This window comes from Myotis daubentonii, chromosome 14 (assembly GCF_963259705.1).
Source record: "Myotis daubentonii chromosome 14, mMyoDau2.1, whole genome shotgun sequence".
In the NCBI taxonomy this organism is placed as follows: Eukaryota; Metazoa; Chordata; class Mammalia; order Chiroptera; family Vespertilionidae; genus Myotis; species Myotis daubentonii.
The window spans coordinates 906,940-979,028 of NC_081853.1; positions in this window are offsets into that span (position 1 = coordinate 906,940).

The following is a 72,089-nucleotide window of genomic DNA, read 5'->3' on the forward strand; positions in this document are numbered from 1 at the left end:
ACAGAAACACTATTCTCGCATTGCCAAGGCTTTAGACACCAATGCTGAGCTCTGTAAGCATGAACTCTTAATATTTGAAAGCACAGTCCCGTCAAAACGCCACCGGAAGTACCATAGTTGTAAATATTACCAGTATTTTCGTCATTTCACAGCTTTCCACTGGAAACCTCCGTGATTGAATAGGACAGTAAATGTAGTAAGAATCTATTTACGTGTACTTGAGGTGTTTCTTACATGTTCTTAATCATTTCTGGGAACTATCATTGTGTATTTTAACAGTTTTACCAAAATTAGAGAGTTTGCTTAGAAGTCTTTACTGGAATCGTCACTATTTTAACTGATTCACACAAAAAAATGCCAAAGAAAATCCTCCTTAATTGTAAACAGAAACACTATTCTGGTCATTCCAAGGTTTTAGGCACCAATGCTGAGCTCTGTAAGCATGAACTCTTAATATTTCAAAGCACAGTCCCGTCAAAACGCCACCGGAAGTACCCGGAGATGTAAATATTACCAGTATTTTCATCATTTCACAGCTTTCCACTGGAAACCTGCGTGATTGAATAGGACAGTAAATGTAGTAAGAATCTATTTACGTGTACTTGAGGTGTTTCTTACATGTTCTTAATCATTTCTGGGAACTTCATTGTGTATTTGAACAGTTTTACCAAAATTAGAGAGTTTGCTTAGAAGTCTTTACCGGAATCGTCACCATTTTAACTGATTCACACAAAAAAAGGGCAAAGCCAATCCTCCTTAATTGTAAACAGAAACACTATTCTCGTCATTCCAAGGCTTTAGCCACCAATGCTGAGCTCTGTAAGCATGAACTCTTAATATTTCAAAGCACAGTCCCGTGAAAACGCCACCGGAAGTACCCTGAGATGTAAACATTACCAGTATTTTCGTCACTTCACAGCTTTCCACTGGAAACCTCTGTGATTGAATACGACAGTAAATGTAGTATGAATATATTTACGTGTACTTGAGGTGTGTCTTCCACGATCTTAATCATTTCTGGGAAATATCATTGTGTATATGAACAGTTTTACCAAAATTAGACAGTTTGCTTAGAAGTCTTTATCGGAATCGCCACCATTTTAACTGATTCACACAAAAAAAGGCCAAAGCCAATCCTCCTTAATTGTAAACGGAAACACTATTCTCGTCATTCCAAGGCTTTAGGCACCAATGCTGATCTCTGTAAGCATGAACTCTTAATATTTCAAAGCACATTCCAGTGAAAACGTCACCGGAAGTACCCGGAGATGTAAATATTACCAGTATTTTCGTCATTTCACAGCTTTCCACAGGAATCCTCCGTCATGAATGCGACAGTAAATGTAGTAAGAATCTATTTACTTGTACTTGAGGTGTTTCTTACATGTTCTTAATCATTTCTGGGAACTATCATTGTGTATTTTAACAGTTTTACCAAAATTAGACAGTTTGCTTAGAAGAATTTACCGGAATCGTCACCATTTTAACTGATTCACACAAAAAAACGCCAAAGCCAATCCTCCTTAATTTTAAACAGAAACACTATTCTCGCTTTGCCAAGGCTTTAGACACCAATGCTTAGCTCTGTAAGCATGAACTCTTAATATTTGAAAGCACAGTCCCGTCAAAACGCCACCGGAAGTACCATAGTTGTAAATATTACTAGTATTTTCGTCATTTCACAGCTTTCCACTGGAAACCTCCGTGATTGAATAGGACAGTAAATGTAGTAAGAATCTATTTACGTGTACTTGAGGTGTTTCTTACACGTTCCTAATCATTTCTGGGAAATATCATTGTGTATTTTAAAAGTTTTACCAAAATAAGACAGTTTGCTTAGAAGTATTTACCGGAATCGTCACCATTTTAACTGATTCACACAAAAAAACGCCAAAGCCAATCCCCCTTCATTGTAAAAAGAAACACTATTCTAGTCATTCCAAGGCTTTAGCCACCAATTCTGAGCTCTGTAAGCATGAACTCTTAATATTTCAAAGCACAGTCCCCTCAAAACGCCACCGGAAGTACACGGAGATGTAAATATTACCAGTATTTTCGTCATTTCACAGCTTTCCACTGGAAACCTCTGTGATTGAATACGACAGTAAATGTAGTATGAATATATTTATGTGTACTTGAGGTGTTTCTTCCACGTTCTTAATCATTTCTGGGAAATATCATTGTGTATATGAACAGTTTTACCAAAATTAGACAGTTTGCTTAGAAGTCTTTATCGGAATCGCCACCATTTTAACTGATTCACCCAAAAAAACGCCAAAGCCAATCCTCCTTCATTGTAAACAGAAACACTATTCTCGTCATGCCAAGGCTTTAGGCACCAATTCTGAGCTCTGTAAGCATGAACTCTTAATATTTCAAAGCACAGTCCCGTGAAAATGATACCGGAAGTACCAGGAGATGTAAATATTACCAGTATTTTCGTCCTTTCACAGCTTTCCACTGGAAACCTCTGTGATTGAATACGACAGTAAATGTAGTAAGAATATATTTACGTGTACTTGAGGTGTTTCTTACATGTTCTTAATCATTTCTGGGAACTATCGTGTATTTTAACAGTTTTACCAAAATTAGACAGTTTGCTTAGAAGTCTTTACCGGAATCGTCACCATTTTAACTGATTCACACAAAAAAACGCCAAAGCCAATCCTCCTTAATTGTAAACAGAAACACTATTCTCGTCATTCCAAGGCTTTAGACACCAATTCTGAGCTCTGTAAGCATGAACTCTTAATATTTGAAAGCACAGTCCCGTGAAAACGCCACCGAAAGTACCCCGAGTTGTATATATTACCAGTAGTTTCGTCATTTCACAGCTTTCCACTGGAAACCTCTGTGATTGAATACAACAGTAAATGTAGTAAGAATCTATTTATGTGTACTTGAGGTGTTTCTTACATGTTCTTAATCATTTCTGGGAAATATCATTGTGTATATGAACAATTTTACCAAAATAAGACAGTTTCTTAGAAGTATTTACCGGAATCGTCACCATTTTAACTGATTCACACAAAAAAACTCAAAAGCCAATCCTCCTTAATTGTAAACAGAAACACTATTCTCGTCATTCCATGGCTTTAGGCACCAATGCTGAGCTTTGTAAGCATGAACTCTTAATATTTCAAAGCACAGTCCCGTGAAAACGCCACGGGTAGTACCCGGAGTTGTAAATATTACCAGTATTTTCATCATTTCACAACTTTCCACTGGAAACCTCCGTGATTGAATACTACAGTAAATGTAGTAAGAATATATTTACGTGTACTTGAGGTGTTTCTTACACGTTCTTAATCATTTCTGGGAACTATCATTGTGTATTTTAACAGTTTTACCTAAATTAGACAGTTTGCTTAGAAGTATTTACCGGAATCGTCACCATTTTAACTGATTCCCACAAAAAAACTCCAAAGCCAATCCTCCTTAATTGTAAACAGAAACACTATTCTCGTCATTCCAAGGCTTTAGGCACCAATGCTGAGCTCTGTAAGCATGAACTCTTAATATTTGAAAGCACAATCCCTTAAAAAGGCCACCGGAAGTACCCGCAGTTGTAAATATTACCAGTATTTTCGTCATTTCACAGCTTTCCACTGGAAACCTCTGTGATTGAATACGACAGTATATGTAGTATGAATATATTTACGTGTACTTGAGGTATTTCTTACACGTTCTTAATCATTTCTGGGAAATTTCATTGCGTATATGAACAATTTTACCAGAAAAAGACAGTTTGCTTAGAAGTATTTACCGGAATCGTCACCATTTTAACTGATTCACACAAAAAAACTCCAAAGCCAATACTCCTTAATTGTAAAAAGAAACATTATTCTCGTTATTCCAAGGCTTTAGACAACAATTCTGAGCTCTGTAAGCATGAACTCTTAATATTTCAAAGCACAGTCCCGTCAAAACGCCACCGGAAGTACCATAGTTGTAAATATTACTAGTATTTTCGTCATTTCAGAGCTTTCCACTGGAAACCTCTGTGATTGAATAGGACAGTAAATGTAGTAAGAATCTATTTACGTGTACTTGAGGTGTTTCTTACACGTTCTTAATCATTTCTTGGAACTATCATTGTGTTTTTTAAAAGTTTTACCAAAATAAGACAGTTTGCTTAGAAGTATTTACCGGAATCGTCACCATTTTAACTGATTCACACAAAAAAACGCCACAGCCAATCCTCCTTCATTGTAAAAAGAAACACTATTCTAGTCATTCCAAGGCTTTAGCCACCAATTCTGAGCTCTGTAAGCATGAACTCTTAATATTTCAAAGCACAGTCCCCTCAAAACGCCACCGGAAGTACACGGAGATGTAAATATTACCAGTATTTTCGTCATTTCACAGCTTTCCACTGGAAACCTCTGTGATTGAATACGACAGTAAATGTAGTATGAATATATTTATGTGTACTTGAGGTGTTTCTTCCACGTTCTTAATCATTTCTGGGAAATATCATTGTGTATATGAACAGTTTTACCAAAATTAGACAGTTTGCTTAGAAGTCTTTATCGGAATCGCCACCATTTTAACTGATTCACCCAAAAAAACGCCAAAGCCAATCCTCCTTCATTGTAAACAGAAACACTATTCTCGTCTTGCCAAGGCTTTAGGCACCAATTCTGAGCTCTGTAAGCATGAACTCTTAATATTTGAAAGCACAGTCCCGTGAAAACGCCACCGGAAGTACCATAGTTGTAAATATTACCAGTATTTTCGTCATTTCACAGCTTTCCACTGGAAACCTCTGTGATTGAATACGACAGTAAATGTAGTAAGAATATATTTACGTGTACTTGAGGTGTTTCTTACACGTTCTTAATCATTTCTGGGAACTATCATTGTGTATTTTAACAGTTTTACCAAAATTAAGCAGTTTGCAAAGAAGTCTTTACTGGAATCGTCACCATTTTAACTGATTCACACAAAAAAACGCCAAAGCCAATCCTCCTTAATTGTAAACAGAAACACTATTCTCATTATTCCAAGGCTTTAGACACCAATGCTGAGCTCTGTAAGCATGAACTCTTAATATTGGAAAGCACAGTCCCGTAAAAACGCCACCGGAAGTACCCGGAGTTGTAAATATTACCAGTATTTTCGCATTTCACAGCTTTCCACTGGAAACCTCTGTGATTGAATACGACAGTAAATGTAGTATGAATATATTTACGTGTACTTGAAGTGTTTCTTACACGTTCTTAATCATTTCTGGGAACTATCATTGTGTATATGAACAATATTACCAAAATAAGACAGTTTGCTTAGAGTTATTTACCTGAATCATCACCGTTTTAACTGATTCACACAAAAAAACTCCAAAGCCAATCCTCCTTAATTGTAAACAGAAACACTATTCTCGTCTTTCCAAGGCTTTAGGCACCAATGCTGAGCTTTGTAAGCATGAACTCTTAATTTTTCAAAGCAAAGTCCCATGAAAACTCCACGGGAAGTACCAGGAGTTGTAAATATTACCAGTATTTTCATCATTTCACAACTTTCCACTGGAAACCTCCGTGATTGAATACGACAGTAAATGTAGTAAGAATCTATTTACGTGTACTTGAGGTGTTTCTTACACAATCTTAATCATTTCTGGGAACTATCAATGTGTATTTTAACAGTTTTACCAAAATTAGACAGTTTGCTTAGAAGTCTTTACCGGAATCGTCACGATTTTAACTGATTCACACAAAAAAACGCCAAAGCCAATCCTCCTTAATTGTAAACATCAACACTATTCTCGTCATTCCAAGGCTTTAGACACCTATTCTGAGCTCTGTAAGCATGAACTCTTAATATTTGAAAGCACAGTCCCGTGAAAACGCCACCGGAAGTACCCCGAGTTGTATATATTACCAGTAGTTTCGTCATTTCACAGCTTTCCAATGGAAACCTCTGTGATTGAATACAACAGTAAATGTAGTAAGAATCTATTTATGTGTACTTGAGGTGTTTCTTACATGTTCTTAATCATTTCTGGGAAATATCATTGTGTATATGAACAATTTTACCAAAATAAGACAGTTTCTGAGAAGTATTTACCGGAATCGTCACCATTTTAACTGATTCCCACAAAAAAACGCCAAAGCCAATCCTCCTTCATTGTAAACAGAAACACTATTCTCGTCATTCCAAGGTCTTAGGCACCAATTCTGACCTCTGTAAGCATGAACTCTTAATATTTCAAAGCACAGTCCCGTGAAAACGCCACCGGAAGTACCCGGAGACGTAAATATTACCAGTATTTTCGTCATTTCACAGCTTTCCACTGGAAACCTCCGTGATTGAATACTACAGTAAATGTAGTAAGAATATATTTACGTGTACTTGAGGTGTTTCTTACACGTTCTTAATCATTTCTGGGAACTATCATTGTGTATTTTAACAGTTTTACCAAAATAAGACAGTTTGCTTAGAAGTATTTACCGGAATCGTCACCATTTTAACTGATTCCCACAAAAAAACTCCAAAGCCAATCCTCCTTCATTGTAAACAGAGAAAATATTCTCGTCATTCCAAGGCTTTAGGCACCAATGCTGAGCTCTGTAAGCATGAACTCTTAATATTTGAAAGCACAGTCCCTTGAAAACGCCACCGGAAGTACCCGCAGTTGTAAATATTACCAGTATTTTCCTCATTTCACAGCTTTCCACTGGAAACCTCTGTGATTGAATACGACAGTATATGTAGTATGAATATATTTACGTGTACTTGAGGTATTTCTTACACGTTCTTAATCATTTCTGGGAAATTTCATTGCGTATATGAACAATTTTACCAGAAAAAGACAGTTTGCTTAGAAGTATTTACCGGAATCGTCACCATTTTAACTGATTCACACAAAAAAACTCCAAAGCCAATACTCCTTAATTGTAAAAAGAAACATTATTCTCGTTATTCCAAGGCTTTAGACAACAATTCTGAGCTCTGTAAGCATGAACTCTTAATATTTCAAAGCACAGTCCCGTCAAAACGCCACCGGAAGTACCATAGTTGTAAATATTACTAGTATTTTCGTCATTTCAGAGCTTTCCACTGGAAACCTCTGTGATTGAATAGGACAGTAAATGTAGTAAGAATCTATTTACGTGTACTTGAGGTGTTTCTTACACGTTCTTAATCATTTCTTGGAACTATCATTGTGTTTTTTAAAAGTTTTACCAAAATAAGACAGTTTGCTTAGAAGTATTTACCGGAATCGTCACCATTTTAACTGATTCACACAAAAAAACGCCAAAGCCAATCCTCCTTCATTGTAAAAAGAAACACTATTCTAGTCATTCCAAGGCTTTAGCCACCAATTCTGAGCTCTGTAAGCATGAACTCTTAATATTTCAAAGCACAGTCCCCTCAAAACGCCACCGGAAGTACACGGAGATGTAAATATTACCAGTATTTTCGTCATTTCACAGCTTTCCACTGGAAACCTCTGTGATTGAATACGACAGTAAATGTAGTATGAATATATTTATGTGTACTTGAGGTGTTTCTTCCACGTTCTTAATCATTTCTGGGAAATATCATTGTGTATATGAACAGTTTTACCAAAATTAGACAGTTTGCTTAGAAGTCTTTATCGGAATCGCCACCATTTTAACTGATTCACCCAAAAAAACGCCAAAGCCAATCCTCCTTCATTGTAAACAGAAACACTATTCTCGTCTTGCCAAGGCTTTAGGCACCAATTCTGAGCTCTGTAAGCATGAACTCTTAATATTTGAAAGCACAGTCCCGTGAAAACGCCACCGGAAGTACCATAGTTGTAAATATTACCAGTATTTTCGTCATTTCACAGCTTTCCACTGGAAACCTCTGTGATTGAATACGACAGTAAATGTAGTAAGAATATATTTACGTGTACTTGAGGTGTTTCTTCCACGTTCTTAATCATTTCTGGGAACTATCATTGTATATTTTAACAGTTTTACCAAAATTAGACAGTTTGCTTAGAAGTATTTACCAGAATCGTCACCATTTTAACTGATTCACACAAAAAAACGCCAAAGCCAATCCTCCTTAATTGTAAACAGAAACATTATTCTCGTCAATCCAAGGCTTCAGGCACCAATGCTGAGCTCTGTAAGCATGAACTCTTAATATTTCAAAGCACAGTCCCGTGAAAATGATACCGGAAGTACCAGGAGATGTAAATATTACCAGTATTTTCGTCCTTTCACAGCTTTCCACTGGAAACCTCTGTGATTGAATACGACAGTAAATGTAGTAAGAATATATTTTCGTGTACTTGAGGTGTTTCTTACATGTTCTTAATCATTTCTGGGAACTATCGTGTATTTTAACAGTTTTACCAAAAATTAGACAGTTTGCTTAGAAGTATTTACCGGAACCTTCACCATTTTAACTGATTCACACAAAAAAACGCCAAAGCCAATCCTCCTTAATTGCAAACAGAAACACTATTTTCGTCATTCCAAGGCTTTAGACAACAATTCTGAGCTCTGTAAGCATGAACTCTTAATATTTCAAAGCACAGTCCCGTCAAAACGCCACCGGAAGTACCCGGAGATGTAAATATTACCAGTATTTTCCTCATTTCACAGCTTTCCACTGGAAACCTCTGTGATTGAATACGACAGTAAATGTAGTATGAATATATTTACGTGTACTTGAGGTGTTTCTTACACGTTCTTAATCATTTCTGGGAAATATCATTGTGTATACGAACAATTTTAAAAAAATAAGACAGTTTGCTTAGAAGTATTTACCGGAATCGTCACAATTTTAACTGATTCACACAAATAAACTCCAAAGCCAATCCTCCTTCATTGTAAACAGAAACACTATTCTAGTCATTCCAAGGCTTTAGGCACCAATGCTGAGCTCTGTAAGCATGAACTCTTAATATTTCAAAGCACAGTCCCGTGAAAACGATACCGGAAGTACCCGGAGATATAAACATTACCAGTATATTCGTCACTTCACAGCTTTCCACTGGAAACCTCTGTGATTGAATACGACAGTAAATGTAGTACGAATATATTTACGTGTACTTGAGGTGTTTCTTACACGTTCTTAATCATTTCTGGGAACTATCATTGTGTATTTTAACAGTTTTACCAAAATTAAGCAGTTTGCAAAGAAGTCTTTACTGGAATCGTCACCATTTTAACTGATTCACACAAAAAAACGCCAAAGCCAATCCTCCTTAATTGTAAACAGAAACACTATTCTCATTATTCCAAGGCTTTAGACACCAATGCTGAGCTCTGTAAGCATGAACTCTTAATATTGGAAAGCACAGTCCCGTAAAAACGCCACCGGAAGTACCCGGAGTTGTAAATATTACCAGTATTTTCGCATTTCACAGCTTTCCACTGGAAACCTCTGTGATTGAATACGACAGTAAATGTAGTATGAATATATTTACGTGTACTTGAAGTGTTTCTTACACGTTCTTAATCATTTCTGGGAACTATCATTGTGTATATGAACAATATTACCAAAATAAGACAGTTTGCTTAGAGGTATTTACCTGAATCATCACCGTTTTAACTGATTCACACAAAAAAACTCCAAAGCCAATCCTCCTTAATTGTAAACAGAAACACTATTCTCGTCTTTCCAAGGCTTTAGGCACCAATGCTGAGCTTTGTAAGCATGAACTCTTAATTTTTCAAAGCAAAGTCCCATGAAAACTCCACGGGAAGTACCAGGAGTTGTAAATATTACCAGTATTTTCATCATTTCACAACTTTCCACTGGAAACCTCCGTGATTGAATACGACAGTAAATGTAGTAAGAATCTATTTACGTGTACTTGAGGTGTTTCTTACACAATCTTAATCATTTCTGGGAACTATCAATGTGTATTTTAACAGTTTTACCAAAATTAGACAGTTTGCTTAGAAGTCTTTACCGGAATCGTCACGATTTTAACTGATTCACACAAAAAAACGCCAAAGCCAATCCTCCTTAATTGTAAACATCAACACTATTCTCGTCATTCCAAGGCTTTAGACACCTATTCTGAGCTCTGTAAGCATGAACTCTTAATATTTGAAAGCACAGTCCCGTGAAAACGCCACCGGAAGTACCCCGAGTTGTATATATTACCAGTAGTTTCGTCATTTCACAGCTTTCCACTGGAAACCTCTGTGATTGAATACAACAGTAAATGTAGTAAGAATCTATTTATGTGTACTTGAGGTGTTTCTTACATGTTCTTAATCATTTCTGGGAAATATCATTGTGTATATGAACAATTTTACCAAAATAAGACAGTTTCTTAGAAGTATTTACCGGAATCGTCACCATTTTAACTGATTCCCACAAAAAAACGCCAAAGCCAATCCTCCTTCATTGTAAACAGAAACACTATTCTCGTCATTCCAAGGTCTTAGGCACCAATTCTGAGCTCTGTAAGCATGAACTCTTAATATTTGAAAGCACAGTCCCGTGAAAACGCCACCGGAAGTACCATAGTTGTAAATATTACCAGTATTTTCGTCATTTCACAGCTTTCCACTGGAAACCTCTGTGATTGAATACGACAGTAAATGTAGTAAGAATATATTTACGTGTACTTGAGGTGTTTCTTACACGTTCTTAATCATTTCTGGGAACTATCATTGTGTATTTTAACAGTTTTACCAAAATTAAGCAGTTTGCAAAGAAGTCTTTACTGGAATCGTCACCATTTTAACTGATTCACACAAAAAAACGCCAAAGCCAATCCTCCTTAATTGTAAACAGAAACACTATTCTCATTATTCCAAGGCTTTAGACACCAATGCTGAGCTCTGTAAGCATGAACTCTTAATATTGGAAAGCACAGTCCCGTAAAAACGCCACCGGAAGTACCCGGAGTTGTAAATATTACCAGTATTTTCGCATTTCACAGCTTTCCACTGGAAACCTCTGTGATTGAATACGACAGTAAATGTAGTATGAATATATTTACGTGTACTTGAAGTGTTTCTTACACGTTCTTAATCATTTCTGGGAACTATCATTGTGTATATGAACAATATTACCAAAATAAGACAGTTTGCTTAGAGTTATTTACCTGAATCATCACCGTTTTAACTGATTCACACAAAAAAACTCCAAAGCCAATCCTCCTTAATTGTAAACAGAAACACTATTCTCGTCTTTCCAAGGCTTTAGGCACCAATGCTGAGCTTTGTAAGCATGAACTCTTAATTTTTCAAAGCAAAGTCCCATGAAAACTCCACGGGAAGTACCAGGAGTTGTAAATATTACCAGTATTTTCATCATTTCACAACTTTCCACTGGAAACCTCCGTGATTGAATACGACAGTAAATGTAGTAAGAATCTATTTACGTGTACTTGAGGTGTTTCTTACACAATCTTAATCATTTCTGGGAACTATCAATGTGTATTTTAACAGTTTTACCAAAATTAGACAGTTTGCTTAGAAGTCTTTACCGGAATCGTCACGATTTTAACTGATTCACACAAAAAAACGCCAAAGCCAATCCTCCTTAATTGTAAACATCAACACTATTCTCGTCATTCCAAGGCTTTAGACACCTATTCTGAGCTCTGTAAGCATGAACTCTTAATATTTGAAAGCACAGTCCCGTGAAAACGCCACCGGAAGTACCCCGAGTTGTATATATTACCAGTAGTTTCGTCATTTCACAGCTTTCCAATGGAAACCTCTGTGATTGAATACAACAGTAAATGTAGTAAGAATCTATTTATGTGTACTTGAGGTGTTTCTTACATGTTCTTAATCATTTCTGGGAAATATCATTGTGTATATGAACAATTTTACCAAAATAAGACAGTTTCTGAGAAGTATTTACCGGAATCGTCACCATTTTAACTGATTCCCACAAAAAAACGCCAAAGCCAATCCTCCTTCATTGTAAACAGAAACACTATTCTCGTCATTCCAAGGTCTTAGGCACCAATTCTGACCTCTGTAAGCATGAACTCTTAATATTTCAAAGCACAGTCCCGTGAAAACGCCACCGGAAGTACCCGGAGACGTAAATATTACCAGTATTTTCGTCATTTCACAGCTTTCCACTGGAAACCTCCGTGATTGAATACTACAGTAAATGTAGTAAGAATATATTTACGTGTACTTGAGGTGTTTCTTACACGTTCTTAATCATTTCTGGGAACTATCATTGTGTATTTTAACAGTTTTACCAAAATAAGACAGTTTGCTTAGAAGTATTTACCGGAATCGTCACCATTTTAACTGATTCCCACAAAAAAACTCCAAAGCCAATCCTCCTTCATTGTAAACAGAGAAAATATTCTCGTCATTCCAAGGCTTTAGGCACCAATGCTGAGCTCTGTAAGCATGAACTCTTAATATTTGAAAGCACAGTCCCTTGAAAACGCCACCGGAAGTACCCGCAGTTGTAAATATTACCAGTATTTTCCTCATTTCACAGCTTTCCACTGGAAACCTCTGTGATTGAATACGACAGTATATGTAGTATGAATATATTTACGTGTACTTGAGGTATTTCTTACACGTTCTTAATCATTTCTGGGAAATTTCATTGCGTATATGAACAATTTTACCAGAAAAAGACAGTTTGCTTAGAAGTATTTACCGGAATCGTCACCATTTTAACTGATTCACACAAAAAAACTCCAAAGCCAATACTCCTTAATTGTAAAAAGAAACATTATTCTCGTTATTCCAAGGCTTTAGACAACAATTCTGAGCTCTGTAAGCATGAACTCTTAATATTTCAAAGCACAGTCCCGTCAAAACGCCACCGGAAGTACCATAGTTGTAAATATTACTAGTATTTTCGTCATTTCAGAGCTTTCCACTGGAAACCTCTGTGATTGAATAGGACAGTAAATGTAGTAAGAATCTATTTACGTGTACTTGAGGTGTTTCTTACACGTTCTTAATCATTTCTTGGAACTATCATTGTGTTTTTTAAAAGTTTTACCAAAATAAGACAGTTTGCTTAGAAGTATTTACCGGAATCGTCACCATTTTAACTGATTCACACAAAAAAACGCCAAAGCCAATCCTCCTTCATTGTAAAAAGAAACACTATTCTAGTCATTCCAAGGCTTTAGCCACCAATTCTGAGCTCTGTAAGCATGAACTCTTAATATTTCAAAGCACAGTCCCCTCAAAACGCCACCGGAAGTACACGGAGATGTAAATATTACCAGTATTTTCGTCATTTCACAGCTTTCCACTGGAAACCTCTGTGATTGAATACGACAGTAAATGTAGTATGAATATATTTATGTGTACTTGAGGTGTTTCTTCCACGTTCTTAATCATTTCTGGGAAATATCATTGTGTATATGAACAGTTTTACCAAAATTAGACAGTTTGCTTAGAAGTCTTTATCGGAATCGCCACCATTTTAACTGATTCACCCAAAAAAACGCCAAAGCCAATCCTCCTTCATTGTAAACAGAAACACTATTCTCGTCTTGCCAAGGCTTTAGGCACCAATTCTGAGCTCTGTAAGCATGAACTCTTAATATTTGAAAGCACAGTCCCGTGAAAACGCCACCGGAAGTACCATAGTTGTAAATATTACCAGTATTTTCGTCATTTCACAGCTTTCCACTGGAAACCTCTGTGATTGAATACGACAGTAAATGTAGTAAGAATATATTTACGTGTACTTGAGGTGTTTCTTCCACGTTCTTAATCATTTCTGGGAACTATCATTGTATATTTTAACAGTTTTACCAAAATTAGACAGTTTGCTTAGAAGTATTTACCAGAATCGTCACCATTTTAACTGATTCACACAAAAAAACGCCAAAGCCAATCCTCCTTAATTGTAAACAGAAACATTATTCTCGTCAATCCAAGGCTTCAGGCACCAATGCTGAGCTCTGTAAGCATGAACTCTTAATATTTCAAAGCACAGTCCCGTGAAAATGATACCGGAAGTACCAGGAGATGTAAATATTACCAGTATTTTCGTCCTTTCACAGCTTTCCACTGGAAACCTCTGTGATTGAATACGACAGTAAATGTAGTAAGAATATATTTTCGTGTACTTGAGGTGTTTCTTACATGTTCTTAATCATTTCTGGGAACTATCGTGTATTTTAACAGTTTTACCAAAAATTAGACAGTTTGCTTAGAAGTATTTACCGGAACCTTCACCATTTTAACTGATTCACACAAAAAAACGCCAAAGCCAATCCTCCTTAATTGCAAACAGAAACACTATTTTCGTCATTCCAAGGCTTTAGACAACAATTCTGAGCTCTGTAAGCATGAACTCTTAATATTTCAAAGCACAGTCCCGTCAAAACGCCACCGGAAGTACCCGGAGATGTAAATATTACCAGTATTTTCCTCATTTCACAGCTTTCCACTGGAAACCTCTGTGATTGAATACGACAGTAAATGTAGTATGAATATATTTACGTGTACTTGAGGTGTTTCTTACACGTTCTTAATCATTTCTGGGAAATATCATTGTGTATACGAACAATTTTAAAAAAATAAGACAGTTTGCTTAGAAGTATTTACCGGAATCGTCACAATTTTAACTGATTCACACAAATAAACTCCAAAGCCAATCCTCCTTCATTGTAAACAGAAACACTATTCTAGTCATTCCAAGGCTTTAGGCACCAATGCTGAGCTCTGTAAGCATGAACTCTTAATATTTCAAAGCACAGTCCCGTGAAAACGATACCGGAAGTACCCGGAGATATAAACATTACCAGTATATTCGTCACTTCACAGCTTTCCACTGGAAACCTCTGTGATTGAATACGACAGTAAATGTAGTACGAATATATTTACGTGTACTTGAGGTGTTTCTTACACGTTCTTAATCATTTCTGGGAACTATCATTGTGTATTTTAACAGTTTTACCAAAATTAAGCAGTTTGCAAAGAAGTCTTTACTGGAATCGTCACCATTTTAACTGATTCACACAAAAAAACGCCAAAGCCAATCCTCCTTAATTGTAAACAGAAACACTATTCTCATTATTCCAAGGCTTTAGACACCAATGCTGAGCTCTGTAAGCATGAACTCTTAATATTGGAAAGCACAGTCCCGTAAAAACGCCACCGGAAGTACCCGGAGTTGTAAATATTACCAGTATTTTCGCATTTCACAGCTTTCCACTGGAAACCTCTGTGATTGAATACGACAGTAAATGTAGTATGAATATATTTACGTGTACTTGAAGTGTTTCTTACACGTTCTTAATCATTTCTGGGAACTATCATTGTGTATATGAACAATATTACCAAAATAAGACAGTTTGCTTAGAGGTATTTACCTGAATCATCACCGTTTTAACTGATTCACACAAAAAAACTCCAAAGCCAATCCTCCTTAATTGTAAACAGAAACACTATTCTCGTCTTTCCAAGGCTTTAGGCACCAATGCTGAGCTTTGTAAGCATGAACTCTTAATTTTTCAAAGCAAAGTCCCATGAAAACTCCACGGGAAGTACCAGGAGTTGTAAATATTACCAGTATTTTCATCATTTCACAACTTTCCACTGGAAACCTCCGTGATTGAATACGACAGTAAATGTAGTAAGAATCTATTTACGTGTACTTGAGGTGTTTCTTACACAATCTTAATCATTTCTGGGAACTATCAATGTGTATTTTAACAGTTTTACCAAAATTAGACAGTTTGCTTAGAAGTCTTTACCGGAATCGTCACGATTTTAACTGATTCACACAAAAAAACGCCAAAGCCAATCCTCCTTAATTGTAAACATCAACACTATTCTCGTCATTCCAAGGCTTTAGACACCTATTCTGAGCTCTGTAAGCATGAACTCTTAATATTTGAAAGCACAGTCCCGTGAAAACGCCACCGGAAGTACCCCGAGTTGTATATATTACCAGTAGTTTCGTCATTTCACAGCTTTCCACTGGAAACCTCTGTGATTGAATACAACAGTAAATGTAGTAAGAATCTATTTATGTGTACTTGAGGTGTTTCTTACATGTTCTTAATCATTTCTGGGAAATATCATTGTGTATATGAACAATTTTACCAAAATAAGACAGTTTCTTAGAAGTATTTACCGGAATCGTCACCATTTTAACTGATTCCCACAAAAAAACGCCAAAGCCAATCCTCCTTCATTGTAAACAGAAACACTATTCTCGTCATTCCAAGGTCTTAGGCACCAATTCTGAGCTCTGTAAGCATGAACTCTTAATATTTCAAAGCACAGTCCCGTGAAAACGCCACCGGAAGTACCCGGAGACGTAAATATTACCAGTATTTTCGTCATTTCACAGCTTTCCACTGGAATCCTCCGTCATTGAATACGACAGTAAATGTAGTAAGAATCTATTTACGTGTACTTGAGGTATTTCTTACACGTTCTTAATCATTTCTGGGAAATTTCATTGCGTATATGAACAATTTTACCAGAAAAAGACAGTTTGCTTAGAAGTATTTACCGGAATCGTCACCATTTTAACTGATTCACACAAAAAAACTCCAAAGCCAATCCTCCTTAATTGTAAAAAGAAACATTATTCTCGTTATTCCAAGGCTTTAGACAACAATTCTGAGCTCTGTAAGCATGAACTCTTAATATTTCAAAGCACAGTCCCGTCATAACGCCACCGGAAGTACCCGGAGATGTAAATATTACTAGTATTTTTGTCATTTCAGAGCTTTCCACTGGAAACCTCTGTGATTGAATAGGACAGTAAATGTAGTAAGAATCTATTTACGTGTACTTGAGGTGTTTCTTACACGTTCTTAATCATTTCTTGGAACTATCATTGTGTATTTTAAAAGTTTTACCAAAATAAGACAGTTTGCTTAGAAGTATTTACCGGAATCGTCACCATTTTAACTGATTCACAGAAAAAAACGCCACAGCCAATCCTCCTTCATTGTAAAAAGAAACACTATTCTAGTCATTCCAAGGCTTTAGCCACCAATTCTGAGCTCTGTAAGCATGAACTCTTAATATTTCAAAGCACAGTCCCCTCAAAACGTCACCGGAAGTACCCGGAGATGTAAATATTACCAGTATTTTCGTCATTTCACAGCTTTCCACTGGAAACCTCTGTGATTGAATACGACAGTAAATGTAGTATGAATATATTTCTGTGTACTTGAGGTGTTTCTTCCACGTTCTTAATCATTTCTGGGAAATATCATTGTGTATATGAACAGTTTTACCAAAATTAGACAGTTTGCTTAGAAGTCTTTACCGGAATCGTCACGATTTTAACTGATTCACACAAAAAACGCCAAAGCCAATCCTCCTTAATTGTAAACATCAACACTATTCTCGTCATTCCAAGGCTTTAGACACCTATTCTGAGCTCTGTAAGCATGAACTCTTAATATTTGAAAGCACAGTCCCGTGAAAACGCCACCGGAAGTACCCCGAGTTGTATATATTACCAGTAGTTTCGTCATTTCACAGCTTTCCACTGGAAACCTCTGTGATTGAATACAACAGTAAATGTAGTAAGAATCTATTTATGTGTACTTGAGGTGTTTCTTACATGTTCTTAATCATTTCTGGGAAATATCATTGTGTATATGAACAATTTTACCAAAATAAGACAGTTTCTTAGAAGTATTTACCGGAATCGTCACCATTTTAACTGATTCCCACAAAAAAACGCCAAAGCCAATCCTCCTTCATTGTAAACAGAAACACTATTCTCGTCATTCCAAGGTCTTAGGCACCAATTCTGAGCTCTGTAAGCATGAACTCTTAATATTTCAAAGCACAGTCCCGTGAAAACGCCACCGGAAGTACCCGGAGACGTAAATATTACCAGTATTTTCGTCATTTCACAGCTTTCCACTGGAATCCTCCGTCATTGAATACGACAGTAAATGTAGTAAGAATCTATTTACGTGTACTTGAGGTATTTCTTACACGTTCTTAATCATTTCTGGGAAATTTCATTGCGTATATGAACAATTTTACCAGAAAAAGACAGTTTGCTTAGAAGTATTTACCGGAATCGTCACCATTTTAACTGATTCACACAAAAAAACTCCAAAGCCAATCCTCCTTAATTGTAAAAAGAAACATTATTCTCGTTATTCCAAGGCTTTAGACAACAATTCTGAGCTCTGTAAGCATGAACTCTTAATATTTCAAAGCACAGTCCCGTCATAACGCCACCGGAAGTACCCGGAGATGTAAATATTACTAGTATTTTTGTCATTTCAGAGCTTTCCACTGGAAACCTCTGTGATTGAATAGGACAGTAAATGTAGTAAGAATCTATTTACGTGTACTTGAGGTGTTTCTTACACGTTCTTAATCATTTCTTGGAACTATCATTGTGTATTTTAAAAGTTTTACCAAAATAAGACAGTTTGCTTAGAAGTATTTACCGGAATCGTCACCATTTTAACTGATTCACACAAAAAAACGCCACAGCCAATCCTCCTTCATTGTAAAAAGAAACACTATTCTAGTCATTCCAAGGCTTTAGCCACCAATTCTGAGCTCTGTAAGCATGAACTCTTAATATTTCAAAGCACAGTCCCCTCAAAACGTCACCGGAAGTACCCGGAGATGTAAATATTACCAGTATTTTCGTCATTTCACAGCTTTCCACTGGAAACCTCTGTGATTGAATACGACAGTAAATGTAGTATGAATATATTTCTGTGTACTTGAGGTGTTTCTTCCACGTTCTTAATCATTTCTGGGAAATATCATTGTGTATATGAACAGTTTTACCAAAATTAGACAGTTTGCTTAGAAGTCTTTATCGGAATCGCCACCATTTTAACTGATTCACCCAAAAAAACGCCAAAGCCAATCCTCCTTCATTGTAAACAGAAACACTATTCTAGTCATTCCAAGGCTTTAGGCACCAATTCTGAGCTCTGTAAGCATGAACTCTTAATATTTGAAAGCACAGTCCCGTGAAAACGCCACCGGAAGTACCATAGTTGTAAATGTTACCAGTATTTTCGTCATTTCACAGCTTTCCACTGGAAACCTCTCTGATTGAATACGACAGTAAATGTAGTAAGAATATATTTACGTGTACTTGAGGTGTTTCTTCCACGTTCTTAATCATTTCTGGGAACTATCATTGTATATTTTAACAGTTTTACCAAAATTAGACAGTTTGCTTAGAAATATTTACCAGAATCATCACCATTTTAACTGATTCACACAAAAAAACGGAAAAGCCAATCCTCCTTAATTGTAAACAGAAACATTATTCTCGTCAATCCAAGGCTTTAGGCACCAATGCTGAGCTCTGTAAGCATGAACTCTTAATATTTCAAAGCACAGTCCCGTGAAAATGATACCGGAAGTACCAGGAGATGTAAATATTACCAGTATTTTCGTCCTTTCACAGCTTTCCACTGGAAACCTCTGTGATTGAATACGACAGTAAATGTAGTAAGAATATATTTACGTGTACTTGAGGTGTTTCTTACATGTTCTTAATCATTTCTGGGAACTATCGTGTATTTTAACAGTTTTACCAAATATTGACAGTTTGCTTAGAAGTCTTTACCGGAATCGTCACCATTTTAACTGATTCACACAAAAAAACGCCAAAGCCAATCCTCCTTCATTGTAAAAAGAAACACTATTCTAGTCATTCCAAGGCTTTAGCCACCAATTCTGAGCTCTGTAAGCATGAACTCTTAATATTTCAAAGCACAGTCCCCTCAAAACGCCACCGGAAGTACACGGAGATGTAAATATTACCAGTATTTTCGTCATTTCACAGCTTTCCACTGGAAACCTCTGTGATTGAATACGACAGTAAATGTAGTATGAATATATTTATGTGTACTTGAGGTGTTTCTTCCACGTTCTTAATCATTTCTGGGAAATATCATTGTGTATATGAACAGTTTTACCAAAATTAGACAGTTTGCTTAGAAGTCTTTATCGGAATCGCCACCATTTTAACTGATTCACCCAAAAAAACGCCAAAGCCAATCCTCCTTCATTGTAAACAGAAACACTATTCTCGTCTTGCCAAGGCTTTAGGCACCAATTCTGAGCTCTGTAAGCATGAACTCTTAATATTTGAAAGCACAGTCCCGTGAAAACGCCACCGGAAGTACCATAGTTGTAAATATTACCAGTATTTTCGTCATTTCACAGCTTTCCACTGGAAACCTCTGTGATTGAATACGACAGTAAATGTAGTAAGAATATATTTACGTGTACTTGAGGTGTTTCTTCCACGTTCTTAATCATTTCTGGGAACTATCATTGTATATTTTAACAGTTTTACCAAAATTAGACAGTTTCCTTAGAAGTATTTACCAGAATCGTCACCATTTTAACTGATTCACACAAAAAAACGCCAAAGCCAATCCTCCTTAATTGTAAACAGAAACATTATTCTCGTCAATCCAAGGCTTCAGGCACCAATGCTGAGCTCTGTAAGCATGAACTCTTAATATTTCAAAGCACAGTCCCGTGAAAATGATACCGGAAGTACCAGGAGATGTAAATATTACCAGTATTTTCGTCCTTTCACAGCTTTCCACTGGAAACCTCTGTGATTGAATACGACAGTAAATGTAGTAAGAATATATTTACGTGTACTTGAGGTGTTTCTTACATGTTCTTAATCATTTCTGGGAACTATCGTGTATTTTAACAGTTTTACCAAAAATTAGACAGTTTGCTTAGAAGTATTTACCGGAACCTTCACCATTTTAACTGATTCACACAAAAAAACGCCAAAGCCAATCCTCCTTAATTGCAAACAGAAACACTATTTTCGTCATTCCAAGGCTTTAGACAACAATTCTGAGCTCTGTAAGCATGAACTCTTAATATTTCAAAGCACAGTCCCGTCAAAACGCCACCGGAAGTACCCGGAGATGTAAATATTACCAGTATTTTCCTCATTTCACAGCTTTCCACTGGAAACCTCTGTGATTGAATACGACAGTAAATGTAGTATGAATATATTTACGTGTACTTGAGGTGTTTCTTACACGTTCTTAATCATTTCTGGGAAATATCATTGTGTATACGAACAATTTTAAAAAAATAAGACAGTTTGCTTAGAAGTATTTACCGGAATCGTCACAATTTTAACTGATTCACACAAATAAACTCCAAAGCCAATCTTCCTTCATTGTAAACAGAAACACTATTCTAGTCATTCCAAGGCTTTAGGCACCAATGCTGAGCTCTGTAAGCATGAACTCTTAATATTTCAAAGCACAGTCCCGTGAAAACGATACCGGAAGTACCCGGAGATATAAACATTACCAGTATATTCGTCACTTCACAGCTTTCCACTGGAAACCTCTGTGATTGAATACGACAGTAAATGTAGTACGAATATATTTACGTGTACTTGAGGTGTTTCTTACACGTTCTTAATCATTTCTGGGAACTATCATTGTGTATTTTAACAGTTTTACCAAAATTAAGCAGTTTGCAAAGAAGTCTCTACTGGAATCGTCACCATTTTAACTGATTCACACAAAAAAACGCCAAAGCCAATCCTCCTTAATTGTAAACAGAAACACTATTCTCATTATTCCAAGGCTTTAGACACCAATGCTGAGCTCTGTAAGCATGAACTCTTAATATTGGAAAGCACAGTCCCGTAAAAACGCCACCGGAAGTACCCGGAGTTGTAAATATTACCAGTATTTTCGCATTTCACAGCTTTCCACTGGAAACCTCTGTGATTGAATACGACAGTAAATGTAGTATGAATATATTTACGTGTACTTGAAGTGTTTCTTACACGTTCTTAATCATTTCTGGGAACTATCATTGTGTATATGAACAATATTACCAAAATAAGACAGTTTGCTTAGAGGTATTTACCTGAATCATCACCGTTTTAACTGATTCACACAAAAAAACTCCAAAGCCAATCCTCCTTAATTGTAAACAGAAACACTATTCTCGTCTTTCCAAGGCTTTAGGCACCAATGCTGAGCTTTGTAAGCATGAACTCTTAATTTTTCAAAGCAAAGTCCCATGAAAACTCCACGGGAAGTACCAGGAGTTGTAAATATTACCAGTATTTTCATCATTTCACAACTTTCCACTGGAAACCTCCGTGATTGAATACGACAGTAAATGTAGTAAGAATCTATTTACGTGTACTTGAGGTGTTTCTTACACAATCTTAATCATTTCTGGGAACTATCAATGTGTATTTTAACAGTTTTACCAAAATTAGACAGTTTGCTTAGAAGTCTTTACCGGAATCGTCACGATTTTAACTGATTCACACAAAAAACGCCAAAGCCAATCCTCCTTAATTGTAAACATCAACACTATTCTCGTCATTCCAAGGCTTTAGACACCTATTCTGAGCTCTGTAAGCATGAACTCTTAATATTTGAAAGCACAGTCCCGTGAAAACGCCACCGGAAGTACCCCGAGTTGTATATATTACCAGTAGTTTCGTCATTTCACAGCTTTCCACTGGAAACCTCTGTGATTGAATACAACAGTAAATGTAGTAAGAATCTATTTATGTGTACTTGAGGTGTTTCTTACATGTTCTTAATCATTTCTGGGAAATATCATTGTGTATATGAACAATTTTACCAAAATAAGACAGTTTCTTAGAAGTATTTACCGGAATCGTCACCATTTTAACTGATTCCCACAAAAAAACGCCAAAGCCAATCCTCCTTCATTGTAAACAGAAACACTATTCTCGTCATTCCAAGGTCTTAGGCACCAATTCTGAGCTCTGTAAGCATGAACTCTTAATATTTCAAAGCACAGTCCCGTGAAAACGCCACCGGAAGTACCCGGAGACGTAAATATTACCAGTATTTTCGTCATTTCACAGCTTTCCACTGGAATCCTCCGTCATTGAATACGACAGTAAATGTAGTAAGAATCTATTTACGTGTACTTGAGGTATTTCTTACACGTTCTTAATCATTTCTGGGAAATTTCATTGCGTATATGAACAATTTTACCAGAAAAAGACAGTTTGCTTAGAAGTATTTACCGGAATCGTCACCATTTTAACTGATTCACACAAAAAAACTCCAAAGCCAATCCTCCTTAATTGTAAAAAGAAACATTATTCTCGTTATTCCAAGGCTTTAGACAACAATTCTGAGCTCTGTAAGCATGAACTCTTAATATTTCAAAGCACAGTCCCGTCATAACGCCACCGGAAGTACCCGGAGATGTAAATATTACTAGTATTTTTGTCATTTCAGAGCTTTCCACTGGAAACCTCTGTGATTGAATAGGACAGTAAATGTAGTAAGAATCTATTTACGTGTACTTGAGGTGTTTCTTACACGTTCTTAATCATTTCTTGGAACTATCATTGTGTATTTTAAAAGTTTTACCAAAATAAGACAGTTTGCTTAGAAGTATTTACCGGAATCGTCACCATTTTAACTCATTCACACAAAAAAACGCCACAGCCAATCCTCCTTCATTGTAAAAAGAAACACTATTCTAGTCATTCCAAGGCTTTAGCCACCAATTCTGAGCTCTGTAAGCATGAACTCTTAATATTTCAAAGCACAGTCCCCTCAAAACGTCACCGGAAGTACCCGGAGATGTAAATATTACCAGTATTTTCGTCATTTCACAGCTTTCCACTGGAAACCTCTGTGATTGAATACGACAGTAAATGTAGTATGAATATATTTCTGTGTACTTGAGGTGTTTCTTCCACGTTCTTAATCATTTCTGGGAAATATCATTGTGTATATGAACAGTTTTACCAAAATTAGACAGTTTGCTTAGAAGTCTTTACCGGAATCGTCACGATTTTAACTGATTCACACAAAAAAACGCCAAAGCCAATCCTCCTTAATTGTAAACATCAACACTATTCTCGTCATTCCAAGGCTTTAGACACCTATTCTGAGCTCTGTAAGCATGAACTCTTAATATTTGAAAGCACAGTCCCGTGAAAACGCCACCGGAAGTACCCCGAGTTGTATATATTACCAGTAGTTTCGTCATTTCACAGCTTTCCACTGGAAACCTCTGTGATTGAATACAACAGTAAATGTAGTAAGAATCTATTTATGTGTACTTGAGGTGTTTCTTACATGTTCTTAATCATTTCTGGGAAATATCATTGTGTATATGAACAATTTTACCAAAATAAGACAGTTTCTTAGAAGTATTTACCGGAATCGTCACCATTTTAACTGATTCCCACAAAAAAACGCCAAAGCCAATCCTCCTTCATTGTAAACAGAAACACTATTCTCGTCATTCCAAGGTCTTAGGCACCAATTCTGAGCTCTGTAAGCATGAACTCTTAATATTTCAAAGCACAGTCCCGTGAAAACGCCACCGGAAGTACCCGGAGACGTAAATATTACCAGTATTTTCGTCATTTCACAGCTTTCCACTGGAATCCTCCGTCATTGAATACGACAGTAAATGTAGTAAGAATCTATTTACGTGTACTTGAGGTATTTCTTACACGTTCTTAATCATTTCTGGGAAATTTCATTGCGTATATGAACAATTTTACCAGAAAAAGACAGTTTGCTTAGAAGTATTTACCGGAATCGTCACCATTTTAACTGATTCACACAAAAAAACTCCAAAGCCAATCCTCCTTAATTGTAAAAAGAAACATTATTCTCGTTATTCCAAGGCTTTAGACAACAATTCTGAGCTCTGTAAGCATGAACTCTTAATATTTCAAAGCACAGTCCCGTCATAACGCCACCGGAAGTACCCGGAGATGTAAATATTACTAGTATTTTCGTCATTTCAGAGCTTTCCACTGGAAACCTCTGTGATTGAATAGGACAGTAAATGTAGTAAGAATCTATTTACGTGTACTTGAGGTGTTTCTTACACGTTCTTAATCATTTCTTGGAACTATCATTGTGTATTTTAAAAGTTTTACCAAAATAAGACAGTTTGCTTAGAAGTATTTACCTGAATCGTCACCATTTTAACTGATTCACACAAAAAAACGCCACAGCCAATCCTCCTTCATTGTAAAAAGAAACACTATTCTAGTCATTCCAAGGCTTTAGCCACCAATTCTGAGATCTGTAAGCATGAACTCTTAATATTTCAAAGCACAGTCCCCTCAAAACGTCACCGGAAGTACCCGGAGATGTAAATATTACCAGTATTTTCGTCATTTCACAGCTTTCCACTGGAAACCTCTGTGATTGAATACGACAGTAAATGTAGTATGAATATATTTCTGTGTACTTGAGGTGTTTCTTCCACGTTCTTAATCATTTCTGGGAAATATCATTGTGTATATGAACAGTTTTACCAAAATTAGACAGTTTGCTTAGAAGTCTTTATCGGAATCGCCACCATTTTAACTGATTCACCCAAAAAAACGCCAAAGCCAATCCTCCTTCATTGTAAACAGAAACACTATTCTCGTCATTCCAAGGCTTTAGGCACCAATTCTGAGCTCTGTAAGCATGAACTCTTAATATTTGAAAGCACAGTCCCGTGAAAACGCCACCGGAAGTACCATAGTTGTAAATATTACCAGTATTTTCGTCATTTCACAGCTTTCCACTGGAAACCTCTCTGATTGAATACGACAGTAAATGTAGTAAGAATATATTTACGTGTACTTGAGGTGTTTCTTCCACGTTCTTAATCATTTCTGGGAACTATCATTGTATATTTTAACAGTTTTACCAAAATTAGACAGTTTGCTTAGAAATATTTACCAGAATCATCACCATTTTAACTGATTCACACAAAAAAACGCCAAAGCCAATCCTCCTTAATTGTAAACAGAAACATTATTCTCGTCAATCCAAGGCTTTAGGCACCAATGCTGAGCTCTGTAAGCATGAACTCTTAATATTTCAAAGCACAGTCCCGTGAAAATGATACCGGAAGTACCAGGAGATGTAAATATTACCAGTATTTTCGTCCTTTCACAGCTTTCCACTGGAAACCTCTGTGATTGAATACGACAGTAAATGTAGTAAGAATATATTTACGTGTACTTGAGGTGTTTCTTACATGTTCTTAATCATTTCTGGGAACTATCGTGTATTTTAACAGTTTTACCAAATATTGACAGTTTGCTTAGAAGTCTTTACCGGAATCGTCACCATTTTAACTGATTCACACAAAAAAACGCCAAAGCCAATCCTCCTTAATTGTAAACAGAAACACTATTCTCGTCATTCCAAGGCTTTAGACACCAATTCTGAGCTCTGTAAGCATGAACTCTTAATATTTCAAAGCACAGTCCCGTGAAAACGCCACCGGAAGTACCCCGAGTTGTATATATTACCAGTAGTTTCGTCATTTCACAGCATTCCACCGGAACCCTCCGTCATTGAATGCAACAGTAAATGTAGTAAGAATCTATTTATGTGTACTTGAGGTGTTTCTTACATGTTCTTAATCATTTCTGGGAACTATCATTGTGTATTTTAACAGTTTTACCAAAAATTAGACAGTTTGCTTAGAAGTATTTACCGGAACCTTCACCATTTTAACTGATTCACACAAAAAAACGTCAAAGCCAATCCTCCTTAATTGCAAACAGAAACACTATTTTCGTCATTCCAAGGCTTTAGACAACAATTCTGAGCTCTGTAAGCATGAACTCTTAATATTTCAAAGCACAGTCCCGTCAAAACGCCACCGGAAGTACCCGGAGATGTAAATATTACCAGTATTTTCCTCATTTCACAGCTTTCCACTGGAAACCTCTGTGATTGAATACGACAGTAAATGTAGTATGAATATATTTACGTGTACTTGAGGTGTTTCTTACACGTTCTTAATCATTTCTGGGAACTATCATTGTGTATTTTAACAGTTTTACCAAAATTAAGCAGTTTGCAAAGAAGTCTTTACTGGAATCGTCACCATTTTAACTGATTCACACAAAAAAACGCCAAAGCCAATCCTCCTTAATTGTAAACAGAAACACTATTCTCATTATTCCAAGGCTTTAGACACCAATGCTGAGCTCTGTAAGCATGAACTCTTAATATTGGAAAGCACAGTCCCGTAAAAACGCCACCGGAAGTACCCGGAGTTGTAAATATTACCAGTATTTTCGCATTTCACAGCTTTCCACTGGAAACCTCTGTGATTGAATACGACAGTAAATGTAGTATGAATATATTTACGTGTACTTGAAGTGTTTCTTACACGTTCTTAATCATTTCTGGGAACTATCATTGTGTATATGAACAATATTACCAAAATAAGACAGTTTGCTTAGAGGTATTTACCTGAATCATCACCGTTTTAACTGATTCACACAAAAAAACTCCAAAGCCAATCCTCCTTAATTGTAAACAGAAACACTATTCTCGTCTTTCCAAGGCTTTAGGCACCAATGCTGAGCTTTGTAAGCATGAACTCTTAATTTTTCAAAGCAAAGTCCCATGAAAACTCCACGGGAAGTACCAGGAGTTGTAAATATTACCAGTATTTTCATCATTTCACAACTTTCCACTGGAAACCTCCGTGATTGAATACGACAGTAAATGTAGTAAGAATCTATTTACGTGTACTTGAGGTGTTTCTTACACAATCTTAATCATTTCTGGGAACTATCAATGTATATTTTAACAGTTTTACCAAAATTAGACAGTTTGCTTAGAAGTCTTTACCGGAATCGTCACGATTTTAACTGATTCACACAAAAAACGCCAAAGCCAATCCTCCTTAATTGTAAACATCAACACTATTCTCGTCATTCCAAGGCTTTAGACACCTATTCTGAGCTCTGTAAGCATGAACTCTTAATATTTGAAAGCACAGTACCGTGAAAACGCCACCGGAAGTACCCCGAGTTGTATATATTACCAGTAGTTTCGTCATTTCACAGCTTTCCACTGGAAACCTCTGTGATTGAATACAACAGTAAATGTAGTAAGAATCTATTTATGTGTACTTGAGGTGTTTCTTACATGTTCTTAATCATTTCTGGGAAATATCATTGTGTATATGAACAATTTTACCAAAATAAGACAGTTTCTTAGAAGTATTTACCGGAATCGTCACCATTTTAACTGATTCCCACAAAAAAACGCCAAAGCCAATCCTCCTTCATTGTAAACAGAAACACTATTCTCGTCATTCCAAGGTCTTAGGCACCAATTCTGAGCTCTGTAAGCATGAACTCTTAATATTTCAAAGCACAGTCCCGTGAAAACGCCACCGGAAGTACCCGGAGACGTAAATATTACCAGTATTTTCGTCATTTCACAGCTTTCCACTGGAATCCTCCGTCATTGAATACGACAGTAAATGTAGTAAGAATCTATTTACGTGTACTTGAGGTATTTCTTACACGTTCTTAATCATTTCTGGGAAATTTCATTGCGTATATGAACAATTTTACCAGAAAAAGACAGTTTGCTTAGAAGTATTTACCGGAATCGTCACCATTTTAACTGATTCACACAAAAAAACTCCAAAGCCAATCCTCCTTAATTGTAAAAAGAAACATTATTCTCGTTATTCCAAGGCTTTAGACAACAATTCTGAGCTCTGTAAGCATGAACTCTTAATATTTCAAAGCACAGTCCCGTCATAACGCCACCGGAAGTACCCGGAGATGTAAATATTACTAGTATTTTTGTCATTTCAGAGCTTTCCACTTGAAACCTCTGTGATTGAATAGGACAGTAAATGTAGTAAGAATCTATTTACGTGTACTTGAGGTGTTTCTTACACGTTCTTAATCATTTCTTGGAACTATCATTGTGTATTTTAAAAGTTTTACCAAAATAAGACAGTTTGCTTAGAAGTATTTACCGGAATCGTCACCATTTTAACTGATTCACACAAAAAAACGCCACAGCCAATCCTCCTTCATTGTAAAAAGAAACACTATTCTAGTCATTCCAAGGCTTTAGCCACCAATTCTGAGCTCTGTAAGCATGAACTCTTAATATTTCAAAGCACAGTCCCCTCAAAACGTCACCGGAAGTACCCGGAGATGTAAATATTACCAGTATTTTCGTCATTTCACAGCTTTCCACTGGAAACCTCTGTGATTGAATACGACAGTAAATGTAGTATGAATATATTTCTGTGTACTTGAGGTGTTTCTTCCACGTTCTTAATCATTTCTGGGAAATATCATTGTGTATATGAACAGTTTTACCAAAATTAGACAGTTTGCTTAGAAGTCTTTACCGGAATCGTCACGATTTTAACTGATTCACACAAAAAAACGCCAAAGCCAATCCTCCTTAATTGTAAACATCAACACTATTCTCGTCATTCCAAGGCTTTAGACACCTATTCTGAGCTCTGTAAGCATGAACTCTTAATATTTGAAAGCACAGTCCCGTGAAAACGCCACCGGAAGTACCCCGAGTTGTATATATTACCAGTAGTTTCGTCATTTCACAGCTTTCCACTGGAAACCTCTGTGATTGAATACAACAGTAAATGTAGTAAGAATCTATTTATGTGTACTTGAGGTGTTTCTTACATGTTCTTAATCATTTCTGGGAAATATCATTGTGTATATGAACAATTTTACCAAAATAAGACAGTTTCTTAGAAGTATTTACCGGAATCGTCACCATTTTAACTGATTCCCACAAAAAAACGCCAAAGCCAATCCTCCTTCATTGTAAACAGAAACACTATTCTCGTCATTCCAAGGTCTTAGGCACCAATTCTGAGCTCTGTAAGCATGAACTCTTAATATTTCAAAGCACAGTCCCGTGAAAACGCCACCGGAAGTACCCGGAGACGTAAATATTACCAGTATTTTCGTCATTTCACAGCTTTCCACTGGAATCCTCCGTCATTGAATACGACAGTAAATGTAGTAAGAATCTATTTACGTGTACTTGAGGTATTTCTTACACGTTCTTAATCATTTCTGGGAAATTTCATTGCGTATATGAACAATTTTACCAGAAAAAGACAGTTTGCTTAGAAGTATTTACCGGAATCGTCACCATTTTAACTGATTCACACAAAAAAACTCCAAAGCCAATCCTCCTTAATTGTAAAAAGAAACATTATTCTCGTTATTCCAAGGCTTTAGACAACAATTCTGAGCTCTGTAAGCATGAACTCTTAATATTTCAAAGCACAGTCCCGTCATAACGCCACCGGAAGTACCCGGAGATGTAAATATTACTAGTATTTTCGTCATTTCAGAGCTTTCCACTGGAAACCTCTGTGATTGAATAGGACAGTAAATGTAGTAAGAATCTATTTACGTGTACTTGAGGTGTTTCTTACACGTTCTTAATCATTTCTTGGAACTATCATTGTGTATTTTAAAAGTTTTACCAAAATAAGACAGTTTGCTTAGAAGTATTTACCGGAATCGTCACCATTTTAACTGATTCACACAAAAAAACGCCACAGCCAATCCTCCTTCATTGTAAAAAGAAACACTATTCTAGTCATTCCAAGGCTTTAGCCACCAATTCTGAGATCTGTAAGCATGAACTCTTAATATTTCAAAGCACAGTCCCCTCAAAACGTCACCGGAAGTACCCGGAGATGTAAATATTACCAGTATTTTCGTCATTTCACAGCTTTCCACTGGAAACCTCTGTGATTGAATACGACAGTAAATGTAGTATGAATATATTTCTGTGTACTTGAGGTGTTTCTTCCACGTTCTTAACCATTTCTGGGAAATATCATTGTGTATATGAACAGTTTTACCAAAATTAGACAGTTTGCTTAGAAGTCTTTATCGGAATCGCCACCATTTTAACTGATTCACCCAAAAAAACGCCAAAGCCAATCCTCCTTCATTGTAAACAGAAACACTATTCTCGTCATTCCAAGGCTTTAGGCACCAATTCTGAGCTCTGTAAGCATGAACTCTTAATATTTGAAAGCACAGTCCCGTGAAAACGCCACCGGAAGTACCATAGTTGTAAATATTACCAGTATTTTCGTCATTTCACAGCTTTCCACTGGAAACCTCTCTGATTGAATACGACAGTAAATGTAGTAAGAATATATTTACGTGTACTTGAGGTGTTTCTTCCACGTTCTTAATCATTTCTGGGAACTATCATTGTATATTTTAACAGTTTTACCAAAATTAGACAGTTTGCTTAGAAATATTTACCAGAATCATCACCATTTTAACTGATTCACACAAAAAAACGCCAAAGCCAATCCTCCTTAATTGTAAACAGAAACATTATTCTCGTCAATCCAAGGCTTTAGGCACCAATGCTGAGCTCTGTAAGCATGAACTCTTAATATTTCAAAGCACAGTCCCGTGAAAATGATACCGGAAGTACCAGGAGATGTAAATATTACCAGTATTTTCGTCCTTTCACAGCTTTCCACTGGAAACCTCTGTGATTGAATACGACAGTAAATGTAGTAAGAATATATTTACGTGTACTTGAGGTGTTTCTTACATGTTCTTAATCATTTCTGGGAACTATCGTGTATTTTAACAGTTTTACCAAATATTGACAGTTTGCTTAGAAGTCTTTACCGGAATCGTCACCATTTTAACTGATTCACACAAAAAAACGCCAAAGCCAATCCTCCTTAATTGTAAACAGAAACACTATTCTCGTCATTCCAAGGCTTTAGACACCAATTCTGAGCTCTGTAAGCATGAACTCTTAATATTTCAAAGCACAGTCCCGTGAAAACGCCACCGGAAGTACCCCGAGTTGTATATATTACCAGTAGTTTCGTCATTTCACAGCATTCCACCGGAACACTCCGTCATTGAATGCAACAGTAAATGTAGTAAGAATCTATTTATGTGTACTTGAGGTGTTTCTTACATGTTCTTAATCATTTCTGGGAACTATCATTGTGTATTTTAACAGTTTTACCAAAAATTAGACAGTTTGCTTAGAAGTATTTACCGGAACCTTCACCATTTTAACTGATTCACACAAAAAAACGTCAAAGCCAATCCTCCTTAATTGCAAACAGAAACACTATTTTCGTCATTCCAAGGCTTTAGACAACAATTCTGAGCTCTGTAAGCATGAACTCTTAATATTTCAAAGCACAGTCCCGTCAAAACGCCACCGGAAGTACCCGGAGATGTAAATATTACCAGTATTTTCCTCATTTCACAGCTTTCCACTGGAAACCTCTGTGATTGAATACGACAGTAAATGTAGTATGAATATATTTACGTGTACTTGAGGTGTTTCTTACACGTTCTTAATCATTACTGGGAAATATCATTGTGTATACGAACAATTTTAAAAAAATAAGACAGTTTGCTTAGAAGTATTTACCGGAATCGTCACAATTTTAACTGATTCACACAAATAAACTCCAAAGCCAATCCTCCTTCATTGTAAACAGAAACACTATTCTAGTCATTCCAAGGCTTTAGGCACCAATGCTGAGCTCTGTAAGCATGAACTCTTAATATTTCAAAGCACAGTCCCGTGAAAACGATACCAGAAGTACCCGGAGATGTAAACATTACCAGTATATTCGTCACTTCACAGCTTTCCACTGGAAACCTCTGTGATTGAATACGACAGTAAATGTAGTACGAATATATTTACGTGTACTTGAGGTGTTTCTTACACGTTCTTAATCATTTCTGGGAACTATCATTGTGTATTTTAACAGTTTTACCAAAATTAAGCAGTTTGCAAAGAAGTCTTTACTGGAATCGTCACCATTTTAACTGATTCACACAAAAAAACGCCAAAGCCAATCCTCCTTCATTGTAAACAGAAACACTATTCTCGTCATTCCAAGGCTTTAGGCACCAATGCTGAGCTTTGTAAGCATGAACTCTTAATATTTCAAAGCACAGTCCCGTGAAAACGCCACGGGAAGTACCCGGAGTTGTAAATATTACCAGTATTTTCATCATTTCACAACTTTCCACTGGAAACCTCCGTGATTGAATACTACAGTAAATGTAGTAAGAATCTATTTACGTGTACTTGAGGTGTTTCTTACACGTTCTTAATCATTTCTGGGAACTATCATTGTGTATTTTAACAGTTTTACCTAAATTAGACAGTTTGCTTAGAAGTATTTACCAGAATCGTCACCATTTTAACTGATTCCCACAAAAAAACTCCAAAGCCAATCCTCCTTAATTGTAAACAGAAACACTATTCTCGTCATTCCAAGGCTTTAGGCACCAATGCTGAGCTCTGTAAGCATGAACTCTTAATATTTGAAAGCACAATCCCTTAAAAAGGCCACCGGAAGTACCCGCAGTTGTAAATATTACCAGTATTTTCGTCATTTCACAGCTTTCCACTGGAAACCTCTGTGATTGAATACGACAGTATATGTACTATGAATATATTTACGTGTACTTGAGGTATTTCTTACACGTTCTTAATCATTTCTGGGAAATTTCATTGCGTATATGAACAATTTTACCAGAAAAAGACAGTTTGCTTAGAAGTATTTACCGGAATCGTCACCATTTTAACTGATTCACACAAAAAAACTCCAAAGCCAATCCTCCTTAATTGTAAAAAGAAACATTATTCTCGTTATTCCAAGGCTTTAGACAACAATTCTGAGCTCTGTAAGCATGAACTCTTAATATTTCAAAGCACAGTCCCGTCAAAACGCCACCGGAAGTACCCGGAGATGTAAATATTACTAGTATTTTCGTCATTTCAGAGCTTTCCACTGGAAACCTCTGTGATTGAATAGGACAGTAAATGTAGTAAGAATCTATTTACGTGTACTTGAGGTGTTTCTTACACGTTCTTAATCATTTCTTGGAACTATCATTGTGTATTTTAAAAGTTTTACCAAAATAAGACAGTTTGCTTAGAAGTATTTACCGGAATCGTCAGCATTTTAACTGATTCACACAAAAAAACGCCAAAGCCAGTCCTCCTTCATTGTAAAAAGAAACACTATTCTAGTCATTCCAAGGCTTTAGCCACCAATTCTGAGCTCTGTAAGCATGAACTCTTAATATTTCAAAGCACAGTCCCCTCAAAACGCCACCGGAAGTACCCGGAGATGTAAATATTACCAGTATTTTCGTCATTTCACAGCTTTCCACTGGAAACCTCTGTGATTGAATACGACAGTAAATGTAGTATGAATATATTTATGTGTACTTGAGGTGTTTCTTCCACGTTCTTAATCATTTCTGGGAAATATCATTGTGTATATGAACAGTTTTACCAAAATTAGACAGTTTGCTTAGAAGTCTTTATCGGAATCGCCACCATTTTAACTGATTCACCCAAAAAAACGCCAAAGCCAATCCTCCTTCATTGTAAACAGAAACACTATTCTCGTCATGCCAAGGCTTTAGGCACCAATTCTGAGCTCTGTAAGCATGAACTCTTAATATTTGAAAGCACAGTCCCGTGAAAACGCCACCGGAAGTACCATAGTTGTAAATATTACCAGTATTTTCGTCATTTCACAGCTTTCCACTGGAAACCTCTGTGATTGAATACGACAGTAAATGTAGTAAGAATATATTTACGTGTACTTGAGGTGTTTCTTCCACGTTCTTAATCATTTCTGGGAACTATCATTGTATATTTTAACAGTTTTACCAAAATTAGACAGTTTGCTTAGAAGTATTTACCAGAATCGTCACCATTTTAACTGATTCACACAAAAAAACGCCAAAGCCAATCCTCCTTAATTGTAAACAGAAACATTATTCTCGTCAATCCAAGGCTTTAGGCACCAATGCTGAGCTCTGTAAGCGTGAACTCTTAATATTTCAAAGCACAGTCCCGTGAAAATGATACCGGAAGTACCAGGAGATGTAAATATTACCAGTATTTTCGTCCTTTCACAGCTTTCCACCGGAACCCTCCGTCATTGAATGCAACAGTAAATGTAGTAAGAATCTATTTATGTGTACTTGAGGTGTTTCTTACATGTACTTAATCATTTCTGGGAACTATCATTGTGTATTTTAACAGTTTTACCAAAAATTAGACAGTTTGCTTAGAAGTATTTACCGGAACCTTCACCATTTTAACTGATTCACACAAAAAAACGCCAAAGCCAATCCTCCTTAATTGCAAACAGAAACACTATTTTCGGCATTCCAAGGCTTTAGACAACAATTCTGAGCTCTGTAAGCATGAACTCTTAATATTTCAAAGCACAGTCCCGTCAAAACGCCACCGGAAGTACCCGGAGATGTAAATATTACCAGTATTTTCCTCATTTCACAGCTTTCCACTGGAAACCTCTGTGATTGAATACGACAGTAAATGTAGTATGAATATATTTACGTGTACTTGAGGTGTTTCTTACACGTTCTTAATCATTTCTGGGAAATATCATTGTGTATACGAACAATTTTAAAAAAATAAGACAGTTTGCTTAGAAGTATTTACCGGAATCGTCACAATTTTAACTGATTCACACAAATAAACTCCAAAGCCAATCCTCCTTCATTGTAAACAGAAACACTATTCTAGTCATTCCAAGGCTTTAGGCACCAATGCTGAGCTCTGTAAGCATGAACTCTTAATATTTCAAAGCACAGTCCCGTGAAAACGATACCGGAAGTACCCGGAGATGTAAACATTATCAGTATATTCGTCACTTCACAGCTTTCCACTGGAAACATCTGTGATTGAATACGACAGTAAATGTAGTACGAATATATTTACGTGTACTTGAGGTGTTTCTTACACGTTCTTAATCATTTCTGGGAACTATCATTGTGTATTTTAACAGTTTTACCAAAATTAAGCAGTTTGCAAAGAAGTCTTTACTGGAATCGTCACCATTTTAACTGATTCACACAAATAAACTCCAAAGCCAATCCTCCTTCATTGTAAACAGAAACACTATTCTAGTCATTCCAAGGCTTTAGGCACCAATGCTGAGCTCTGTAAGCATGAACTCTTAATATTTCAAAGCACAGTCCCGTGAAAACGCCACGGGAAGTACCCGGAGTTGTAAATATTACCAGTATTTTCATCATTTCACAACTTTCCACTGGAAACCTCCGTGATTGAATACTACAGTAAATGTAGTAAGAATCTATTTACGTGTACTTGAGGTGTTTCTTACACGTTCTTAATCATTTCTGGGAACTATCATTGTGTATTTTAACAGTTTTACCTAAATTAGACAGTTTGCTTAGAAGTATTTACCGGAATCGTCACCATTTTAACTGATTCCCACAAAAAAACTCCAAAGCCAATCCTCCTTAATTGTAAACAGAAACATTATTCTCGTCATTCCAAGGCTTTAGGCACCAATGCTGAGCTCTGTAAGCATGAACTCTTAATATTTGAAAGCACAGTCCCTTAAAAAGGCCACCGGAAGTACCCGCAGTTGTAAATATTACCAGTATTTTCGTCATTTCACAGCTTTCCACTGGAAACCTCTGTGATTGAATACGACAGTATATGTAGTATGAATATATTTACGTGTACTTGAGGTATTTCTTACACGTTCTTAATCATTTCTGGGAAATTTCATTGCGTATATGAACAATTTTACCAGAAAAAGACAGTTTGCTTAGAAGTATTTACCGGAATCGTCACCATTTTAACTGATTCACACAAAAAAACTCCAAAGCCAATCCTCCTTAATTGTAAAAAGAAACATTATTCTCATTATTCCAAGGCTTTAGACAACAATTCTGAGCTCTGTAAGCATGAACTCTTAATATTTCAAAGCACAGTCCCGTCAAAACGCCACCGGAAGTACCCGGAGATGTAAATATTACTAGTATTTTCGTCATTTCAGAGCTTTCCACTGGAAACCTCTGTGATTGAATAGGACAGTAAATGTAGTAAGAATCTATTTACGTGTACTTGAGGTGTTTCTTACACGTTCTTAATCATTTCTTGGAACTATCATTGTGTATTTTAAAAGTTTTACCAAAATAAGACAGTTTGCTTAGAAGTACTTACCGGAATCGTCAGCATTTTAACTGATTCACACAAAAAAACGCCAAAGCCAATCCTCCTTCATTGTAAAAAGAAACACTATTCTAGTCATTCCAAGGCTTTAGCCACCAATTCTGAGCTCTGTAAGCATGAACTCTTAATATTTCAAAGCACAGTCCCCTCAAAACGCCACCGGAAGTACCCGGAGATGTAAATATTACCAGTATTTTCGTCATTTCACAGCTTTCCACTGGAAACCTCTGTGATTGAATACGACAGTAAATGTAGTATGAATATATTTATGTGTACTTGAGGTGTTTCTTCCACGTTCTTAATCATTTCTGGGAAATATCATTGTGTATATGAACAGTTTTACCAAAATTAGACAGTTTGCTTAGAAGTCTTTATCGGAATCGCCACCATTTTAACTGATTCACCCAAAAAAACGCCAAAGCCAATCCTCCTTCATTGTAAACAGAAACACTATTCTCGTCATGCCAAGGCTTTAGGCACCAATTCTGAGCTCTGTAAGCATGAACTCTTAATATTTGAAAGCACAGTCCCGTGAAAACGCCACCGGAAGTACCATAGTTGTAAATATTACCAGTATTTTCGTCATTTCACAGCTTTCCACTGGAAACCTCTGTGATTGAATACGACAGTAAATGTAGTAAGAATATATTTACGTGTACTTGAGGTGTTTCTTCCACGTTCTTAATCATTTCTGGGAACTTTCATTGTATATTTTAACAGTTTTACCAAAATTAGACAGTTTGCTTAGAAGTATTTACCAGAATCGTCACCATTTTAACTGATTCACACAAAAAAACGCCAAAGCCAATCCTCCTTAATTGTAAACAGAAACACTATTCTAGTCATTCCAAGGCTTTAGACAACAATTCTGAGCTCTGTAAGCATGAACTCTTAATATTTCAAAGCACAGTCCCGTCAAAACGCCACCGGAAGTACCCGGAGATGTAAATATTACTAGTATTTTCGTCATTTCAGAGCTTTCCACTGGAAACCTCTGTGATTGAATAGGACAGTAAATGTAGTAAGAATCTATTTACGTGTACTTGAGGTGTTTCTTACACGTTCTTAATCATTTCTTGGAACTATCATTGTGTATTTTAAAAGTTTTACCAAAATAAGACAGTTTGCTTAGAAGTATTTACCGGAATCGTCAGCATTTTAACTGATTCACACAAAAAAACGCCAAAGCCAGTCCTCCTTCATTGTAAAAAGAAACACTATTCTAGTCATTCCAAGGCTTTAGCCACCAATTCTGAGCTCTGTAAGCATGAACTCTTAATATTTCAAAGCACAGTCCCCTCAAAACGCCACCGGAAGTACCCGGAGATGTAAATATTACCAGTATTTTCGTCATTTCACAGCTTTCCACTGGAAACCTCTGTGATTGAATACGACAGTAAATGTAGTATGAATATATTTATGTGTACTTGAGGTGTTTCTTCCACGTTCTTAATCATTTCTGGGAAATATCATTGTGTATATGAACAGTTTTACCAAAATTAGACAGTTTGCTTAGAAGTCTTTATCGGAATCGCCACCATTTTAACTGATTCACCCAAAAAAACGCCAAAGCCAATCCTCCTTCATTGTAAACAGAAACACTATTCTCGTCATGCCAAGGCTTTAGGCACCAATTCTGAGCTCTGTAAGCATGAACTCTTAATATTTGAAAGCACAGTCCCGTGAAAACGCCACCGGAAGTACCATAGTTGTAAATATTACCAGTATTTTCGTCATTTCACAGCTTTCCACTGGAAACCTCTGTGATTGAATACGACAGTAAATGTAGTAAGAATATATTTACGTGTACTTGAGGTGTTTCTTCCACGTTCTTAATCATTTCTGGGAACTATCATTGTATATTTTAACAGTTTTACCAAAATTAGACAGTTTGCTTAGAAGTATTTACCAGAATCGTCACCATTTTAACTGATTCACACAAAAAAACGCCAAAGCCAATCCTCCTTAATTGTAAACAGAAACATTATTCTCGTCAATCCAAGGCTTTAGGCACCAATGCTGAGCTCTGTAAGCGTGAACTCTTAATATTTCAAAGCACAGTCCCGTGAAAATGATACCGGAAGTACCAGGAGATGTAAATATTACCAGTATTTTCGTCCTTTCACAGCTTTCCACCGGAACCCTCCGTCATTGAATGCAACAGTAAATGTAGTAAGAATCTATTTATGTGTACTTGAGGTGTTTCTTACATGTTCTTAATCATTTCTGGGAACTATCATTGTGTATTTTAACAGTTTTACCAAAAATTAGACAGTTTGCTTAGAAGTATTTACCGGAACCTTCACCATTTTAACTGATTCACACAAAAAAACGCCAAAGCCAATCCTCCTTAATTGCAAACAGAAACACTATTTTCGGCATTCCAAGGCTTTAGACAACAATTCTGAGCTCTGTAAGCATGAACTCTTAATATTTCAAAGCACAGTCCCGTCAAAACGCCACCGGAAGTACCCGGAGATGTAAATATTACCAGTATTTTCCTCATTTCACAGCTTTCCACTGGAAACCTCTGTGATTGAATACGACAGTAAATGTAGTATGAATATATTTACGTGTACTTGAGGTGTTTCTTACACGTTCTTAATCATTTCTGGGAAATATCATTGTGTATACGAACAATTTTAAAAAAATAAGACAGTTTGCTTAGAAGTATTTACCGGAATCGTCACAATTTTAACTGATTCACACAAATAAACTCCAAAGCCAATCCTCCTTCATTGTAAACAGAAACACTATTCTAGTCATTCCAAGGCTTTAGGCACCAATGCTGAGCTCTGTAAGCATGAACTCTTAATATTTCAAAGCACAGTCCCGTGAAAACGATACCGGAAGTACCCGGAGATGTAAACATTATCAGTATATTCGTCACTTCACAGCTTTCCACTGGAAACATCTGTGATTGAATACGACAGTAAATGTAGTACGAATATATTTACGTGTACTTGAGGTGTTTCTTACACGTTCTTAATCATTTCTGGGAACTATCATTGTGTATTTTAACAGTTTTACCAAAATTAAGCAGTTTGCAAAGAAGTCTTTACTGGAATCGTCACCATTTTAACTGATTCACACAAATAAACTCCAAAGCCAATCCTCCTTCATTGTAAACAGAAACACTATTCTAGTCATTCCAAGGCTTTAGGCACCAATGCTGAGCTCTGTAAGCATGAACTCTTAATATTTCAAAGCACAGTCCCGTGAAAACGCCACGGGAAGTACCCGGAGTTGTAAATATTACCAGTATTTTCATCATTTCACAACTTTCCACTGGAAACCTCCGTGATTGAATACTACAGTAAATGTAGTAAGAATCTATTTACGTGTACTTGAGGTGTTTCTTACACGTTCTTAATCATTTCTGGGAACTATCATTGTGTATTTTAACAGTTTTACCTAAATTAGACAGTTTGCTTAGAAGTATTTACCGGAATCGTCACCATTTTAACTGATTCCCACAAAAAAACTCCAAAGCCAATCCTCCTTAATTGTAAACAGAAACATTATTCTCGTCATTCCAAGGCTTTAGGCACCAATGCTGAGCTCTGTAAGCATGAACTCTTAATATTTGAAAGCACAATCCCTTAAAAAGGCCACCGGAAGTACCCGCAGTTGTAAATATTACCAGTATTTTCGTCATTTCACAGCTTTCCACTGGAAACCTCTGTGATTGAATACGACAGTATATGTAGTATGAATATATTTACGTGTACTTGAGGTATTTCTTACACGTTCTTAATCATTTCTGGGAAATTTCATTGCGTATATGAACAATTTTACCAGAAAAAGACAGTTTGCTTAGAAGTATTTACCGGAATCGTCACCATTTTAACTGATTCACACAAAAAAACTCCAAAGCCAATCCTCCTTAATTGTAAAAAGAAACATTATTCTCATTATTCCAAGGCTTTAGACAACAATTCTGAGCTCTGTAAGCATGAACTCTTAATATTTCAAACCACATTCCCGTCAAAACGCCACCGGAAGTACCCGGAGATGTAAATATTACTAGTATTTTCGTCATTTCAGAGCTTTCCACTGGAAACCTCTGTGATTGAATAGGACAGTAAATGTAGTAAGAATCTATTTACGTGTACTTGAGGTGTTTCTTACACGTTCTTAATCATTTCTGGGAAATATCATTGTGTATACGAACAATTTTAAAAAAATAAACAGTTTGCTTAGAAGTATTTACCGGAATCGTCACAATTTTAACTGATTCACACAAATAAACTCCAAAGCCAATCCTCCTTCATTGTAAACAGAAACACTATTCTAGTCATTCCAAGGCTTTAGGCACCAATGCTGAGCTCTGTAAGCATGAACTCTTAATATTTCAAAGCACAGTCCCGTGAAAACGATACCGGAAGTACCCGGAGATGTAAACATTATCAGTATATTCGTCACTTCACAGCTTTCCACTGGAAACATCTGTGATTGAATACGACAGTAAATGTAGTACGAATATATTTACGTGTACTTGAGGTGTTTCTTACACGTTCTTAATCATTTCTGGGAACTATCATTGTGTATTTTAACAGTTTTACCAAAATTAAGCAGTTTGCAAAGAAGTCTTTACTGGAATCGTCACCATTTTAACTGATTCACACAAAAAAACGCCAAAGCCAATCCTCCTTAATTGTAAACAGAAACACTATTCTCATTATTCCAAGGCTTTAGACACCAATGCTGAGCTCTGTAAGCATGAACTCTTAATATTGGAAAGCACAGTCCCGTAAAAACGCCACCGGAAGTACCCGGAGTTGTAAATATTACCAGTATTTTCGCATTTCACAGCTTTCCACTGGAAACCTCTGTGATTGAATACGACAGTAAATGTAGTATGAATATATGTACGTGTTCTTGAAGTGTTTCTTACACGTTCTTAATCATTTCTGGGAACTATCATTGTGTATATGAACAATATTACCAAAATAAGACAGTTTGCTTAGAGGTATTTACCTGAATCATCACCGTTTTAACTGATTCACACAAAAAAACTCCAAAGCCAATCCTCCTTAATTGTAAACAGAAACACTATTCTCGTCATTCCAAGGCTTTAGGCACCAATGCTGAGCTTTGTAAGCATGAACTCTTAATTTTTCAAAGCAAAGTCCCATGAAAACTCCACGGGAAGTACCAGGAGTTGTAAATATTACCAGTATTTTCGGCATTTCACAGCTTTCCACTGGAAACCTCCGTGATTGAATACGACAGTAAATGTAGTAAGAATCTATTTACGTGTACTTGAGGTGTTTCTTACACAATCTTAATCATTTCTGGGAACTATCAATGTGTATTTTAACAGTTTTACCAAAATTAGACAGTTTGCTTAGAAGTATTTACCAGAATCGTCACCATTTTAACTGATTCACACAAAAAAACGCCAAAGCCAATCCTCCTTAATTGTAAACAGAAACATTATTCTCGTCAATCCAAGGCTTTAGGCACCAATGCTGAGCTCTGTAAGCGTGAACTCTTAATATTTCAAAGCACAGTCCCGTGAAAATGATACCGGAAGTACCAGGAGATGTAAATATTACCAGTATTTTCGTCCTTTCACAGCTTTCCACCGGAACCCTCCGTCATTGAATGCAACAGTAAATGTAGTAAGAATCTATTTATGTGTACTTGAGGTGTTTCTTACATGTTCTTAATCATTTCTGGGAACTATCATTGTGTATTTTAACAGTTTTACCAAAAATTAGACAGTTTGCTTAGAAGTATTTACCGGAACCTTCACCATTTTAACTGATTCACACAAAAAAACGCCAAAGCCAATCCTCCTTAATTGCAAACAGAAACACTATTTTCGGCATTCCAAGGCTTTAGACAACAATTCTGAGCTCTGTAAGCATGAACTCTTAATATTTCAAAGCACAGTCCCGTCAAAACGCCACCGGAAGTACCCGGAGATGTAAATATTACCAGTATTTTCCTCATTTCACAGCTTTCCACTGGAAACCTCTGTGATTGAATACGACAGTAAATGTAGTATGAATATATTTACGTGTACTTGAGGTGTTTCTTACACGTTCTTAATCATTTCTGGGAAATATCATTGTGTATACGAACAATTTTAAAAAAATAAGACAGTTTGCTTAGAAGTATTTACCGGAATCGTCACAATTTTAACTGATTCACACAAATAAACTCCAAAGCCAATCCTCCTTCATTGTAAACAGAAACACTATTCTAGTCATTCCAAGGCTTTAGGCACCAATGCTGAGCTCTGTAAGCATGAACTCTTAATATTTCAAAGCACAGTCCCGTGAAAACGATACCGGAAGTACCCGGAGATGTAAACATTATCAGTATATTCGTCACTTCACAGCTTTCCACTGGAAACATCTGTGATTGAATACGACAGTAAATGTAGTACGAATATATTTACGTGTACTTGAGGTGTTTCTTACACGTTCTTAATCATTTCTGGGAACTATCATTGTGTATTTTAACAGTTTTACCAAAATTAAGCAGTTTGCAAAGAAGTCTTTACTGGAATCGTCACCATTTTAACTGATTCACACAAAAAAACGCCAAAGCCAATCCTCCTTAATTGTAAACAGAAACACTATTCTAGTCATTCCAAGGCTTTAGACAACAATTCTGAGCTCTGTAAGCATGAACTCTTAATATTTCAAAGCACAGTCCCGTCAAAACGCCACCGGAAGTACCCGGAGATGTAAATATTACTAGTATTTTCGTCATTTCAGAGCTTTCCACTGGAAACCTCTGTGATTGAATAGGACAGTAAATGTAGTAAGAATCTATTTACGTGTACTTGAGGTGTTTCTTACACGTTCTTAATCATTTCTTGGAACTATCATTGTGTATTTTAAAAGTTTTACCAAAATAAGACAGTTTGCTTAGAAGTATTTACCGGAATCGTCAGCATTTTAACTGATTCACACAAAAAAACGCCAAAGCCAGTCCTCCTTCATTGTAAAAAGAAACACTATTCTAGTCATTCCAAGGCTTTAGCCACCAATTCTGAGCTCTGTAAGCATGAACTCTTAATATTTCAAAGCACAGTCCCCTCAAAACGCCACCGGAAGTACCCGGAGATGTAAATATTACCAGTATTTTCGTCATTTCACAGCTTTCCACTGGAAACCTCTGTGATTGAATACGACAGTAAATGTAGTATGAATATATTTATGTGTACTTGAGGTGTTTCTTCCACGTTCTTAATCATTTCTGGGAAATATCATTGTGTATATGAACAGTTTTACCAAAATTAGACAGTTTGCTTAGAAGTCTTTATCGGAATCGCCACCATTTTAACTGATTCACCCAAAAAAACGCCAAAGCCAATCCTCCTTCATTGTAAACAGAAACACTATTCTCGTCATGCCAAGGCTTTAGGCACCAATTCTGAGCTCTGTAAGCATGAACTCTTAATATTTGAAAGCACAGTCCCGTGAAAACGCCACCGGAAGTACCATAGTTGTAAATATTACCAGTATTTTCGTCATTTCACAGCTTTCCACTGGAAACCTCTGTGATTGAATACGACAGTAAATGTAGTAAGAATATATTTACGTGTACTTGAGGTGTTTCTTCCACGTTCTTAATCATTTCTGGGAACTATCATTGTATATTTTAACAGTTTTACCAAAATTAGACAGTTTGCTTAGAAGTATTTACCAGAATCGTCACCATTTTAACTGATTCACACAAAAAAACGCCAAAGCCAATCCTCCTTAATTGTAAACAGAAACATTATTCTCGTCAATCCAAGGCTTTAGGCACCAATGCTGAGCTCTGTAAGCGTGAACTCTTAATATTTCAAAGCACAGTCCCGTGAAAATGATACCGGAAGTACCAGGAGATGTAAATATTACCAGTATTTTCGTCCTTTCACAGCTTTCCACCGGAACCCTCCGTCATTGAATGCAACAGTAAATGTAGTAAGAATCTATTTATGTGTACTTGAGGTGTTTCTTACATGTACTTAATCATTTCTGGGAACTATCATTGTGTATTTTAACAGTTTTACCAAAAATTAGACAGTTTGCTTAGAAGTATTTACCGGAACCTTCACCATTTTAACTGATTCACACAAAAAAACGCCAAAGCCAATCCTCCTTAATTGCAAACAGAAACACTATTTTCGGCATTCCAAGGCTTTAGACAACAATTCTGAGCTCTGTAAGCATGAACTCTTAATATTTCAAAGCACAGTCCCGTCAAAACGCCACCGGAAGTACCCGGAGATGTAAATATTACCAGTATTTTCCTCATTTCACAGCTTTCCACTGGAAACCTCTGTGATTGAATACGACAGTAAATGTAGTATGAATATATTTACGTGTACTTGAGGTGTTTCTTACACGTTCTTAATCATTTCTGGGAAATATCATTGTGTATACGAACAATTTTAAAAAAATAAGACAGTTTGCTTAGAAGTATTTACCGGAATCGTCACAATTTTAACTGATTCACACAAATAAACTCCAAAGCCAATCCTCCTTCATTGTAAACAGAAACACTATTCTAGTCATTCCAAGGCTTTAGGCACCAATGCTGAGCTCTGTAAGCATGAACTCTTAATATTTCAAAGCACAGTCCCGTGAAAACGATACCGGAAGTACCCGGAGATGTAAACATTATCAGTATATTCGTCACTTCACAGCTTTCCACTGGAAACATCTGTGATTGAATACGACAGTAAATGTAGTACGAATATATTTACGTGTACTTGAGGTGTTTCTTACACGTTCTTAATCATTTCTGGGAACTATCATTGTGTATTTTAACAGTTTTACCAAAATTAAGCAGTTTGCAAAGAAGTCTTTACTGGAATCGTCACCATTTTAACTGATTCACACAAATAAACTCCAAAGCCAATCCTCCTTCATTGTAAACAGAAACACTATTCTAGTCATTCCAAGGCTTTAGGCACCAATGCTGAGCTCTGTAAGCATGAACTCTTAATATTTCAAAGCACAGTCCCGTGAAAACGCCACGGGAAGTACCCGGAGTTGTAAATATTACCAGTATTTTCATCATTTCACAACTTTCCACTGGAAACCTCCGTGATTGAATACTACAGTAAATGTAGTAAGAATCTATTTACGTGTACTTGAGGTGTTTCTTACACGTTCTTAATCATTTCTGGGAACTATCATTGTGTATTTTAACAGTTTTACCTAAATTAGACAGTTTGCTTAGAAGTATTTACCGGAATCGTCACCATTTTAACTGATTCCCACAAAAAAACTCCAAAGCCAATCCTCCTTAATTGTAAACAGAAACATTATTCTCGTCATTCCAAGGCTTTAGGCACCAATGCTGAGCTCTGTAAGCATGAACTCTTAATATTTGAAAGCACAGTCCCTTAAAAAGGCCACCGGAAGTACCCGCAGTTGTAAATATTACCAGTATTTTCGTCATTTCACAGCTTTCCACTGGAAACCTCTGTGATTGAATACGACAGTATATGTAGTATGAATATATTTACGTGTACTTGAGGTATTTCTTACACGTTCTTAATCATTTCTGGGAAATTTCATTGCGTATATGAACAATTTTACCAGAAAAAGACAGTTTGCTTAGAAGTATTTACCGGAATCGTCACCATTTTAACTGATTCACACAAAAAAACTCCAAAGCCAATCCTCCTTAATTGTAAAAAGAAACATTATTCTCATTATTCCAAGGCTTTAGACAACAATTCTGAGCTCTGTAAGCATGAACTCTTAATATTTCAAAGCACAGTCCCGTCAAAACGCCACCGGAAGTACCCGGAGATGTAAATATTACTAGTATTTTCGTCATTTCAGAGCTTTCCACTGGAAACCTCTGTGATTGAATAGGACAGTAAATGTAGTAAGAATCTATTTACGTGTACTTGAGGTGTTTCTTACACGTTCTTAATCATTTCTTGGAACTATCATTGTGTATTTTAAAAGTTTTACCAAAATAAGACAGTTTGCTTAGAAGTACTTACCGGAATCGTCAGCATTTTAACTGATTCACACAAAAAAACGCCAAAGCCAATCCTCCTTCATTGTAAAAAGAAACACTATTCTAGTCATTCCAAGGCTTTAGCCACCAATTCTGAGCTCTGTAAGCATGAACTCTTAATATTTCAAAGCACAGTCCCCTCAAAACGCCACCGGAAGTACCCGGAGATGTAAATATTACCAGTATTTTCGTCATTTCACAGCTTTCCACTGGAAACCTCTGTGATTGAATACGACAGTAAATGTAGTATGAATATATTTATGTGTACTTGAGGTGTTTCTTCCACGTTCTTAATCATTTCTGGGAAATATCATTGTGTATATGAACAGTTTTACCAAAATTAGACAGTTTGCTTAGAAGTCTTTATCGGAATCGCCACCATTTTAACTGATTCACCCAAAAAAACGCCAAAGCCAATCCTCCTTCATTGTAAACAGAAACACTATTCTCGTCATGCCAAGGCTTTAGGCACCAATTCTGAGCTCTGTAAGCATGAACTCTTAATATTTGAAAGCACAGTCCCGTGAAAACGCCACCGGAAGTACCATAGTTGTAAATATTACCAGTATTTTCGTCATTTCACAGCTTTCCACTGGAAACCTCTGTGATTGAATACGACAGTAAATGTAGTAAGAATATATTTACGTGTACTTGAGGTGTTTCTTCCACGTTCTTAATCATTTCTGGGAACTTTCATTGTATATTTTAACAGTTTTACCAAAATTAGACAGTTTGCTTAGAAGTATTTACCAGAATCGTCACCATTTTAACTGATTCACACAAAAAAACGCCAAAGCCAATCCTCCTTAATTGTAAACAGAAACACTATTCTAGTCATTCCAAGGCTTTAGACAACAATTCTGAGCTCTGTAAGCATGAACTCTTAATATTTCAAAGCACAGTCCCGTCAAAACGCCACCGGAAGTACCCGGAGATGTAAATATTACTAGTATTTTCGTCATTTCAGAGCTTTCCACTGGAAACCTCTGTGATTGAATAGGACAGTAAATGTAGTAAGAATCTATTTACGTGTACTTGAGGTGTTTCTTACACGTTCTTAATCATTTCTTGGAACTATCATTGTGTATTTTAAAAGTTTTACCAAAATAAGACAGTTTGCTTAGAAGTATTTACCGGAATCGTCAGCATTTTAACTGATTCACACAAAAAAACGCCAAAGCCAGTCCTCCTTCATTGTAAAAAGAAACACTATTCTAGTCATTCCAAGGCTTTAGCCACCAATTCTGAGCTCTGTAAGCATGAACTCTTAATATTTCAAAGCACAGTCCCCTCAAAACGCCACCGGAAGTACCCGGAGATGTAAATATTACCAGTATTTTCGTCATTTCACAGCTTTCCACTGGAAACCTCTGTGATTGAATACGACAGTAAATGTAGTATGAATATATTTATGTGTACTTGAGGTGTTTCTTCCACGTTCTTAATCATTTCTGGGAAATATCATTGTGTATATGAACAGTTTTACCAAAATTAGACAGTTTGCTTAGAAGTCTTTATCGGAATCGCCACCATTTTAACTGATTCACCCAAAAAAACGCCAAAGCCAATCCTCCTTCATTGTAAACAGAAACACTATTCTCGTCATGCCAAGGCTTTAGGCACCAATTCTGAGCTCTGTAAGCATGAACTCTTAATATTTGAAAGCACAGTCCCGTGAAAACGCCACCGGAAGTACCATAGTTGTAAATATTACCAGTATTTTCGTCATTTCACAGCTTTCCACTGGAAACCTCTGTGATTGAATACGACAGTAAATGTAGTAAGAATATATTTACGTGTACTTGAGGTGTTTCTTCCACGTTCTTAATCATTTCTGGGAACTATCATTGTATATTTTAACAGTTTTACCAAAATTAGACAGTTTGCTTAGAAGTATTTACCAGAATCGTCACCATTTTAACTGATTCACACAAAAAAACGCCAAAGCCAATCCTCCTTAATTGTAAACAGAAACATTATTCTCGTCAATCCAAGGCTTTAGGCACCAATGCTGAGCTCTGTAAGCGTGAACTCTTAATATTTCAAAGCACAGTCCCGTGAAAATGATACCGGAAGTACCAGGAGATGTAAATATTACCAGTATTTTCGTCCTTTCACAGCTTTCCACCGGAACCCTCCGTCATTGAATGCAACAGTAAATGTAGTAAGAATCTATTTATGTGTACTTGAGGTGTTTCTTACATGTTCTTAATCATTTCTGGGAACTATCATTGTGTATTTTAACAGTTTTACCAAAAATTAGACAGTTTGCTTAGAAGTATTTACCGGAACCTTCACCATTTTAACTGATTCACACAAAAAAACGCCAAAGCCAATCCTCCTTAATTGCAAACAGAAACACTATTTTCGGCATTCCAAGGCTTTAGACAACAATTCTGAGCTCTGTAAGCATGAACTCTTAATATTTCAAAGCACAGTCCCGTCAAAACGCCACCGGAAGTACCCGGAGATGTAAATATTACCAGTATTTTCCTCATTTCACAGCTTTCCACTGGAAACCTCTGTGATTGAATACGACAGTAAATGTAGTATGAATATATTTACGTGTACTTGAGGTGTTTCTTACACGTTCTTAATCATTTCTGGGAAATATCATTGTGTATACGAACAATTTTAAAAAAATAAGACAGTTTGCTTAGAAGTATTTACCGGAATCGTCACAATTTTAACTGATTCACACAAATAAACTCCAAAGCCAATCCTCCTTCATTGTAAACAGAAACACTATTCTAGTCATTCCAAGGCTTTAGGCACCAATGCTGAGCTCTGTAAGCATGAACTCTTAATATTTCAAAGCACAGTCCCGTGAAAACGATACCGGAAGTACCCGGAGATGTAAACATTATCAGTATATTCGTCACTTCACAGCTTTCCACTGGAAACATCTGTGATTGAATACGACAGTAAATGTAGTACGAATATATTTACGTGTACTTGAGGTGTTTCTTACACGTTCTTAATCATTTCTGGGAACTATCATTGTGTATTTTAACAGTTTTACCAAAATTAAGCAGTTTGCAAAGAAGTCTTTACTGGAATCGTCACCATTTTAACTGATTCACACAAATAAACTCCAAAGCCAATCCTCCTTCATTGTAAACAGAAACACTATTCTAGTCATTCCAAGGCTTTAGGCACCAATGCTGAGCTCTGTAAGCATGAACTCTTAATATTTCAAAGCACAGTCCCGTGAAAACGCCACGGGAAGTACCCGGAGTTGTAAATATTACCAGTATTTTCATCATTTCACAACTTTCCACTGGAAACCTCCGTGATTGAATACTACAGTAAATGTAGTAAGAATCTATTTACGTGTACTTGAGGTGTTTCTTACACGTTCTTAATCATTTCTGGGAACTATCATTGTGTATTTTAACAGTTTTACCTAAATTAGACAGTTTGCTTAGAAGTATTTACCGGAATCGTCACCATTTTAACTGATTCCCACAAAAAAACTCCAAAGCCAATCCTCCTTAATTGTAAACAGAAACATTATTCTCGTCATTCCAAGGCTTTAGGCACCAATGCTGAGCTCTGTAAGCATGAACTCTTAATATTTGAAAGCACAATCCCTTAAAAAGGCCACCGGAAGTACCCGCAGTTGTAAATATTACCAGTATTTTCGTCATTTCACAGCTTTCCACTGGAAACCTCTGTGATTGAATACGACAGTATATGTAGTATGAATATATTTACGTGTACTTGAGGTATTTCTTACACGTTCTTAATCATTTCTGGGAAATTTCATTGCGTATATGAACAATTTTACCAGAAAAAGACAGTTTGCTTAGAAGTATTTACCGGAATCGTCACCATTTTAACTGATTCACACAAAAAAACTCCAAAGCCAATCCTCCTTAATTGTAAAAAGAAACATTATTCTCATTATTCCAAGGCTTTAGACAACAATTCTGAGCTCTGTAAGCATGAACTCTTAATATTTCAAACCACATTCCCGTCAAAACGCCACCGGAAGTACCCGGAGATGTAAATATTACTAGTATTTTCGTCATTTCAGAGCTTTCCACTGGAAACCTCTGTGATTGAATAGGACAGTAAATGTAGTAAGAATCTATTTACGTGTACTTGAGGTGTTTCTTACACGTTCTTAATCATTTCTGGGAAATATCATTGTGTATACGAACAATTTTAAAAAAATAAACAGTTTGCTTAGAAGTATTTACCGGAATCGTCACAATTTTAACTGATTCACACAAATAAACTCCAAAGCCAATCCTCCTTCATTGTAAACAGAAACACTATTCTAGTCATTCCAAGGCTTTAGGCACCAATGCTGAGCTCTGTAAGCATGAACTCTTAATATTTCAAAGCACAGTCCCGTGAAAACGATACCGGAAGTACCCGGAGATGTAAACATTATCAGTATATTCGTCACTTCACAGCTTTCCACTGGAAACATCTGTGATTGAATACGACAGTAAATGTAGTACGAATATATTTACGTGTACTTGAGGTGTTTCTTACACGTTCTTAATCATTTCTGGGAACTATCATTGTGTATTTTAACAGTTTTACCAAAATTAAGCAGTTTGCAAAGAAGTCTTTACTGGAATCGTCACCATTTTAACTGATTCACACAAAAAAACGCCAAAGCCAATCCTCCTTAATTGTAAACAGAAACACTATTCTCATTATTCCAAGGCTTTAGACACCAATGCTGAGCTCTGTAAGCATGAACTCTTAATATTGGAAAGCACAGTCCCGTAAAAACGCCACCGGAAGTACCCGGAGTTGTAAATATTACCAGTATTTTCGCATTTCACAGCTTTCCACTGGAAACCTCTGTGATTGAATACGACAGTAAATGTAGTATGAATATATGTACGTGTTCTTGAAGTGTTTCTTACACGTTCTTAATCATTTCTGGGAACTATCATTGTGTATATGAACAATATTACCAAAATAAGACAGTTTGCTTAGAGGTATTTACCTGAATCATCACCGTTTTAACTGATTCACACAAAAAAACTCCAAAGCCAATCCTCCTTAATTGTAAACAGAAACACTATTCTCGTCATTCCAAGGCTTTAGGCACCAATGCTGAGCTTTGTAAGCATGAACTCTTAATTTTTCAAAGCAAAGTCCCATGAAAACTCCACGGGAAGTACCAGGAGTTGTAAATATTACCAGTATTTTCGGCATTTCACAGCTTTCCACTGGAAACCTCCGTGATTGAATACGACAGTAAATGTAGTAAGAATCTATTTACGTGTACTTGAGGTGTTTCTTACACAATCTTAATCATTTCTGGGAACTATCAATGTGTATTTTAACAGTTTTACCAAAATTAGACAGTTTGCTTAGAAGTATTTACCAGAATCGTCACCATTTTAACTGATTCACACAAAAAAACGCCAAAGCCAATCCTCCTTAATTGTAAACAGAAACATTATTCTCGTCAATCCAAGGCTTTAGGCACCAATGCTGAGCTCTGTAAGCGTGAACTCTTAATATTTCAAAGCACAGTCCCGTGAAAATGATACCGGAAGTACCAGGAGATGTAAATATTACCAGTATTTTCGTCCTTTCACAGCTTTCCACCGGAACCCTCCGTCATTGAATGCAACAGTAAATGTAGTAAGAATCTATTTATGTGTACTTGAGGTGTTTCTTACATGTTCTTAATCATTTCTGGGAACTATCATTGTGTATTTTAACAGTTTTACCAAAAATTAGACAGTTTGCTTAGAAGTATTTACCGGAACCTTCACCATTTTAACTGATTCACACAAAAAAACGCCAAAGCCAATCCTCCTTAATTGCAAACAGAAACACTATTTTCGGCATTCCAAGGCTTTAGACAACAATTCTGAGCTCTGTAAGCATGAACTCTTAATATTTCAAAGCACAGTCCCGTCAAAACGCCACCGGAAGTACCCGGAGATGTAAATATTACCAGTATTTTCCTCATTTCACAGCTTTCCACTGGAAACCTCTGTGATTGAATACGACAGTAAATGTAGTATGAATATATTTACGTGTACTTGAGGTGTTTCTTACACGTTCTTAATCATTTCTGGGAAATATCATTGTGTATACGAACAATTTTAAAAAAATAAGACAGTTTGCTTAGAAGTATTTACCGGAATCGTCACAATTTTAACTGATTCACACAAATAAACTCCAAAGCCAATCCTCCTTCATTGTAAACAGAAACACTATTCTAGTCATTCCAAGGCTTTAGGCACCAATGCTGAGCTCTGTAAGCATGAACTCTTAATATTTCAAAGCACAGTCCCGTGAAAACGATACCGGAAGTACCCGGAGATGTAAACATTATCAGTATATTCGTCACTTCACAGCTTTCCACTGGAAACATCTGTGATTGAATACGACAGTAAATGTAGTACGAATATATTTACGTGTACTTGAGGTGTTTCTTACACGTTCTTAATCATTTCTGGGAACTATCATTGTGTATTTTAACAGTTTTACCAAAATTAAGCAGTTTGCAAAGAAGTCTTTACTGGAATCGTCACCATTTTAACTGATTCACACAAAAAAACGCCAAAGCCAATCCTCCTTAATTGTAAACGGAAACACTATTCTCATTATTCCAAGGCTTTAGACACCAATGCTGAGCTCTGTAAGCATGAACTCTTAATATTGGAAAGCACAGTCCCGTAAAAACGCCACCGGAAGTACCCGGAGTTGTAAATATTACCAGTATTTTCGCATTTCACAGCTTTCCACTGGAAACCTCTGTGATTGAATACGACAGTAAATGTAGTATGAATATATGTACGTGTACTTGAAGTGTTTCTTACACGTTCTTAATCATTTCTGGGAACTATCATTGTGTATATGAACAATATTACCAAAATAAGACAGTTTGCTTAGAGGTATTTACCTGAATCATCACCGTTTTAACTGATTCACACAAAAAAACTCCAAAGCCAATCCTCCTTAATTGTAAACAGAAACACTATTCTCGTCATTCCAAGGCTTTAGGCACCAATGCTGAGCTTTGTAAGCATGAACTCTTAATTTTTCAAAGCAAAGTCCCATGAAAACTCCACGGGAAGTACCAGGAGTTGTAAATATTACCAGTATTTTCATCATTTCACAACTTTCCACTGGAAACCTCCGTGATTGAATACGACAGTAAATGTAGTAAGAATCTATTTACGTGTACTTGAGGTGTTTCTTACACAATCTTAATCATTTCTGGGAACTATCAATGTGTATTTTAACAGTTTTACCAAAATTAGACAGTTTTCTTAGAAGTCTTTACCGGAATCGTAACGATTTTAACTGATTCACACAAAAAAACGCCAAAGCCAATCCTCCTTAATTGTAAACATCAACACTATTCTCGTCATTCCAAGGCTTTAGACACCTATTCTGGGCTCTGTAAGCATGAACTCTTAATATTTGAAAGCACAGTCCCGTGAAAACGCCACCGGAAGTACCCCGAGTTGTATATATTACCAGTAGTTTCGTCATTTCACAGCTTTCCACTGGAAACCTCTGTGATTGAATACAACAGTAAATGTAGTAAGAATCTATTTATGTGTACTTGAGGTGTTTCTTACATGTTCTTAATCATTTCTGGGAAATATCATTGTGTATATGAACAATTTTACCAAAATAAGACAGTTTCTTAGAAGTATTTACCAGTATCGTCACCATTTTAACTGATTCACACAAAAAAACTCAAAAGCCAATCCTCCTTAATTGTAAACAGAAACACTATTCTCGTCATTCCAAGGCTTTAGGCACCAATGCTGAGCTTTGTAAGCATGAACTCTTAATATTTCAAAGCACAGTCCCGTGAAAACGCCACGGGAAGTACCCGGAGTTGTAAATATTACCAGTATTTTCATCATTTTACAATTTTCCACTGGAAACCTCCGTGATTGAATACTACAGTAAATGTAGTAAGAATCTATTTACGTGTACTTCAGGTGTTTCTTACACGTTCTTAATCATTTCTGGGAAATTTCATTGCGTATATGAACAATTTTACCAGAAAAAGACAGTTTGCTTAGAAGTATTTACCGGAATCGTCACCATTTTAACTGATTCACACAAAAAAACTCCAAAGCCAATCCTCCTTAATTGTAAAAAGAAACATTATTCTCGTTATTCCAAGGCTTTAGACAACAATTCTGAGCTCTGTAAGCATGAACTCTTAATATTTCAAAGCACAGTCCCGTCAAAACGCCACCGGAAGTACCCGGAGATGTAAATATTACTAATATTTTCGTCATTTCAGAGCTTTCCACTGGAAACCTCTGTGATTGAATAGGACAGTAAATGTAGTAAGAATCTATTTACGTGTACTTGAGGTGTTTCTTACACGTTCTTAATCATTTCTAGGACTATCATTGTGTATTTTAAAAGTTTTACCAAAATAAGACAGTTTGCTTAGAAGTATTTACCGGAATCGTCACCATTTTAACTGATTCACACAAAAAAACGCCAAAGCCAATCCTCCTTCATTGTAAAAAGAAACACTATTCTAGTCATTCCAAGGCTTTAGCCACCAATTCTGAGCTCTGTAAGCATGAACTCTTAATATTTCAAAGCACAGTCCCCTCAAAACGCCACCGGAAGTACCCGGAGATGTAAATATTACCAGTATTTTCGTCATTTCACAGCTTTCCACTGGAAACCTCTGTGATTGAATACGACAGTAAATGTAGTATGAATATATTTATGTGTACTTGAGGTGTTTCTTCCACGTTCTTAATCATTTCTGGGAAATATCATTGTGTATATGAACAGTTTTACCAAAATTAAACAGTTTGCTTAGAAGTCTTTATCTGAATCGCCACCATTTTAACTGATTCACCCAAAAAAACACCAAAGCCAATCCTCCTTCATTGTAAACAGAAACACTATTCTCGTCATGCCAAGGCTTTAGGCACCAATTCTGAGCTCTGTAAGCATGAACTCTTAATATTTGAAAGCACAGTCCCCTCAAAACGCCACCGGAAGTACCCGGAGATGTAAATATTACCAGTATTTTCGTCATTTCACAGCTTTCCACTGGAAACCTCTGTGATTGAATACGACAGTAAATGTAGTATGAATATATTTATGTGTACTTGAGGTGTTTCTTCCACGTTCTTAATCATTTCTGGGAAATATCATTGTGTATATGAACAGTTTTACCAAAATTAGACAGTTTGCTTAGAAGTCTTTATCGGAATCGCCACCATTTTAACTGATTCACCCAAAAAAACGCCAAAGCCAATCCTCCTTCATTGTAAACAGAAACACTATTCTCGTCATGCCAAGGCTTTAGGCACCAATTCTGAGCTCTGTAAGCATGAACTCTTAATATTTGAAAGCACAGTCCCGTGAAAACGCCACCGGAAGTACCATAGTTGTAAATATTACCAGTATTTTCGTCATTTCACAGCTTTCCACTGGAAACCTCTGTGATTGAATACGACAGTAAATGTAGTAAGAATATATTTACGTGTACTTGAGGTGTTTCTTCCACGTTCTTAATCATTTCTGGGAACTATCATTGTATATTTTAACAGTTTTACCATAATTAGACAGTTTGCTTAGAAGTATTTACCAGAATCGTCACCATTTTAACTGATTCACACAAAAAAACGCCAAAGCCAATCCTCCTTAATTGTAAACAGAAACATTATTCTCGTCAATCCAAGGCTTTAGGCACCAATGCTGAGCTCTGTAAGCGTGAACTCTTAATATTTCAAAGCACAGTCCCGTGAAAATGATACCGGAAGTACCAGGAGATGTAAATATTACCAGTATTTTCGTCCTTTCACAGCTTTCCACCGGAACCCTCCGTCATTGAATGCAACAGTAAATGTAGTAAGAATCTATTTATGTGTACTTGAGGTGTTTCTTACATGTTCTTAATCATTTCTGGGAACTATCATTGTGTATTTTAACAGTTTTACCAAAAATTAGACAGTTTGCTTAGAAGTATTTACCGGAACCTTCACCATTTTAACTGATTCACACAAAAAAACGCCAAAGCCAATCCTCCTTAATTGCAAACAGAAACACTATTTTCGGCATTCCAAGGCTTTAGACAACAATTCTGAGCTCTGTAAGCATGAACTCTTAATATTTCAAAGCACAGTCCCGTCAAAACGCCACCGGAAGTACCCGGAGATGTAAATATTACCAGTATTTTCCTCATTTCACAGCTTTCCACTGGAAACCTCTGTGATTGAATACGACAGTAAATGTAGTATGAATATATTTACGTGTACTTGAGGTGTTTCTTACACGTTCTTAATCATTTCTGGGAAATATCATTGTGTATACGAACAATTTTAAAAAAATAAGACAGTTTGCTTAGAAGTATTTACCGGAATCGTCACAATTTTAACTGATTCACACAAATAAACTCCAAAGCCAATCCTCCTTCATTGTAAACAGAAACACTATTCTAGTCATTCCAAGGCTTTAGGCACCAATGCTGAGCTCTGTAAGCATGAACTCTTAATATTTCAAAGCACAGTCCCGTGAAAACGATACCGGAAGTACCCGGAGATGTAAACATTATCAGTATATTCGTCACTTCACAGCTTTCCACTGGAAACATCTGTGATTGAATACGACAGTAAATGTAGTACGAATATATTTACGTGTACTTGAGGTGTTTCTTACACGTTCTTAATCATTTCTGGGAACTATCATTGTGTATTTTAACAGTTTTACCAAAATTAAGCAGTTTGCAAAGAAGTCTTTACTGGAATCGTCACCATTTTAACTGATTCACACAAAAAAACGCCAAAGCCAATCCTCCTTAATTGTAAACGGAAACACTATTCTCATTATTCCAAGGCTTTAGACACCAATGCTGAGCTCTGTAAGCATGAACTCTTAATATTGGAAAGCACAGTCCCGTAAAAACGCCACCGGAAGTACCCGGAGTTGTAAATATTACCAGTATTTTCGCATTTCACAGCTTTCCACTGGAAACCTCTGTGATTGAATACGACAGTAAATGTAGTATGAATATATGTACGTGTACTTGAAGTGTTTCTTACACGTTCTTAATCATTTCTGGGAACTATCATTGTGTATATGAACAATATTACCAAAATAAGACAGTTTGCTTAGAGGTATTTACCTGAATCATCACCGTTTTAACTGATTCACACAAAAAAACTCCAAAGCCAATCCTCCTTAATTGTAAACAGAAACACTATTCTCGTCATTCCAAGGCTTTAGGCACCAATGCTGAGCTTTGTAAGCATGAACTCTTAATTTTTCAAAGCAAAGTCCCATGAAAACTCCACGGGAAGTACCAGGAGTTGTAAATATTACCAGTATTTTCATCATTTCACAACTTTCCACTGGAAACCTCCGTGATTGAATACGACAGTAAATGTAGTAAGAATCTATTTACGTGTACTTGAGGTGTTTCTTACACAATCTTAATCATTTCTGGGAACTATCAATGTGTATTTTAACAGTTTTACCAAAATTAGACAGTTTGCTTAGAAGTCTTTACCGGAATCGTAACGATTTTAACTGATTCACACAAAAAAACGCCAAAGCCAATCCTCCTTAATTGTAAACATCAACACTATTCTCGTCATTCCAAGGCTTTAGACACCTATTCTGGGCTCTGTAAGCATGAACTCTTAATATTTGAAAGCACAGTCCCGTGAAAACGCCACCGGAAGTACCCCGAGTTGTATATATTACCAGTAGTTTCGTCATTTCACAGCTTTCCACTGGAAACCTCTGTGATTGAATACAACAGTAAATGTAGTAAGAATCTATTTATGTGTACTTGAGGTGTTTCTTACATGTTCTTAATCATTTCTGGGAAATATCATTGTGTATATGAACAATTTTACCAAAATAAGACAGTTTCTTAGAAGTATTTACCAGAATCGTCACCATTTTAACTGATTCACACAAAAAAACTCAAAAGCCAATCCTCCTTAATTGTAAACAGAAACACTATTCTCGTCATTCCAAGGCTTTAGGCACCAATGCTGAGCTTTGTAAGCATGAACTCTTAATATTTCAAAGCACAGTCCCGTGAAAACGCCACGGGAAGTACCCGGAGTTGTAAATATTACCAGTATTTTCATCATTTTACAATTTTCCACTGGAAACCTCCGTGATTGAATACTACAGTAAATGTAGTAAGAATCTATTTACGTGTACTTCAGGTGTTTCTTACACGTTCTTAATCATTTCTGGGAAATTTCATTGCGTATATGAACAATTTTACCAGAAAAAGACAGTTTGCTTAGAAGTATTTACCGGAATCGTCACCATTTTAACTGATTCACACAAAAAAACTCCAAAGCCAATCCTCCTTAATTGTAAAAAGAAACATTATTCTCGTTATTCCAAGGCTTTAGACAACAATTCTGAGCTCTGTAAGCATGAACTCTTAATATTTCAAAGCACAGTCCCGTCAAAACGCCACCGGAAGTACCCGGAGATGTAAATATTACTAATATTTTCGTCATTTCAGAGCTTTCCACTGGAAACCTCTGTGATTGAATAGGACAGTAAATGTAGTAAGAATCTATTTACGTGTACTTGAGGTGTTTCTTACACGTTCTTAATCATTTCTAGGACTATCATTGTGTATTTTAAAAGTTTTACCAAAATAAGACAGTTTGCTTAGAAGTATTTACCGGAATCGTCACCATTTTAACTGATTCACACAAAAAAAACGCCAAAGCCAATCCTCCTTCATTGTAAAAAGAAACACTATTCTAGTCATTCCAAGGCTTTAGCCACCAATTCTGAGCTCTGTAAGCATGAACTCTTAATATTTCAAAGCACAGTCCCCTCAAAACGCCACCGGAAGTACCCGGAGATGTAAATATTACCAGTATTTTCGTCATTTCACAGCTTTCCACTGGAAACCTCTGTGATTGAATACGACAGTAAATGTAGTATGAATATATTTATGTGTACTTGAGGTGTTTCTTCCACGTTCTTAATCATTTCTGGGAAATATCATTGTGTATATGAACAGTTTTACCAAAATTAAACAGTTTGCTTAGAAGTCTTTATCTGAATCGCCACCATTTTAACTGATTCACCCAAAAAAACACCAAAGCCAATCCTCCTTCATTGTAAACAGAAACACTATTCTCGTCATGCCAAGGCTTTAGGCACCAATTCTGAGCTCTGTAAGCATGAACTCTTAATATTTGAAAGCACAGTCCCGTGAAAACGCCACCGGAAGTACCCCGAGTTGTATATATTACCAGTAGTTTCGTCATTTCACAGCATTCCACCGGAACCCTCCGTCATTGAATGCAACAGTAAATGTAGTAAGAATCTATTTATGTGTACTTGAGGTGTTTCTTACATGTTCTTAATCATTTCTGGGAACTATCATTGTGTATTTTAACAGTTTTACCAAAAATTAGACAGTTTGCTTAGAAGTATTTACCGGAACCTTCACCATTTTAACTGATTCACACAAAAAAACGCCAAAGCCAATCCTCCTTCATTGCAAACAGAAACACTATTTTCGTCATTCCAAGGCTTTAGACAACAATTCTGAGCTCTGTAAGCATGAACTCTTAATATTTCAAAGCACAGTCCCGTCAAAACACCACCGGAAGTACCCGGAGATGTAAATATTACCAGTATTTTCCTCATTTCACAGCTTTCCACTGGAAACCTCTGTGATTGAATACGACAGTAAATGTAGTATGAATATATTTACGTGTACTTGAGGTGTTTCTTACACGTTCTTAATCATTTCTGGGAACTATCATTGTGTATTTTAACAGTTTTACCAAAAATTAGACAGTTTGCTTAGAAGTATTTACCGGAACCTTCACCATTTTAACTGATTCACACAAAAAAACGCCAAAGCCAATCCTCCTTAATTGCAAACAGAAACACTATTTTCGTCATTCCAAGGCTTTAGACAACAATTCTGAGCTCTGTAAGCATGAACTCTTAATATTTCAAAGCACAGTCCCGTCAAAACGCCACCGGAAGTACCCGGAGATGTAAACATTACCAGTATATTCGTCACTTCACAGCTTTCCACTGGAAACCTCTGTGATTGAATACGACAGTAAATGTAGTACGAATATATTTACGTGTACTTGAGGTGTTTCTTACACGTTCTTAATCATTTCTGGGAACTATCATTGTGTATTTTAACAGTTTTACCAAAATTAAGCAGTTTGCAAAGAAGTCTTTACTGGAATCGTCACCATTTTAACTGATTCACACAAAAAAACGCCAAAGCCAATCCTCCTTAATTGTAAACAGAAACAGTATTCTCATTATTCCAAGGCTTTAGACACCAATGCTGAGCTCTGTAAGCATGAACTCTTAATATTGGAAAGCACAGTCCCGTAAAAATGCCACCGGAAGTACCCGGAGTTGTAAATATTACCAGTATTTTCGCATTTCACAGCTTTCCACTGGAAACCTCTGTGATTGAATACGACAGTAAATGTAGTATGAATATATTTACGTGTACTTGAAGTGTTTCTTACACGTTCTTAATCATTTCTGGGAACTATCATTGTGTATATGAACAATATTACCAAAATAAGACAGTTTGCTTAGAGGTATTTACCTGAATCATCACCGTTTTAACTGATTCACACAAAAAAACTCCAAAGCCAATCCTCCTTAATTGTAAACAGAAACACTATTCTCGTCATTCCAAGGCTTTAGGCACCAATGCTGAGCTTTGTAAGCATGAACTCTTAATTTTTCAAAGCGAAGTCCCATGAAAACTCCACGGGAAGTACCAGGAGTTGTAAATATTACCAGTATTTTCATCATTTCACAACTTTCCACTGGAAACCTCCGTGATTGAATACGACAGTAAATGTAGTAAGAATCTATTTACGTGTATTGAGGTGTTTCTTACACGTTCTTAATCATTTCTGGGAACTATCATTGTGTATTTTAACAGTTTTACCAAAATTAGACAGTTTGCTTAGAAGTCTTTACCGGAATCGTCACCATTTTAACTGATTCCCACAAAAAAACGCCAAAGCCAATCCTCCTTCATTGTAAACGGAAACACTATTCTCGTCATTCCAAGGCTTTAGGCACCAATTCTGAGCTCTGTAAGCATGAACTCTTAATATTTCAAAGCACAGTCCCGTGAAAACGCCACCGGAAGTACCCGGAGACGTAAATATTACCAGTATTTTCGTCATTTCACAGCTTTCCAATTGAAACCTCCGTCATTGAATGCGACAGTAAATATAGTAAGAATCTATTTACTTGTACTTGAGGTGTTTCTTACACGTTCTTAATCATTTTTGGGAACTATCATTGTGTATTTTAACAGTTTTACCATAATTAGACAGTTTGCTTAGAAGTATTTACCGGAATCGTCACCATTTTAAGTGATTCACACAAAAAAACGCCAAAGCCAATCCTCCTTAATTGTAAACAGAAACACTATTCTCGTCATTCCAAGGCTTTAGACACCAATGCTGAGCTCTGTAAGCATGAACTCTTAATATTTGAAAGCACAGTCCCGTGAAAACGCCACCGGAAGTACCATAGTTGTAAATATTACCAGTATTTTCGTCATTTCACAGCTTTCCACTGGAAACCTCTGTGATTGAATACGACAGTAAATGTAGTAAGAATCTATTTACGTGTACTTGAGGTGTTTCTTACACGTTCTTAATCATTTCTGGGAACTATCATTGTGTACTTTAACAGTTTTACGAAAATTAGACAGTTTGCTTAGAACTATTTACCGGAATCGTCACCATTTTAACTGATTCACACAAAAAAACGCCAAAGCCAATCCTCCTTAATTGTAAACAAAAACACTATTCTCATCATTCCAAGGCTTTAGACACCAATGCTGAGCTCTGTAAGCATGAACTCTTAATATTTGAAAGCACAGTCCCATTAAAACGCCACCGGAAGTGCCCGGAGTTGTAAATATTACCAGTATTTTCGCATTTCACAGCTTTGCACTGGAAACCTCTGTGATTGAATACGACAGTAAATGTAGTATGAATATATTTACGTGTACTTGAGGTGTTTCTTACACGTTCTTAATCATTTCTGGGAACTATCATTGTGTATATGAACAATTTTACCAAAATAAGACAGTTTGCTTAGAGGTATTTACCTGAATCATCACCGTTTTAACTGATTCACACAAAAAAACTCCAAAGCCAATCCTCCTTAATTGTAAACAGAAACACTATTCTCGTCATTCCAAGGCTTTAGGCACCAATGCTGAGCTCTGTAAGCATGAACTCTTAATATTTCAAAGCACAGTCACGTGAAAACGCCACCGGAAGTACCCGGAGTTGTAAATATTACCAGTATTTTCGTCATTTCACAGCTTTCCACTGGAAACCTCTGTGATTGAATACAACAGTAAATGTAGTAAGAATCTATTTATGTGTACTTGAGGTGTTTCTTACATGTTCTTAATCATTTCTGGGAAATATCATTGTGTATATGAACAATTTTACCAAAATAAGACAGTTTCTTAGAAGTATTTACCGGAATCGTCACCATTTTAACTGATTCACACAAAAAAACTCAAAAGCCAATCCTCCTTAATTGTAAACAGAAACACTATTCTCGTCTTTCCAAGGCTTTAGGCACCAATGCTGAGCTTTGTAAGCATGAACTCTTAATATTTCAAAGCACAGTCCCGTGAAAACGCCACGGGAAGTACCCGGAGTTGTAAATATTACCAGTATTTTCATCATTTCACAACTTTCCACTGGAAACCTCCGTGATTGAATACTACAGTAAATGTAGTAAGAATCTATTTACGTGTACTTGAGGTGTTTCTTACACGTTCTTAATCATTTCTGGGAACTATCATTGTGTATTTTAACAGTTTTACCAAAATTAGACAGTTTGCTTAGAAGTATTTACCGGAATCGTCACCATTTTAACTGATTCCCACAAAAAAACGCCAAAGCCAATCCTCCTTAATTGCAAACAGAAACACTATTCTCGTCATTCCAAGGCTTTAGACAACAATTCTGAGATCTGTAAGCATGAACTCTTAATATTTCAAAGCACAGTCCCGTCAAAACGCCACCGGAAGTACCCGGAGATGTAAATATTACCAGTATTTTCCTCATTTCACAGCTTTCCACTGGAAACCTCTGTGATTGAATACGACAGTAAATGTAGTATGAATATATTTACGTGTACTTGAGGTGTTTCTTACACGTTCTTAATCATTTCTGGGAAATATCATTGTGTATACGAACAATTTTAAAAAAATAAGACAGTTTGCTTAGAAGTATTTACCGGAATCGTCACAATTTTAACTGATTCACACAAATAAACTCCAAAGCCAATCCTCCTTCATTGTAAACAGAAACACTATTCTAGTCATTCCAAGGCTTTAGGCACCAATGCTGAGCTCTGTAAGCATGAACTCTTAATATTTCAAAGCACAGTCCCGTGAAAACGATACCGGAAGTACCCGGAGATGTAAACATTACCAGTATATTCGTCACTTCACAGCTTTCCACTGGAAACATCTGTGATTGAATACGACAGTAAATGTAGTACGAATATATTTACGTGTACTTGAGGTGTTTCTTACACGTTCTTAATCATTTCTGGGAACTATCATTGTGTATTTTAACAGTTTTACCAAAATTAAGCAGTTTGCAAAGAAGTCTTTACTGGAATCGTCACCATTTTAACTGATTCACACAAAAAAACGCCAAAGCCAATCCTCCTTAATTGTAAACAGAAACACTATTCTCATTATTCCAAGGCTTTAGACACCAATGCTGAGCTCTGTAAGCATGAACTCTTAATATTGGAAAGCACAGTCCCGTAAAAACGCCACCGGAAGTACCCGGAGTTGTAAATATTACCAGTATTTTCGCATTTCACAGCTTTGCACTGGAAACCTCTGTGATTGAATACGACAGTAAATGTAGTATGAATATATTTACGTGTACTTGAAGTGTTTCTTACACGTTCTTAATCATTTCTGGGAACTATCATTGTGTATATGAACAATATTACCAAAATAAGACAGTTTGCTTAGAGGTATTTACCTGAATCATCACCGTTTTAACTGATTCACACAAAAAAACTCCAAAGCCAATCCTCCTTAATTGTAAACAGAAACACTATTCTCGTCATTCCAAGGCTTTAGGCACCAATGCTGAGCTTTGTAAGCATGAACTCTTAATTTTTCAAAGCAAAGTCCCATGAAAACTCCACGGGAAGTACCAGGAGTTGTAAATATTACCAGTATTTTCATCATTTCACAACTTTCCACTGGAAACCTCCGTGATTGAATACGACAGTAAATGTAGTAAGAATCTATTTACTTGTACTTGAGGTGTTTCTTACACAATCTTAATCATTTCTGGGAACTATCAATGTGTATTTTAACAGTTTTACCAAAATTAGACAGTTTGCTTAGAAGTCTTTACCGGAATCGTCACGATTTTAACTGATTCACACAAAAAAACGCCAAAGCCAATCCTCCTTAATTGTAAACATCAACACTATTCTCGTCATTCCAAGGCTTTAGACACCTATTCTGGGCTCTGTAAGCATGAACTCTTAATATTTGAAAGCACAGTCCCGTGAAAACGCCACCGGAAGTACCCCGAGTTGTATATATTACCAGTAGTTTCGTCATTTCACAGCTTTCCACTGGAAACCTCTGTGATTGAATACAACAGTAAATGTAGTAAGAATCTATTTATGTGTACTTGAGGTGTTTCTTACATGTTCTTAATCATTTCTGGGAAATATCATTGTGTATATGAACAATTTTACCAAAATAAGACAGTTTCTTAGAAGTATTTACCGGAATCGTCACCATTTTAAATGATTCACACAAAAAAACTCAAAAGCCAATCCTCCTTAATTGTAAACAGAAACACTATTCTCGTCTTTCCAAGGCTTTAGGCACCAATGCTGAGCTTTGTAAGCATGAACTCTTAATATTTCAAAGCACAGTCCCGTGAAAACGCCACGGGAAGTACCCGGAGTTGTAAATATTACCAGTATTTTCATCATTTCACAACTTTCCACTGGAAACCTCCGTGATTGAATACTACAGTAAATGTAGTAAGAATCTATTTACGTGTACTTGAGGTGTTTCTTACACGTTCTTAATCATTTCTGGGAACTATCATTGTGTATTTTAACAGTTTTACCAAAATTAGACAGTTTGCTTAGAAGTCTTTACCGGAATCGTCACCATTTTAACTGATTCCCACAAAAAAACGCCAAAGCCAATCCTCCTTAATTGCAAACAGAAACACTATTCTCGTCATTCCAAGGCTTTAGACAACAATTCTGAGCTCTGTAAGCATGAACTCTTAATATTTCAAAGCACAGTCCCGTCAAAACGCAACCGGAAGTACCCGGAGATGTAAATATTACCAGTATTTTCCTCATTTCACAGCTTTCCACTGGAAACCTCTGTGATTGAATACGACAGTAAATGTAGTATGAATATATTTACGTGTACTTGAGGTGTTTCTTACACGTTCTTAATCATTTCTGGGAAATATCATTGTGTATACGAACAATTTTAAAAAAATAAGACAGTTTGCTTAGAAGTATTTACCGGAATCGTCACAATTTTAACTGATTCACACAAATAAACTCCAAAGCCAATCCTCCTTCATTGTAAACAGAAACACTATTCTAGTCATTCCAAGGCTTTAGGCACCAATGCTGAGCTCTGTAAGCATGAACTCTTAATATTTCAAAGCACAGTCCCGTGAAAACGATACCGGATGTACCCGGAGATGTAAACATTACCAGTATATTCGTCACTTCACAGCTTTCCACTGGAAACATCTGTGATTGAATACGACAGTAAATGTAGTACGAATATATTTACGTGTACTTGAGGTGTTTCTTACACGTTCTTAATCATTTCTGGGAACTATCATTGTGTATTTTAACAGTTTTACCAAAATTAAGCAGTTTGCAAAGAAGTCTTTACTGGAATCGTCACCATTTTAACTGATTCACACAAAAAAACGCCAAAGCCAATCCTCCTTAATTGTAAACAGAAACACTATTCTCATTATTCCAAGGCTTTAGACACCAATGCTGAGCTCTGTAAGCATGAACTCTTAATATTGGAAAGCACAGTCCCGTAAAAACGCCACCGGAAGTACCCGGAGTTGTAAATATTACCAGTATTTTCGCATTTCACAGCTTTGCACTGGAAACCTCTGTGATTGAATACGACAGTAAATGTAGTATGAATATATTTACGTGTACTTGAAGTGTTTCTTACACGTTCTTAATCATTTCTGGGAACTATCATTGTGTATATGAACAATATTACCAAAATAAGACAGTTTGCTTAGAGGTATTTACCTGAATCATCACCGTTTTAACTGATTCACACAAAAAAACTCCTAAGCCAATCCTCCTTAATTGTAAACAGAAACACTATTCTCGTCATTCCAAGGCTTTAGGCACCAATGCTGAGCTTTGTAAGCATGAACTCTTAATTTTTCAAAGCAAAGTCCCATGAAAACTCCACGGGAAGTACCAGGAGTTATAAATATTACCAGTATTTTCATCATTTCACAACTTTCCACTGGAAACCTCCGTGATTGAATACGACAGTAAATGTAGTAAGAATCTATTTACGTGTACTTGAGGTGTTTCTTACACAATCTTAATCATTTCTGGGAACTATCAATGTGTATTTTAACAGTTTTACCAAAATTAGACAGTTTGCTTAGAAGTCTTTACCGGAATCGTCACGATTTTAACTGATTCACACAAAAAAACGCCAAAGCCAATCCTCCTTAATTGTAAACATCAACACTATTCTCGTCATTCCAAGGCTTTAGACACCTATTCTGGGCTCTGTAAGCATGAACTCTTAATATTTGAAAGCACAGTCCCGTGAAAACGCCACCGGAAGTACCCCGAGTTGTATATATTACCAGTAGTTTCGTCATTTCACAGCTTTCCACTGGAAACCTCTGTGAATGAATACAACAGTAAATGTAGTAAGAATCTATTTATGTGTACTTGAGGTGTTTCTTACATGTTCTTAATCATTTCTGGGAAATATCATTGTGTATATGAACAATTTTACCAAAATAAGACAGTTTCTTAGAAGTATTTACCGGAATCGTCACCATTTTAACTGATTCACACAAAAAAACTCAAAAGCCAATCCTCCTTAATTGTAAACAGAAACACTATTCTCGTCATTCCAAGGCTTTAGGCACCAATGCTGAGCTTTGTAAGCATGAACTCTTAATATTTCAAAGCACAGTCCCGTGAAAACGCCACGGGAAGTACCCGGAGTTGTAAATATTACCAGTATTTTCATCATTTTACAACTTTCCACTGGAAACCTCCGTGATTGAATACTACAGTAAATGTAGTAAGAATCTATTTACGTGTACTTCAGGTGTTTCTTACACGTTCTTAATCATTTCTGGGAAATTTCATTGCGTATATGAACCATTTTACCAGAAAAAGACAGTTTGCTTAGAAGTATTTACCGGAATCGTCACCATTTTAACTGATTCACACAAAAAAACTCAAAAGCCAATCCTCCTTAATTGTAAACAGAAACACTATTCTCGTCATTCCAAGGCTTTAGGCACCAATGCTGAGCTTTGTAAGCATGAACTCTTAATATTTCAAAGCACAGTCCCGTGAAAACGCCACGGGAAGTACCCGGAGTTGTAAATATTACCAGTATTTTCATCATTTCACAACTTTCCACTGGAAACCTCCGTGATTGAATACTACAGTAAATGTAGTAAGAATCTATTTACGTGTACTTCAGGTGTTTCTTACACGTTCTTAATCATTTCTGGGAACTATCATTGTGTATTTTAACAGTTTTACCAAAATTAGACAGTTTGCTTAGAAGTCTTTACCGGAATCGTCACCATTTTAACTGATTCCCACAAAAAAACGCCAAAGCCAATCCTCCTTCATTGTAAACAGAAACACTATTCTCGTCATTCCAAGGTCTTAGGCACCAATTCTGAGCTCTGTAAGCATGAACTCTTAATATTTCAAAGCACAGTCCCGTGAAAACGCCACCGGAAGTACCCGGAGACGTAAATATTACCAGTATTTTCGTCATTTCACAGCTTTCCACTGGAATCCTCCATCATTGAATACGACAGTAAATGTAGTAAGAATATATTTACGTGTACTTGAGGTGTTTCTTCCACATTCTTAATCATTTCTGGGAACTATCATTGTGTATTTTAACAGTTTTACCTAAATTAGACAGTTTGCTTAGAAGTATTTACCGGAATCGTCACCATTTTAACTGATTCCCACAAAAACACTCCAAAGCCAATCCTCCTTAATTGTAAACAGAAACACTATTCTCGTCATTCCAAGGTCTTAGGCACCAATTCTGAGCTCTGTAAGCATGAACTCTTAATATTTCAAAGCACAGTCCCGTGAAAACGCCACCGGAAGTACCCGGAGACGTAAATATTACCAGTATTTTCGTCATTTCACAGCATTCCACCGGAACCCTCCGTCATTGAATGCAACAGTAAATGTAGTAAGAATCTATTTATGTGTACTTGAGGTGTTTCTTACATGTTCTTAATCATTTCTGGGAACTATCATTGTGTATTTTAACAGTTTTACCAAAAATTAGACAGTTTGCTTAGAAGTATTTACCGGAACCTTCACCATTTTAACTGATTCACACAAAAAAACGCCAAAGCCAATCCTCCTTAATTGCAAACAGAAACACTATTTTCGTCATTCCAAGGCTTTAGACAACAATTCTGAGCTCTGTAAGCATGAACTCTTAATATTTCAAAGCACAGTCCCGTCAAAACGCCACCGGAAGTACCCGGAGATGTAAACATTACCAGTATATTCGTCACTTCACAGCTTTCCACTGGAAACCTCTGTGATTGAATACGACAGTAAATGTAGTACGAATATATTTACGTGTACTTGAGGTGTTTCTTACACGTTCTTAATCATTTCTGGGAACTATCATTGTGTATTTTAACAGTTTTACCAAAATTAAGCAGTTTGCAAAGAAGTCTTTACTGGAATCGTCACCATTTTAACTGATTCACACAAAAAAACGCCAAAGCCAATCCTCCTTAATTGTAAACAGAAACACTATTCTCATTATTCCAAGGCTTTAGACACCAATGCTGAGCTCTGTAAGCATGAACTCTTAATATTGGAAAGCACAGTCCCGTAAAAACGCCACCGGAAGTACCCGGAGTTGTAAATATTACCAGTATTTTCGCATTTCACAGCTTTCCACTGGAAACCTCTGTGATTGAATACGACAGTAAATGTAGTATGAATATATTTACGTGTACTTGAAGTGTTTCTTACACGTTCTTAATCATTTCTGGGAACTATCATTGTGTATATGAACAATATTACCAAAATAAGACAGTTTGCTTAGAGGTATTTACCTGAATCATCACCGTTTTAACTGATTCACACAAAAAAACTCCAAAGCCAATCCTCCTTAATTGTAAACAGAAACACTATTCTCGTCATTCAAAGGCTTTAGGCACCAATGCTGAGCTTTGTAAGCATGAACTCTTAATTTTTCAAAGCAAAGTCCCATGAAAACTCCACGGGAAGTACCAGGAGTTGTAAATATTACCAGTATTTTCATCATTTCACAACTTTCCACTGGAAACCTCCGTGATTGAATACGACAGTAAATGTCGTAAGAATCTATTTACGTGTACTTGAGGTGTTTCTTACACAATCTTAATCATTTCTGGGAACTATCAATGTGTATTTTAACAGTTTTACCAAAATTAGACAGTTTGCTTCGAAGTCTTTACCGGAATCGTCACGATTTTAACTGATTCACACAAAAAAACGCCAAAGCCAATCCTCCTTAATTGTAAACATCAATACTATTCTCGTCATTCCAAGGCTTTAGACACCTATTCTGAGCTCTGTAAGCATGAACTCTTAATATTTGAAAGCACAGTCCCGTGAAAACGCCACCGGAAGTACCCCGAGTTGTATATATTACCAGTAGTTTCGTCATTTCACAGCTTTCCACTGGAAACCTCTGTGATTGAATACAACAGTAAATGTAGTAAGAATCTATTTATGTGTACTTGAGGTGTTTCTTACATGTTCTTAATCATTTCTGGGAAATATCATTGTGTATATGAACAATTTTACCAAAATAAGACAGTTTCTTAGAAGTATTTACCGGAATCGTCACCATTTTAACTGATTCACACAAAAAAACTCAAAAGCCAATCCTCCTTAATTGTAAACAGAAACACTATTCTCGTCTTTCCAAGGCTTTAGGCACCAATGCTGAGCTTTGTAAGCATGAACTCTTAATATTTCAAAGCACAGTCCCGTGAAAACGCCACGGGAAGTACCCGGAGTTGTAAATATTACCAGTATTTTCATCATTTCACAACTTTCCACTGGAAACCTCCGTGATTGAATACTACAGTAAATGTAGTAAGAATCTATTTACGTGTACTTGAGGTGTTTCTTACACGTTCTTAATCATTTCTGGGAACTATCATTGTGTATTTTAACAGTTTTACCAAAATTAGACAGTTTGCTTAGAAGTCTTTACCGGAATCGTCACCATTTTAACTGATTCCCACAAAAAAACGCCAAAGCCAATCCTCCTTAATTGCAAACAGAAACACTATTCTCGTCATTCCAAGGCTTTAGACAACAATTCTGAGCTCTGTAAGCATGAACTCGTAATATTTCAAAGCACAGTCCCGTCAAAACGCCACCGGACGTACCCGGAGATGTAAATATTACCAGTATTTTCCTCATTTCACAGCTTTCCACTGGAAACCTCTGTGATTGAATACGACAGTAAATGTAGTATGAATATATTTACGTGTACTTGAGGTGTTTCTTACACGTTCTTAATCATTTCTGGGAAATATCATTGTGTATACGAACAATTTTAAAAAAATAAGACAGTTTGCTTAGAAGTATTTACCTGAATCATCACCGTTTTAACTGATTCACACAAAAAAACTCCAAAGCCAATCCTCCTTAATTGTAAACAGAAACACTATTCTCGTCATTCAAAGGCTTTAGGCACCAATGCTGAGCTTTGTAAGCATGAACTCTTAATTTTTCAAAGCAAAGTCCCATGAAAACTCCACGGGAAGTACCAGGAGTTGTAAATATTACCAGTATTTTCATCATTTCACAACTTTCCACTGGAAACCTCCGTGATTGAATACTACAGTAAATGTCGTAAGAATCTATTTACGTGTACTTGAGGTGTTTCTTACACAATCTTAATCATTTCTGGGAACTATCAATGTGTATTTTAACAGTTTTACCAAAATTAGACAGTTTGCTTCGAAGTCTTTACCGGAATCGTCACGATTTTAACTGATTCACA